Source organism: Micromys minutus (genome assembly GCF_963924665.1).
Source record: "Micromys minutus genome assembly, chromosome: 1".
NCBI lineage: Eukaryota > Metazoa > Chordata > Mammalia > Rodentia > Muridae > Micromys > Micromys minutus.
In genome coordinates, this window is record NC_137969.1 from 9472021 (window position 1) to 9544109 (window position 72089).

General features: G+C 48.1%; 1 protein-coding gene across 1 annotated transcript; it reads left to right on the plus strand.

The window, feature by feature from the left end:
* Positions 1-7136: 7136 nt before the first annotated feature.
* LGI2 (leucine rich repeat LGI family member 2) lies at positions 7137-33408 on the plus strand (the record flags this gene model as incomplete). Its single annotated transcript, XM_080922011.1, has 8 exons — positions 7137-7520; positions 9354-9425; positions 11144-11215; positions 12986-13057; positions 17090-17161; positions 18114-18283; positions 25045-25209; positions 32591-33408. Exons 1-8 carry the CDS (start codon positions 7333-7335, stop codon positions 33406-33408), a joined length of 1629 nt encoding a protein of 542 aa, XP_080778137.1. The 5' UTR covers positions 7137-7332.
* Between the last annotated feature and the right edge of the window lie 38681 nt (positions 33409-72089).

Below are 72089 nucleotides of genomic sequence, written 5' to 3' on the forward strand. Positions count from 1 at the left end.
GATGTGGGCTGGACCAGCTGATCCAGAGCCTCTGATCACAGAGTAACTCAGAGACTGTGGAACAGAAAAAATTGTCAAGTTTCAAATTTCATTAGAAATAAGTAGGGACCAAAGGCTGCTCCAACAGCACAAATCTCGAGAAGGTGAAAGACCAGAATGTAAAGTGTGGATTCATTTTGATTTAGGATAAGAGAACAGCTTAGAGGCTATTTTAAGGCCCATTACTATAAATCTAAGTTAAATCCAATGACTCGTTCCGATAAAGGCAAATTTCTTCTAAACGTGCTCACTAAGAAGAGCAGAGATATCCCATAAAAGGGTCACGTGAATTTAGGATTGCACACTTTTCATGCAGAATACTGTGCTTGTTTTAGGGGACGTGATCATGGACATGACCTCACAGGTGTGCTTCTATCCCACTTAACCCAACTAGATTTAGCATATTCTCCTAGAAGTGGGAACATAATTAAGGTCATTCTGGCTCATAACTATAAAGTAACTCAAAGAAACGTGACTCGTGTAATAAAGCAACTCTAACTGGTGGAGTATTTTACAATAGTGCAGAATTCCACACAGAGAGGTGTAGAGTATAAAAGTCCCCAACAGAATGGGTAGTTACCGTATGGAAAACCAAAGCAGGAAAAAAAATGTCAGCAGAGGCTCCCTAAGATAAAAGAGTCAGAACAGAAATGCTGCTCAGAAGAAGAGAAAGGGCACTCCTGAGACTCCTGAGTACACACATTTCTTTTTCCTAAGGTCTATTAAAAGTATTAGCATAGACTGTAGAGGCGATGGGTTCGGCATCTTTACATCTCTCAGTGCATGCACATCATACAGTTTGCTGACACCCACTGTCCGCTATTCTATTTCACCTTTCTATCTCACCAGTCCCCATTTTATCAAATATATTTTTATATGTATGTAAATATTCCACATGTAAGAAAAAACATATGTCATTTGTCCTTCTGAGTCAGGCTTATTGTATTTAACATGATCATCTCTATTTTCTTTGATTTTCCTGCAAATGATACAACGTAAAAGAAGATTTTAGTTTAGGTGTATGAGTGTTTTGCTTGTGTGAAGGTATGCACACCATACGCATGCAGTACCCCTCAAGGCCAGAAGAGGGCAACAAATCCTCCCGGAACTGGAGTCAAAGCTGTTTGTGAGTTACTTTTGTGGGTGCTAGGAACTGAAAAGGGGTCTCCAGCAAGAGCAGCTAGTGCTCTTAACCACTGAGCCAGTCCCAATTTTGTTTTTCTCTCTTTCCTTTTTCCTTCCTTCCTTCCTCCCTCCATCTTTCCCCTCCCTCCGTCTTTTCTGTTCTTTCTTCCTTCCTTCCTTCCTTCCTTCCTTCCTTCCTTCCTTCCTTCCTTTCTTTCTTTCTTTCTTTCTTTCTTTCTTTCTTTCTTTCTTTCTTTCTTTCTTACTTGTATATGAGTACACTGTAGTTGTCTTTAGACACACCAGAAGAGGGCACTGGATCCCATTACAGATGTTTGTGAGCCACCATGTGGTTGCTGGGAATTGGACTCAGGATCTTTACAAGAACAGTCACTGAGACATCTCTCCAGCCCTTGTTTTTCTTTACACTGAATAAAACTTCAACATGCAGTTCACATTTCTAACTACTGAGCAATCCTTCCAGCCCTTACTTTTACTCTTACATAGTCCAGAATCCTCTGCCTAGGGAATGGTCCTGCTCACAGTGGGTGGGTCTTCCTATGTCAAGAAGCATGTCAAAACAATTCCTTTCAGACAATTTTAGAGACTAAACGTTTCCAGGCAATCCTTCCTGGATGTACCCCAAGACCTGCTTCCCAGGTATGAAGTTGACATTTAATATTGTCACCAATCAATTGCTCGGTCTGTGTGGCTTGGCAAATGGTGTAGTCTGGAACAACTTAGTGGAGATGATGTCTGAAACGCAAGATGAAGTTGTTCCTCAAGTGAGCCATGTGATCAAAGAGGCATGACTTTATGATTCAAAATTATGTCCTTTGTTGTGAGATCGTGTAGCTGCTGGTGAAAGCTAACAAAGATCTGTAAGATCCCATTCCAAAGGTGCTGAGGATGAGGTGACAAAGGTCACTGAAAGCTATTGCCAGTGTCCTAGGGTCCTTTTGGCTAGGGCCAAGACAGACACCCACAGGCAGTCCTTTGGGACTTGATTGAAATCAAGGGGCAGTTCAGAGTGGGTTCCAGCCTGGAAGGCCCACGGTTTTCTTGATAAAAGCAGCAGAGGGACGATAGAAATAGCCTCTGTGTTTGATCAGCAGCCAAACACACTGGCAGATTGGAGTGACTTGGTTGAACTGAGATTAGCAAACTCAGTGTGTGTGGGTGGGGGGGCAGTCCTGGTGAATCATCAAAGTGTGGTCATTCAAACCCAGTGCCTCTGAGGTGTGAATGGGTAAGCTACAGAAAGCTTAGAAGCAGGGGCCATTAGATGTCGGGGATAGTTTCCCAAAGCTTGGGTAGAGTTTGGTCGTCAAGTTAGGGAGGGAGAGTAACTGTATGAGGTTTCTAAGACTCTCAAAAGACGTATTATATTCAACTGTAGGATTTGAAGATTACTTGTGATCTAAAAATATATTCCCAACTGCAGTATTCTTAGCTCCATGGTTCACTGTAATATGCATTGTTCCTGGCTGAATATATCTGAGAGATAGCTTCTCTCCAATGTAGTACATCTGAAATGTCTCCCATTTATGCAATTTACCAACAGCACACTGAGAACTTAGAAAGAACTGAAACTCCATGAGGGAATGTGAAGGCTACCTCCTGTAACTCTCCCAGCCAGTGTGATCGGGCATCTGAAGACCCACTAAGCTTATGTGTTACCTGGATGCCTCTTGGGCATTTAAAACCCAATGTACCTGACACCTGACTCCCTAAGCCCTCTTCTTCTTCAGACATTGTCATCTCAGGAAGTGACATCATCACTCACAGGCCCTGGCCACATCCAGAGAGGTAACCTTGGCATGTCCTTGAACTCCTTATCTGAAGCTGACCCTTCCCTTGGGATGCCTCTTGAACTACACCATCTTTCTTCTCTCCTGAAGTCGATCAAGCCCAGCTGCCTTTATCACCTTCCAGGGCTGGCTTGTCAGTCAGAATCAACTATTCAGAAGTACATGACACGACGCTGATTCTCTGACCCAGCTCCTTCCTCAGCTCCCCTCTGGCATGAGGACTGACAGTCCAGCCCCTTGCTTTGGCCTGCAGAGTCCTGTGTGATTTGTTCCTACCCATCCTTTATCTCTGAACACGCCATATATGGTTTGAACAGCTCTTCTCAGTCCTGGGCCTTTGCATGTACTGTGCTTTCTTTCTTCACTACCTCTTCCTTGGCCTCTGTTCCTTGTCTTCTTCACCTGTGAGCTAGATCTCCCCATAACCCACCCCCTGTCTGTATTTGCATATCCATGTGTACATTCGTTCACTTAATGTCTATCTCCAATGGAAACAGGAAGCTTGTCTGTCTTGGCCTGGCTTTATCATTGCCTGCCAGCTCCTAGCAGCTCCCAGTCAGTGCCGACTGGCCGTTGAGTGCAGGGGCATGAATGAACACAGTTCTGAAGCTGAAACATGTGCTGTAATGCAAAGAACAGACAGTGCTGGACTTCAGAAAAAGAAACAGGAGTCATACTACGTCATACAAGGCAGGACCAGGCATTTATATCACCAGGCCTCGCTGGGACAAGGGTCCATCTGAATAAAGACATCTACATTTTCACAAACTCTTTCTAGTTCCTGGAAACAGATTGTGTCTCTCTGATTGTCTATTACATTTTTTTTTCCCTCAAACTGCTGAAGATCTTGGAATCAAACCAAAGTAATCTGCATTTCCATTTTTATGTCTTAATTTATAAACTGTGCCTTATAATTTACAAGCACTCACTTAGTGTCTCTACCAGAGCCTAAACAAATAACAGCTCTGCCAGGCCTCCTCCTCTGGTCTTTTTCTGCACTCTACTCCAGGATGAGCTACAACTGGTTCGAGTATGGGGGTGATTTGAATGAGAATGGCTCCCATAGGCTTATATCTTTGAATGTTTGGTCCCCAGTTGGTGGAACTATTTGGGAAGGATTAGGAGGTGTGGCTGTGTTGGAGGAGGTGTGTCCCCGTTGGGTGGGCTTTGAGAGCCCATGCTGTTTTTCCCAGTTAGCTTTCTCTCTCTCTGCTTCCTGTCTGCATATCAGGATATAAGCTCTCAGCTACTTCCCTGGTACCATGCCTGCTTGCCTGTCTGCTTCAGTCCCTGCCATGGGGGTCGTGAACTCACCCTCTGAAATCGTAAGTACCCAATAAACTTCTTTTTATATCAGCTGCCTTGGTCATGCTGTCTCTTCTCGGTAATAGAAAAGGAACTAAGCTTCTCGGCGGCATTAAGGACAGTGATCACGATGATTAGCCTCATGGTACAGGTGACTAAAAGCAATCATCTTATGATGGAGTGGTGTGACGGAGCAGGCTGTCTGTAAGAGACAGCCCAGGCCTCAGCACGTGCCTCTGCATGTGCTTGTGCCTAGGGCCCTTTCAGGAACAGGGGCTGGAGTACTTTGTGCACTCCTGGCATCTGCTGCTCTCCTCAGACCCCAGCAGCCAGTTCTGGAGTATAAACTCTGGTTGGGTCCTCGGTGAGCTTGGGTAAGTGGAAAATGTCTCTGGACTCGGTTTCCTAACCCAGAAAATGGAAACATCCATTTCTCAAGGCAGGTGTGTGTGTGTGTGTGTGTGTGTGTGTGTGTGTATATGGGCAACTGTGTATGTGTGTATGGTGTGTGTGTGTTGTGTGTATGGTGGATGTGTATGTATATGGGCAACTGTGTGTGAGGGTGTGTGTGTGTGTGTGTGTGTGTGTATGGGTGTGTTTGTGTGTGTATGGGCAACTGTGTATGTGTGTATGGTGTGTGTGTGTTGTGTGTATGGTGGATGTGTATGTATATGGGCAACTGTGTGTGAGGGTGTGTGTGTGTGTGTGTGTGTGTATGGGTGTGTGTGTGTATGTGCAACTGTGTATGTGTGTATGTATGGGTGTGGATGTATATGGCCATATGTGTGTGAGGGTGTGTGTGTATATGGTGTGTATATGGTGTGTGTGTGTATGTGTGTCTGTGTACTCTATGATAATGTGTGTGGTTCACATCACTGCACCTACTGGATACATGGTGACCTTCAGTGAACTTAAGAGCTCTTTGGAAAGTCAGTTGTGTTGGATGTTGTTTTTCGGGAGCAAACGCAGGAAGGAACATTTCACTGAAGGTGCCATAGGTGGAAGGCTAAGGCAGACTCATGAGTGAACGTTACACCAAAGCAAACACAGGTGCAAGGGCACATGATCAGGATCCTTTGCTAACCACGTGAAAGTGTCGGTCCGCCTTACACTGCCTGGCTGAGCTCATTTGTCAGGACTCCACAGAGGGAAAGGCACCAAAAACCTGGTTCTGTGCTGCAGCTGCTTGCCGCTTCCACAGACTCAGGCTGAGGGACACAGTGACGTCAGCTAAGACGGTCAGAGGGATGGGACTCAACTGATGGGAGGCGGAGCTTGGCTTGCCTGTAGAGCGATGCTGGTTGGTCTCCCGGCTTCGCTGACCTTCACTTCTCTGAGAGAGACACAGCAGAGAACTGCTTTCAGAGTCCTTCCTGGTCCCACCCGCTGAGGCTGGGGCCTGGCTGTGTCTGCTAGGCAGTGCCACTGTTGCCGGATCTGTGATGTTTTTATTGGGGTATTTTATCATAGCAACAGGAAACGTAACTGAGACGGCGTCTTACTCTTTCCATGAAGTGCCATAGCAACAGCCCACGTTGTATCCTTTGGCCAGTGTCTTATACCCATGTAAGCTTGGGAAGGTCCTGCTACTGAGCTATCTGTCCATAGTTTCCTGCCCATAGTGGAGAGTCAGATATTCCCCCCACTGAACTGTGCCCAAACGATTCAGCACTAAGAGGAGTTTCCTCTTCTGCATTGGCCTTACTTGTTTCAGGCGCGAGCTACCATCAGAAGTCTTTGTCCAGGTTTGCATCCTGACGGACAGATCCGAGCTCAGAGCAGCTGCAGGGGTGGGTGGGGGAATCTATAATGCATTGTTCTGCTTTGGCCTTTCGCTCCATCCCTCAGCTTAGGATAACATTCAGGCTCCTTAAGACAAATTCCAGAGGTAAAAATGGCTTTCCCCGAGGCCAGTTTCAAATCGGCATCTCGGGCTCCAGGCTTTCTCTTTGGTCTTGACTGTTACTCGACAGCTACCTGGGCCTCCTGGGCTTCAGTTTTCTCCTCAGTTAAATTCTGGAAGATGGATAGCATGTGCTAAGGAGATGAAAGGCCCAGTGCTCAGAGCAACAAACTCCGTCTCTCCTAATAATCTGTGTCCCCATCATTTAATCAGGGACTGGGAGTGGGGCGTAGGCTACCATGTTGAGCCTGGGGAAACTTTTCGTAGGATGTGTTCTTGCAAGGCCCAGAGGCAAGGCAGGGGACACCCTGCTGTCGCCGGTTTGCGATTCTACATTCCTTGGGCAGCAGAAAGTGGCTGGCTTCAGTGAGCTCAGGTGTAGTGGAGACTCAGACCCCACAATAACGCGGTGTCAGTCAGCCAAGGTGGCCCAGTCCGGCTCCTTTGTTACAGTCATTTAGGTCCTCTCTAAGATAAATGAAGTCTGCACAAAGGTCTGGCCTCTTCCGAGCACTCGGGGACAGAGACCTTTCTCTCAGGCCAACACAGTGCTCTTCCCTCCCACTTTTCTGGGAGTGTAGGGGCTCGGGTTCTTACTGTTTCTACTTTAAAACAAAATTATTTATTTATTTATTGCGGGGAAGGAAGCTCTCGGTTTGACCCCGCAGAAAGGAGTCCACTGTCTGTGAAATTCTTTGCAGCCCACAGAAGGATTGCGGGGTCGGTCCCTGCTCCTGCTAGGATCACCCGCATCCGGGGGGGGGGGTCTGAGACAAGGCCGGCCCCTCCCCCAAGGTCATCCAACTTTTCCCTCCCCCTCCCCCGCGGGGCGGGCCCCCGCGTCCATTATTCATTGGTCCAGGCCCGCGGCGGGCGCGGGTGCTGATGTCAGGCCAGCGCGGGTGAGGCGGGTGCGGCGGCCGCCCAGCAGCCCGGGCGCGGGTTGGGGGGGCGCCGAGTGGGGGTGGCGGCCAGCATGCTGCTCGGCTGCGGCTCGGCCTCCCACACCCGCGGCGCCCGCGTCCTCGCCAGCAGCGCCGGCGGCCGATCGGCAAGCGGCACCCGCGTCTGCGGCGGCGCTGGGTCCGAGCGCGGGGCGCGGGACGGCGGCGGGGGTCCGGGCCCGGGCGGGGACCGGGGGGACCCGGCATGGCGCTACGGAGAGGCGGCGGGGCGCTGGGGCTGCTGCTGCTGAGCGCCGCGTGCCTCATCCCGCCCAGCGCGCAGGTGAGGCGGTTGGCGCGCTGCCCCGCCACTTGCAGCTGTACCAAGGAGTCCATCATCTGCGTGGGCTCCTCGTGGGTGCCTAGGATCGTGCCCGGAGACATCAGCTCCTTGTGAGTGGGACCCCTCCATCTCCACCCCGCCCCGCCCTGCCCTGCGCCGGCCGCCACCGGGGAGTTGCGGCTGGTGCTGGGGCAGCGCCACCTGACCCTGCTCCTCAGTCCCTTTCTTTGTGTTTGGGTTGGGGGGCACGGGACGTGGGTGGAATCGGTGTGGAGTGGAGGATATGGGGACTCTAAACCCCAGAGTTCGGGAATCCAGACAGGTCCGCGTGACAGTTTCTCATCGTGGCCCGAGGCCACCTGCATCAGACCTACCTGGGGGAGCTGATGTAACTGCAGACCCAGGGCCCACCGTGGGATAGGGTCTCTGCACCAGAGTCCACAGCCTGGATTTCGGGCCTCGGGGTGATCCTTGGGGTACCTTAAAGTTTGGAGTGGTTCTGTTGTGTCGTTGAGTGGGTGGGTGTGTGACCGAAGAGCAGCTGTACGCGCCGGATTGAGCGGCTAATTAGGAATGGGTGAGGCCTCACCGCAGCGGGCCTCAGCTCTGCTGGGAGGTTGGCCCCTTCCTGACCTCTCCACACTGCAGGCTAGAAAATGCCTAGCCTGTGCTAAGGCACACAGCTTCTGGAAGTGGAGGGGTTTCTCCACGTGGCTTACAGAGGGCCAACCCAGAGGGCTTCTAAGTGCTTTACCGAGCCCCTAGGGAGGGTAACCTCCCAACTTCTTGCCTTGAGTTCAAGAGGGCCTCTCTTTTACCACCTTTCTCCGTGGTGGGTTGTATTACCAGCACTGAGAACTGCCCAGAGAGACCCCTCTGCCCACTTGCTAAGCACTTTCTACTGGGTCTCACACACTGGCAGTGGTGATATATTGCCACGAAGGGTCCTTAGGGCGTTCTGTTTACTGCGGGGACATCTCTTGCTAGGATCGTCCCTGATTCCAGGCTGAGGTGCTGGGGTACCCCTGCAGATGTCGGGGAGGGAATCCTGAGGGCGAGGGAGTCCTGGCATCACGTTGCTCGTGCTTTCTCCCGTGTGTCATTGGTCTTCTGCGACTTCTTCGAGGCAAAACCAGCATCAGTGGTCAGGGAGGGAGAGGGTCCCGGTCCTGTTTACATTTGTAAAAAGTTGACATGGGGAACAGCAGACCTGCTTGACTCTTACTATTGCTAAATTAGATCGCATGGAGGATTCTAGAATTTCCCTCGTTAAACCCTTTGGATGTGATCAAAGCTGAAGTGTTCTGCATGTTAACTCCAATAACGTATGGAAGTCCTGCTGTGGCCAGAAGGGGTAGGAGACCCCCCCCCCCCCGAGGACGGAGCAACCAAGCCTCTTTCCAGGGTTGACCATTTATCTGGAAGATGGTTTTGCCTCTCTTCCTGGGCATGTTCAGATGTCTCTGACTTTCCCGAAAGGCTTTCACAATGCATTTAGTCAGAAGTGCTCTCTCTGAGTGTGTTTCAGAGACTTGTGCTTCCAAGGGGAATGCTTAATCCTACCCCAGACACATTAACTTTGTGTCTACACAAACAGAATCCTGGGTGAAGTAATGATTCACCTTCAGCTGAGGCCTCCTGTAGTTAAGGGAAGGGAGCTAGAGAGTTGATTAAGCCAACTGAGCTAACGTCTGTGCAAGGAGCCAGACCTACACCGTAGCACAGGATTCTGTGAGCCAGACTATTTCCTATTGACCAAATATACTGAAAAGCAACTTCCCTTTTCTCATCTGCTCCCTGGGAAGACAACGGCCAAACTCACGAATCTTCACCCCAGAGAGGAGGCATGTGCCGTTCCGATGGAGGAAAAGCCAACTGCCCATCTGGCTTTGGCGATTCCTGAGAAAACCCTGGGCCTCATTCTGTCCCTTTCTTGCCCGTAGGAGCCTAGTAAATGGAACATTTCTGGAAATCAAGGACCGGATGTTTTCCCATCTGCCTTCCCTACAGCTGCTGTGAGTATGGGACATTCTCTGCTAAATGGGGGTCCCTGAAGGGTGGTGTCTGCCTTGTTGGTGGGTCTTCCTATAATCAGCGGCCCTCCCAGCCATCCAGGCTGGCTCTTAGCTTTAGATTGTCCACATTAAACCACTGCTCTCCTGCTCCAGAGCCTCCCCGACTTCATGCCAACGTCTCCACTGGGGCTTGTGGTATATCCCAGTCATAGACCAGGCAATTGGAAGGTAGCTGCATTGACCATAACCTGAGTTTCACTGCAATGAATCATTTTCCCAAACATCTCACTCCAAAAAGAAACTTATCTTTAAAAAAAAAAAAAAAAAACAAATCCCGATATTGCTCTTTGAATAGGAATACTTCTAGTTTATCTCACATGCCTGCAGCAAGCCACAGTGTAGGTGTGCGGGTTTTTACAGAAGCCCAAAGCTATGTTTGCCCCAGCTCCTCTTAGTGAACAATGTCACCATGGCGAGTACCTGTACAGGCCCCGAAACCCGAATCAGTTGATGTATGATAATGAAAATGAATGTCCCCAAGTCATCTTTTGGAAAGCAGTTCACCAGGCTGGGGTGGATGTGTGTGGAGAGGGCATGTAGCTCAGTGGTAGAGTGCTTGCCACCCATGCAGTTACCTGCCCCGGGTTCCACCCTTAGCACTACACAAACAAAACAAAGATCGGTGGGTGGTTGTGAGTATATACCACAGACTCTTACCGTATTTCTTGGATGTAGTGAGAGGATATCTACAGCAAGCAATCGGTACGAGCAGAGATACCAGTCACGACCGAGCCACGATGCGTTGTCATTGATAGTTTTGTTTTTAATATGTTGTGTGCCTACTATAACATTAAACTTGCCTCTTAAAAATCTCAGTTTCTATGCCAGCAGGATGACTCAGTAGGCAAAGGTGTTTGCTGCCGAGCCTAACGCCCTGAGTTTGATCCCTGGGTCCTATATGGTGGAGGAAATGAACTAAGTCGAGCAAAGTATCTTCTCACCTCACATATGTGTTGTGGCACACTTGTGCCCACAGATATGTCTTTGGACATACAACTTTGTAATACATACATACATACTTGCATGCATAATCTTAAATCTCAATTTTTTAAGAATAGAAATATAACATAGGTATTAGTTGGTCAAATACATGTAGGTGGTTTTATAAATACTTATCAAATGGATTTAGCTTGCTACCCAAATTGAGGTACATCTTCTAGAGATTTCTTAACCTTTTAAAAATGATTATTTCTCATGGAGAATGTACAGTGTGGCAGAAAGCATTTTTGATTTTAGGTCTAGACTGTGTGACTTTAGTCACGTCTCTTATCTTCTTGGGGCTCAAATATCTCTAGAACACAGTTGGGTTAGGTCCTTTAGGTCTGTAATTTCATGGTTTCTTGGGTATCATTAAGTATATATTGGCTGCCCTGTTGTGCCTAGCAGAAAATTGTTTTTGAATAATGGCCATCAGATCATATGCCTGATCGTCCACGAGCGAGACAGGGAGTATGAGATGGCAGAAAGTTCAGCCAACAGGGATTGTTCCTCACTGACCCTATCACAGTGGCGAGCAATATGGCCCTGAGGGGTTGTCCTTAGGCTGAAAATAGTCCTCATTTGTATAAGGATCCTCACCCAGCAAAAGAAAAAGAAACGGCTTTGCCACAGGACACACACAACCTTTCCATCTCTGTTAAAACCTGTCTTGTTTTCAGGCTGCTGAATTCTAACTCTTTCACGGTGATCCGGGATGATGCCTTTGCTGGCCTTTTCCATCTTGAATACCTGTAAGTGTTGTGTGGTGCCTGGGAGATTTCTGAGTTGTGCCCTGTGATGGGGATAGGGGTGCAGCAAGCCCCATTCTCACGCCAGAACTGACCCGAGGCTGGAGACAAAGCCCAGGAAGGGAGACACTCTACTGACCTTTAAGTTGTCCTGTAGTAGGCACAGTTGGAAGTCCTGTTGGATATTTTTACCTCCATAACTAGGCATGGCTTTGCTGATGGACCAGAAATAGAGCTGGACACTTCTGGGGGCTACGTATTTTTAAATAAAGTTTCCCTATTTGGGGATAAACTGTCTGGATTTTAAGCCAGCTGTCCCATATCCCACTTACCCTGTCTCCTATGAGCTGTGTTGAAGATCTAATTAGATTTTTCCTTTTTCTAAAAATGTAAAGCCAAACCAAACCATAACAAGAAAGCAGGAGAGGGAATTCTTGTCCCTTCTTCAGATGTACCATTTCCCTCTTTAGCAGTGAGCTTGGCTGTGGTTCCTATTTCAGCCTTTCTCACATTCAGACCTTTCTCTTTCCCCTGAAGTTGTCCTAGCCTTGTATTTGGTAAGTCTGCAATAACGTTAATCCTGCTATCAGTTTGGGATTTCCTTGCTTAGCATTCAGAGGATTTGCAAAGCCTTGTTCCTGCTGTCTTATCTAAGGCGAACAGGTAGACATTAGAATTCTAGACACATCCCAGGTAGAAAAAGCTCTCTGCTGATATGAACTCTCAGGGACCGATGTCTCCCCAGGAATTCTTTCTCCGGAGAACCCTCTTATAATCCGGTACTTTGGCATGCATTTGATGTGCAAAGAGTGTTACAGCTGCAGGGTTGAAGTCACTAGGGTCACCCAAAAGCCCATGAATAGCTGTGGGGTACTTGGGATTTTCTCTGGTGGGGAGTTCACAGGCTGCCCAGGGCATCAGGGAGAAAGGCAGCTTATCAGGGTATGCTAAAGTCTAGTACTAAACAGACACCAGGGTTTTTTAAAACAGGCATCAGAGAATGCTCCCTGGGGGACCTAACTCATCAGCTATGTCACAGTTGTAGCAAAGCCTTTCCCGTGGACCCTCTCATCAAAGACCCACTAGCATTTGACTCAGCTCCTTGGCCCTGGAAAACAGTTACAATGTATTCCTGTCATATCTTGAGAGTTTATGGCTTAGCCAGTGTCATTGCTACAAGGTCTCAGAGTGAAAGCCCTGTACCATTTCAGCCCAGAGCAAGTCAGCCTTGCTCAGGGTACTCTCCTTTCTGCTTCTCAGCCTTGTCCGGAGCTCAAGAACACCCCTACCTTATTACCACTTCCTTAGGCTGTGTAGGGCAGGATGAGTTCAAGGTTTCTGGAAGCCATGTTTAATGGTAACTCTTCCTCAGCAGAAACTAAAATACAGAAATGTAAGTACGGATAGCAAGACACAGGGCAATGAAAGGGAAGCAGGGAAACTGTCTGGAAGTTTTCCAGTGTTGCAGAGATGGGAGGATTTCTGGCCCCACTGCAGTACGCTCTTCCTTGCTCAAACCCAAGATGTGATTGTCCATTTTGCCAGCTCTGAATCCGGAGACATCCCTGCTGGTCCGGCTGGAGCAGAGAACGCGGGTTCTTGCTCACACGCCTGCTCCCTCACGGAGCTAAGCGTAGCTTGCTGCTAACTTTGGAGTGTCTGTACTTCATGAGTGCTTTCCGATTTTCTTGCCAAAGCACGCCATATCATCTGTTAGAGAGGGAGATGTTAAGGTCAGGGAATTCAGTTATATTATATTGCTTTTCTCCTTAGGTTCATTGAAGGGAACAAAATAGAAACCATTTCAAGGAATGCCTTTCGTGGCCTCCGTGACTTGACTCACCTGTAAGTCCTATGAAATCTCTTGTACGGGTTGGCCATGAAAACATGGGGCCTCTGGCTTGATTTCTAAAACCCTTGTAAGAAGACAGGCATCGTGGTATGTCCCTGCCTTTCCTGCTCTGGGGAAGCAGAGACGGGGATCCTTGTGGTTTGTTGGACAGCCAGCCTTGCCTAAGCAATGATGGCCAGATCCCAAGGAGAAACTTGGTCTCCAAAAATAAGGTGGATGGCTCCTGAGGTCATATATACACACAAGTATACAAACATATGCACACATGTACACATATGTTCATGAACACACACACGCACACACAGTTGTTTTTCCTTTGGTGTTTTCATACTCACAACATCTCTCAAAAGGAGACTCATTTCCAGATTGCCTAAGAGGTTCCTCTACTGTCAGACAGCACTTGTTGGGGTGACCAACTGCATATTGGTCTCCATCATCCTATGTCACCATGGGGACCACATGACTCCATGTGAAGTAGGAAAACTTCAGTGCTGTGAGGATCATGTGCTCATGGAGAAAGTGGGATAGAGACATGGCTCTTATACCTGCTTGGTGCCAGGTGACAGGCCTAGTACCCACAGACCTTCTCTATCTGTGTTTTATAATAATTTCTGAGTTCCCATTCTACAGAATTGGGAACTAAGACTTGAGAGACTCAGCAAAAACCATCACCTAGAGGGTAAAGTGGTATAGAGACATTGGGTATCCTCCCTTTAGGATGACAGTTGCTATTTATGTTGGATTAATCTGTAGTTAGCTAAGCTCTCTAATTTCTTAATAGCATGCCAGAGACCAAAGTGTGGGGGGAATTGATCTGAATTGATTGGTGTATTAGAATGAAGCAAACACACACACTTAGAAAAGTTAATAAGATTGGAAAAAATAATGGCTGTAAAAATAATGGTTTGTGAAAACGCAAAACCAACCATTGTCATGGTAGACGACATTTATTAGTTAAGACTCGGGCTTCATTTGAATAATAGATTATTTTTATCTGAGGAAGACGATGGCTCTTATATATCCATAGTCACCTTGTCTACCATAAAAAGGAAAGTTGGGGAAACTCGAGCGCATGAATCTAGGTGCTGGGCAGGGATGGTGGTGCCTTTGAGTGTGACCCTGACCACAGCGTAGGGGCATAGTCATTTACAAGTCTTCTTGCCAGCTGGTGGGAGTGCATGCCTTTAGTCCCAGCACTCACAGGCAGAAGTGGGTGGATCTCTGAGGCCACTCTGGTCTGTGGAGTGAGTTTCAGGACAGCCCGGGATACACGGAGAAACCCTGTCTTGAAAAACAAGCAAACCCAACAACAGTCTTTTCCTTAAGCTGTAAGGATCCTGGTGAAGGCACCTGCTGGTGGGCACAGTGAGCCTGCGATCTGTGGTCCCCGTGGACAACATTGATCGTGGGTTTCTTCTCTTTCTATGGAAGTATAGAATCAACCTGTTTACTGGTTAGCTCCCACGGACTGAGACTTCCGGTCTGCATTCACAACCCAGTGATTACTTATTGATATTGCTTAGCTTTTCTGACCCTTAGTCTCCTCATTCTGGAGATAAGCATTTTATACTGACTGTGGACAGCATGACGCACATAAGGAGCTTATGATGTTTGGCTCCAAAGACTGCAGCCCTGTTCTCCACAGTAAATCACAATGCCAAGGATTTGGCCGGTGTCACCACCACCGCCACCACCACCATTATCATCCTCTTCTTCATTTTTCTCCTCTTCCTCCTCCTCTTTCTCCTCCTCCTCAATGACCGTGGCATCTCATCCTTCCAGTCATTAAAAAGTTTTGGTTTTCTCTCTGGATTGCTAATTTTCCTGGTGATTTGAATATTCACATAGAGACCACTGAAGGACAGATGTGGTTGTCTGAAGAGCAACTGAGGCAGATAAGTGTAGGTCTCAAAACTTGGGAAGGAAGGGGGCGTTGCTATTGCCCAGAGGCAGAACTTACACCATGTTTATAGATGGGACTGCCCCCTTTTCCCCTTTAGAAGTCTCATGTAGAGGAAGCCCGAGCTTCAGAAATCTCTCGCTTAGGGAAGTCCCTGCCCAGAATCTTCTCACTTAGAGGAGATGTTCGACGTTGGCCTTTTGTGAACTTTCCCAACACTTAGATACCCACATTCATATTAGACACAGGTTGGGTTCCAAAGCAGAGGGAGCGGTGCCAATCTGTAACTAAAATCTAGGACATTAGTTTTCCAGCACTCTTATAGAGCCCAGGGGACAGGAAGCTATTAAATAGTTTAAGAAATGAAGTAAGTGTTATGGGTCTGTAGACAAAACAAAATTAAAAGGAAGATGTTAAGCACTTAGCCTGGGTAGGGTAGATGGCTCTTGAAAATAGGGCTGGCTTATGAAATCTAAATTACAAGTTTGAAGCAATTGCAAAATATATGTTTGGTTAGTTGCTTGCTTGTTTTTTTTTTTTCCTTTGACCAGTCTGTATATATGTGTGTGTATCTATCTATCTATCTATCTATCTATCTATCTATCTATCTATCTATCTATCTATCTATCTACCTACCTACCTACCTACCTACCTATCTATCTATCTATCTATCTATCTATCTATCTATCTATCTATCTAGTTACATTGTTACCATTTCAATGTAACAGCTTCCAAGTAGCCAAATTTAACAAACAAACAAACAAACAAAAAAAAATCAACTGAACAATTAACTGATATTTAGCTAAATTTTTTTGTGCTTTGCTTTTCATATCAAAGCAAATGCTCCCTTTAAAATATTTTCTAAAGTTACCCCCAGTGTGTGTTCAACTTGATTATATAACCAACTTATTTCCCAACACATCAAAAAAATGTGTAAGTACCTCATTATAAAAAGCAAGGTGAAATGGCACATGGAATGGTGTTCTAATTCATCTTTGGTTACCTGAGTGGGAAGGGGCTGGCAACAGGGCATTGTAGAATCCCTAGTCAACGGGAGCTGAGGCTCTTCATTTCTACTCTCATTGGAGGTGGATATGGGCTAGCCTCTCAGAAACCTCTGCAACCCTAAGAAGAAACAGGGAAATGAGAAGATGGAATCGGTCACAGTCCGTTCCTCCCTAAGCATTGCCACTTCAGTGAGATTTTACTGTTATCCTAACGTGTCAGCGCAGTGTGTCTTCATGTAAAAGTGTTCACTGAGTCCGGTTCAGAAGCTCAGATGATCACATCCACTTGGATGGACCATAAGAGGACTTCTTAGGGGAGGATTGAGCATCTTCTGTTGTTTGTCTCTTGTTGATGCTTCATTCATTCAGTTTTTAAAAATAGCACATCCATCTTCTTTATTAACAAAAGGCTCACAACTTCCTATGTGTGTGCCCTGTTCTAGGGATGGGGTAAAACCACCGGACAGACAACAATCTCTGTCTGTGTGCTGCTTTTGTGTTGGGAAGTTACACAGTCGAGAAGCAAACAATTAAAACATAGTTTGCAAATGACCATCTTCCAATCAACACCGAGGAGCTGGGAGAGAGATTCATGTGTGGCTGGATAGAGTAGTGGGTGGTGCAGTCTCACCTAGTGGAGAGGTTCTTAGACTATGGGAAGTCCTACATGTCATGAAATGGAACCTTGCATTTTTTTTCCTCCCTGTGTTTGAAGATAAGATGAGCTGTGTAGACAAGGCTGGCCTCAAGCTCACAGAGATCCTCCTGCCTCTGCCCCACAAGGGTTGGAATTAAGAGTGTTGCTCCTCTATTCCTGGCCTAGAACCTTGGCTTTTATCCCAGCTGCTATAGGAGCCAACTGTAGTTTAATATCCGCCCATAAAGAGCTTCCTTAATAAAGTGCTTGTTTCCAGAAGCAGAAAGAGCTTCCACTGGAACCCAGTTGTGTTCTCGTAACAGAATCTGTGTCTTTCGGGGGCGATCACGTGATGGGTTGAGACGTGAGCCATGCATGGATGAGGAGTCTCACAACACCGAATCCTTAGGTGTACTTAAAGAGCCCTGACAGTGACTGGCAGGGAGGGAGTAACCGCATTCAAATGTGACTTTTTCTCTAGTTCTTTGGCCAACAACCACATCAAAGCACTTCCGAGGGACGTGTTCAGCGATCTGGATTCCCTGATTGAACTGTGAGTAAAGCAATTTAATTTGTGTACACTGCCATAGGCCCTAGTCAGTTATGGCTTTCAAATCCCTTTGCTCTCCGCTGTTGACCACAAAGTGTTGATTTCGGCCATTGGATACTGTGCCCTGCATCCAGTAGTAAGCTAGGCGTGCAGGCTGACTGGTCCCTGTGTGGTCTATCTACCTGCTTTGCCTTCTCAGGTCTCACTGGAAGCATCATGACTGTAGCACTTCCTACTGGGTGCAGGTTAACAAGACCCCGACTGTTCCAGTTGTATTTGTACATACTGTCTTCCTATCTTGTCCCGTTTTCATTTATGGGAACTGTCTTAGTCAGGGTTCCTATTCCTGCACAAAAAGCAGGACCAAGAGGCAAGTTGGGGAGGAAAGGGTTTATTCAGCTTACACTTCCACATCGCTGTTCATCACCAGAGGAAGTCAGGACTGGAACCCAAGCAGGTCAGGAAGCAGGAGCTGATGCAGAGGCCATGGAGGGATGTTACTTACTGGCTTGCTTCCCCTGGCTTGCTCAGCCTGCTTTCTTTCTTTCTTTCTTTTTTTTTTCACAAGGGAGGGAGGAAGGGAGAGAGAGACAGAGAGAGAGAGAGAGAGAGAGAGAGAGAGAGAGAGAGAGAGAGAGAGAGAGAGAGAGAGACTCAGCCTGCTTTCTTATAGAACCCAGGTCTACCAGCCCAGGGATGGCATCACCCACAATGGGCTCATTTTTTTTAGAACTCTCTATATGCCATTTAACCAAAATCACCACATCAAGGAATATTCAATAAAGACAGCAGTCAGTGCAAAAAAATACAATCTGTGAAGTACAACTATTCTTTAAAAATTCCATACATGGATTGTTTTAGATCTGTCAGGCTATGGATACTCCAGTGTTTCATATTCCTACCAAAACACACCGGATCTGTCTGCTTCCTTGTGTGTGTGCGCTTTGTGTTTCAGAGACCTAAGGGGTAATAAATTTGAATGTGACTGCAAAGCCAAATGGCTGTATCTATGGCTGAAGATGACAAATTCCACGGTGTCTGATGTGCTGTGCATCGGTCCGCCAGAATACCAGGAGAAGAAACTCAACGATGTCACCAGCTTTGACTACGAGTGTACCACCACAGGTAGGCAGAGCCTCTGTCCCCAGAGCTGGGCGTGCACAACAACCCTTTGTTTTCCTTGTAGACTGTTGAGGACACATGAAGGAAAGCGAATGGACATATTTTCTATAAAAATCACCCTAGAGAAAGTGTAAGGATTTTCAAAGAAATGGATGAGGGCCGACAAGGCCGCTCATTGAATAAAGGTGCCTGCCACCAAGTTTGGTGACCTGAATCTAAGGCCTGAGACCTATGTGGTTGAAGGGGATAACTGACTCTCTCAGCCAACTGTCTTCTGAGGTACACATGAGCGTGTGTATGCACACGCGCGCACACACACACACACACACACACACACACACACACAAAATAAATCGTGTAAAATGTTTAACATGATTCAATGGTTCGGAGAACATCTCAACAGTTGGGAGGAATTTTGTTAGCTGTACTGGATCTAATTTTAATTTTTGTCTTTATTGTTTCTCCCCTCTTGGGACAGGCTGTTTGCTATGTAGCGTAGGCTAGCCCAATTCTTGTTATACTGGCCTTGAAGTTGAGGTAATTGTTCTGACCTCCCAAGGGCTTGGAATTGCACGTTTTCTCTCACCGAGCCTGTTTTGATTTTGATTCTTTGCAAAATTCAAATTCTCCAGGGTTGTTTCTTCCCTCTGATTGTATGTTTGTGTCTGAGTGCATGGGTATGTGGACGCCAGAGATCAAATTTGGGTATCATTCCTCAGGACTGCTTTTTTGAGGCTGCATGTCTCCTCTGTCTGGAACCTGCTGACTCAGCCGGACTGGATACCAGTGAGACTCAGGGCTCTGCCTTTCCAGCGCTGAGCTTTTGTGTGAATTTTACCACATCCAGCCTTTTTATGTGGGTTCTGGGGAAGAAAAGTGAAGTCTTTACATGTAGAAGATACTTTTCTGACTAAGCTAAGACCGGCCATCTGTCTCTTACTTTAAAGATTAAATGCAGACTTAAGAATTTGGCAAGAGAATTTGGCCTCTTGAAACAGGTCTGGCCTGCCTTTCGTGCAAAGCCAGTGTGGAGGGGTCTGGATATTTTTACTGTTACACGCTTTTTATTTTTTTCTAGTAAGATGATACTTACTGTAAGTTTAATGCCAGATTTTGATATCTACAATTATTTTCCATTTCAAGTGGGAGGGAATAACCAGGAAAATTATGGCCAGTGGCCAAGCAGAATGTATATCTTGACAAGCACTCGCTGAAGAAAAGGTCATGTCGAGGGGAAACTGTAAAGGTGGTTTGGCTTTGTTTTATTCAGAGCCCCCCTCAGGGTCTCCATTCCTAAATTTTTTGAGGTTATAGTATAAAATTAAGATGCCGACTCCCTCCAAGTCCCTGCAGGTAGAGGGTAGGGAGGAGCACCTCCCTCTGAAGGGTTCAAGCAGGTTTCCAAGGAGGGGGGTCCTTCTGCAGTGTGTAGCCAGCTTTCTGGATGTTTGTGGAGGTAAACAGTGAGGTTGGGAGTTGCTATCTACAAAGCCTGAAGGCATGTCAAAAGAACAGTGGGGAGGAGAACTCAGAAAGAAAAACAAAACGGCTAAAGAAACGAACAAAGTCAGCAAGATGCCCAAGAACAAGGCATTGCCTTCTAAAACAAATAAGCTGAAAGCCACCAAGTAGGAATGGACTCCAGGTGTGTGTGTGTGTGTGTGTGTGTGTGTGTGTGTGTGTGTATGTGTGTGTGTGTGTGTGTGTGTGTGTGTGTGTGTATGTGTGTGTGTGTGTGTGTGTGTGTGTGTGTGTGTGTGTGTGTGTTTGCTCAGGTGTGTTTGCAACTAGAGAAACTTACAAGTTTTGCTCCCTTGGGGGAACTGGAGGTTTTGGGGAAGTCTTGTCTTTCACCGCAGACCTGGCTCTATCCAGCTGTGTAACTGGCGGGTACCCTTTAAATAAGAGGTTATTTATTATGCTATCAGGCCAATAAATCAGAGGTCACGGTTAATGACATTTGTACAGAAAGATGTCACTCAAGACCATGTGGCATTAAGTGCATAGGAAGCTATCTGAGGCTCTTCTCAGCCTTGCCTTCAGTTCCTTTCTGGAGAGTTCTCTAAACTCCACAGGGAGGGTGGCATTTCCCATCTTCCCCTTTGCACCTGGTCACAGTATTTATCTCTGAGAAGATGGGGGAGGGGAGGCTCAGGGTTACTTATGGCTTCCTTACTGTGGAATCCTAGCTCAGATCTCTGTCTGGCCCAAGGGAGGATGGCATTGTTATAGAAAGTGAGCGCTGGGGAACAGAGCATCGTTTATATCAGAAAACAGGATTTCTGACCTCAGGGCTTTCTGGATGTTTCTAATTGCCTTCTGGGATTGTGAACTGTCATAGGAAAAGAGACAGTTTGGAACTAGGACAGCCAGGTCCTGAGTCTCAGAATCCATGGCCATCTCTCTTGGGTTTGTCTTTGCCAACAAGGTTCTTAACTCCTTTGCAAAGTCCACAGAAGGCTTTCAGCTGAGACCTGTTCTGTCACCTTAAGGCTCATGGACACCCTAGCTCTGCCCCAGTGTTTTTCTATGGGGTGGGTGGATGGGTGAAATGACACAAGATGACCTGTCCCCCAGATGCTTTCCCTGACATGTACCCTCAATAAATCATGAGACTACGACTCTCCTGTCTTCTGCTAACATCAAGCCCTGGCCTTTGGTGCTTTACTAAAGACCTTGCAGGATGTGTAGGAGGGTGTCTGGAGGATGGAGACTAGACTCCTGGAGAGGGAGAGACAGACAGACACACACACAGACACACACACACACACACACACACACACAGAGTTGGGAGTGTGGTCAGGGTCACCTTATGGCTTCCTTACCGTGGAGTCTCTTAGCTCAGATCTCTGTCTGGCCCAAGAGAGAGGAGAGCATTGTTACCCTGCTGTTCCTCCACAGAGGAGAGAAATGAGCAGGCAGCCATCCCCCGCTGCCTCAGCAGTTCAGATTAATCACCATTCTTCCACCCCTCCCCTTCGAGTCTATTTTTAACCAGGCAGAGATCCCCGTTACCCATCGATGATCCCATGTTAGGTGGATAATTCGCTAAATTCCTTAGAGGGAGTTGAGTTGCGCATCCTAATTGTCCCGTTACTGTCCCCGTTGCGAGGCTGATGAAAATGCGAAGAGAAATAATGCATTAATGTGCATTCCTCTCTCTCTCCATAGGCTCAGCATCATGTATAATTTATTTTCTACAAGTTCTATAAATAGCTGTGTTAGAATCCGTGGATTCCAGTGGGAGAAAGGCTGAAATTGTAAGAGACCCACTGACATCATGAACCTGACCTGGCAGTGGCTCGCGGAGGGGCACATACCATTAATATTTTAACTCCAGTAAATTGATGTCGCCTCCGTGTGCGTGTCTTCGCTCCACAGTGACCGTGCCTTTGGCTTTTGTAAAAGTTCAGGTTCAGATATGGGGGGGGGGGGCGGTAGGAAAGGGTATTTAAATTTGTCTTGTGCCTTTCCCCAGAATGTCTAGATGCCTTTGCCTTAGTCACTGTCCCTTTGGTGGTGGGCGTGGCACTAGGTCTTCTATGAAGGATTGGTCAGTGTATAGGAAATATTATGGGACGACGAATTCAATTTGGAAAAATAAATCTAAACAAGGCTGGGGAAGCTTCATTTTTACAACATGTTCTGTATTCTGGTAGAACTTTTTTTTTTTTAATTTACTTTACATCCAGATTGCTGTCCCCACTCCCAGTGTCCCCCACACAGTTCTTCCTCCCGTCTCCCATCCCCCCCTTCTCCACTGAGGCCAGGCGGGGCAGCCTAGTTAGGGAATGTAGTTCATAGACAGGCACCAGCTTTAGAGACAGGCCCCACTCCAGCTGTTGGTGGACCCACAGGAAGCCCAGGCTGCATGTCTGCTCCATATGTGTGGGAGGTCGAGGTCCAGCCCGTGTGTGCTCTTAGGTTTGTGGTTCAGTCTCTGAGAGCTTCCAAAGTTCCAGGTTAGTTGACTCTGTTATCCTGTGGCGTTCCTATCTCCCCTTCAAGGTCCTCAGTCTTTCCCTCAGCTCCTCCATAAGTCCCGCCCAATGTTTGGCTGCATAACAGAGTATCATTAAGAGTGTCAGAAGTTGGTGCTTGCCCATGGGATAGGTCTCAACAGAGAGGAGTTTACCACTGTTCATGCTGAAGGGCAAAGAGATGCATTCTCCCATGATTTGGAGGCCAAGAAAGGGAGCCTGCAGGAGCTGCCTCGATGCTTCCTGCTCACCTGCCTTGAACCTAAGCAGCCTTGAACACTTGCTGGTTGCCTTCTGCACCGCGGGGCAGTTATTTCTGTGGGTGGGGGTACGACAGGTGCAGGCTAGAAGCTATAGGGCATCTTCCCTAAGTCTTCAGCAGGTGGCTCGCTACTGTCATCTTGCAGAAGTCAAACCCTCCATGATGGGTGTGGGTTAGGCTATACCTGACACCACCACCTTTGGAAATGGAGGCTCCTCTGATCATACCCTGGAGGCTCTATCTCCCACCTTCAGTCACATGGAAGCTTGACCTTCCTGTCTTCTGAGGCAGGCCTCTCCGGGATTCTCTGCTGGGATATGGGGAGGAGCATATCTGTTCTTGAGAAATATCCATACTCCACCACCCCTCAGTCACCTTCTACCTGTTGGACTACAGCAGCATCCTCCTGTTAGTTCCCAGTGGCAAACTCTCCTGTCTCCCCCTCCTCACAGCACCTGCTGCTGTACTGGGCCTCCATGTCTGGCTCTCACAGGCTCTACGACAGACCTGGGTTGAGGTCATGCCCACCCATTAAGTAAAATAGTACAGTAAGCACTTATTGGGTACCCCAGATGAAGAAGGGGCACCTCTTACAGTGCAGGTGTATGGAACTTCCTTTTGTGTTGGGCTTAGGGGTACTCATATGCATACAGATGTGTTACAGATGTGTGCGATCCCTCCCCTATGCATAGGAAGGCAGAGAAAGCGAGGCGGGGAGGGAGGAGTAAGTCATTTCCCCAAGCTTGCTGAGAACATCGAGAATGAACTCAGCAGCAATGTTATTAACACAGACACAGGTGGGACAGCCCCTGTCTGAGTCTGTTTATATTGAGTGTGATGAACTCTGTGGTGGGCATTTTCACCCGGCAAGATCTGGTCTGTACCCGCCATGGAGCTTAGACGGGGAGTCTCCTTCCTTCATCTTATGACAGATGAACTGGGACCTGAAAGTTACCAGTCCTGGGTCTTCAGGGCAGGAAGTAGCTTGAGGCCATTTGCCTCCAGGCACAATGCTTGTACTAGTACCTCACTCAGTCCTTGTCCCCTGAGTTCTGACCTTTCTGTCACCTGCCTTTACTGACCCTCCTTACCCCCCGCTTCACACTAGCCACCTCCACCCTTGCCCAGCTGCTGTCCCTCTTCCTGCCTCCGTCACTGAACCGACTCCCTTGATACATGGCCCGTGTGACTTCTTTGATAAGACAGTGTCTCCAAGTGGGACCCTGACCCTGTTGTTTGGAGTCATATAATTAAGACTCAAACATCAGTGTCCAGAGATGACCCCAGCTAGCGTTGTGGGAGCTGCTCAGAGATGGCCTTGACGGTGACATGAACTTTGGATTAAGACGGTTAAGGTTTGGGTGCAAAAGCTCTGGGCAAAACCCACGGTCTCCTGGGTGCATAACCGAGGGGCTGAATGTGTCAGAGCTTTTCTGGTCAGGAGATCTGCCTAGTCTCTGTTTTTTAACCATTTGTTGTGAGGTTTTGTTTGTTATCTGAGACGGGGTCTCACTGTGTAGACCTAGCTGGCCTGGAGCTTGCCATGTAGACCAGGCTGGCCTAGGATTCACAGACATCCACCTACCTGTGCCTCCCGAAGACTGGTATTAGAGGCATGCTTCACATCCTGTGCATGTGCATGTATGTGTGTATGTGTATGTGTGTGTGTTTAAAAAGTATTTCTTTTCTGGATTTCTAATCCCCCCACTTCCAGGCCATGATTGCACTGTGAACACGCACCTCCTCCATCCCCTCCCCCCACTCCCATCCATTGGCAAGTATGTACCACACCCAAACTTTGACAGAGAGTTGGTTGTCACTTATGGGCTCTGTGTGGGGAAGGAACACTCATTACCCATGCCACTGTGCTGTACGTGTTCCCACAGAACTCTGCCTGCTCTCTGTTTTGTCAGGATGCCCCCAGACCATAGGCGTGGCACATTCAGGTTCCCCTCAGCTTCTCCAGGGGCCCTTCAGAAGCCCAAACACATGCATGCCCGGCTTGGACTGCAGTGCTCACCGTGGCCTGCAGGGGTGCTGTTTCCTGCTAGGGGTTTGTAGAACTGGGTGGAAATCACAGGCGACCACAGGTTAGTTTGTGAAGAATATCATCAAGCCATATTCAGCCAGCTTCTTTCCTGCAGGGACTGAGAGCTAGAGGCGTAGCGTTCTCAGCACTTACTAGAACACAGCATCCCCTGTCACAGAATAATTTGTATGCTACTAGCTTCATGGATTTCCTGCCCCCTTCTTCCTGAAAGCCAGGTCTCCCACATTCGCTTAGCCCATTGAGGCCTTGTTGGTAATGTGTAAGAGTGTCTCCAGGAAGCAGTTCAAAAACTACACTGACCTGACAATCCCATCTTTCAGAATCTACAGAGCAAAATGTTCCACAGGGCAGTGTGGCGTTGCCTGTCCCTCCCCAGGTCCCAAGACTGAGGATGCAAAGCAGAAAGAATGGCAGCTGGAATTCTCCCGGGATTTTATGAACTAATATTTGTTTTTTCAACACCCACTCTCAGATTTTGTCGTTCATCAGACTCTGCCGTTCCAGTCGGTGTCAGTAGACACGTTCAACTCCAAGAACGATGTGTATGTGGCCATTGCTCAGCCCAGCATGGAGAACTGTATGGTGCTGGAGTGGGACCACATAGAAATGAATTTCCGGAGCTATGACAACATCACAGGTATGTTGTGGAAAGAAACATCCTCTGAAGTAATGGAGGGAAGGCTTGACGCCCCAGCCGGAGAGGAGGCAGGGACCACATTTCAGTCCACACTAATGGTCCCTCTAAGGTTTTCTCCATATGGCCAGAGATTGGTGACTATAGAATTTCAGGTGGTGATTTCTCACTGGCGGGTCATCCCTTTGGAAAAGAGGAGGTGGCGTGTCGACTCTGTGAGAAAGGGGGAAAGCGTCTTCCTTCAGTGTTAAGAAGTCACATGGGAAGGCCATGTTTCTGCATGGTTAAGGTGACCTGTCTTTACCAGAGTCAAGTAGCAGGTTTATTTTTGTCAAGCTGATTATTAACTAATGTACTAACACACACACACACACACACACAGGAACATACACATACATGTACACAGATATACACACATGTACACACACATACACAAACACACACATGTACAGATACACACATGTACACACACATACATACACACACAAACACACGTGCGCACACACACACAAACATATGCATACACATATACAAACAGATAAACACATGTACCTATACATATGTACATACACATACACACATGTACACACACATACACAGACACACACATGTACAGATACACAGATATACACACATGTACGTACACACATGTACACACACAAACACACATGTACAGATACACACATGTACACACACATACACACACAAACACACGCACACACACAAACATACGTATACACATATACAAACAGATACACACACATGTACATATACACATGTACACACATACACACACACACACACACACACACACACACACACCACACCACCTCCCATCACTTGTTCCCATGCTCCCTTGCTGGGCCATGATGATCACTACTCACACGAGGCAGCAAGCCTAGCAATGAGAATGGACAGGTCTTAAATTCATACCCCTGGCTTCTTTCGATTCTGATATGAGTTTTGAGTGTTTTCGTGATATTAAAAAGAAAAAAGAGCTATCTGCTTGTTCTTTAAGTCAGTGGATAGAATTAGGGATCAGAACAATCTTTCCTGCTTCTCAGCTTATCATCAGAACTGATACAGTTTTGCAGGCCAAGTGGCTATGCAGCAAAAGCAAGTGCATAGGTAGGCGGAAACGGTGGCATTTCACCCCCAGGGAATGGGTTACTAATGAGTCTAATCATGAGCCCCGATGCCCGGGAGATGCCGTCTCAGATGAGCAAGTTGCTGCTGCCACAGCCAGCTGGCCTTCCAGTGTGGAGCACACTGTCCGTGGAGTAGGGCCTGAGAGCACAAACTCAGCTCAGGTACCTGGATCGAGGCAGGGAAAGACAGGATGTTCGAAGCACTTGATATCCTGCGGAGCTTGCCTCGTGACTTTGGGCTTAGAGCTTGGTGGGAGATGTGTGGGCTATGTGTCAGCGCAGCCAGCACAGCTTTACAAGTGACCTACTCTATTCATCCAGGGACAGAACCTATCCCTGTGTGTGTCCCCATCCCAGTTCGATGAGGACAGAAGGGAGTGGCATTGCTGTACACCTGCCCTTGCCACTCGATGTAGCTGGCTGTATAGAGTGGGGTTCCCTGTTTAGGGTTCTTAGTCTCATTAATTAAAGGTTTTAAGGATGAGCTCAAATGGAAGCACAGGGGGTTGTTATTAGTATTAGAAGGGAAAACACAGGGCACACAAGCTGTAAGTCTGAGCGGCTGCCTGGAGGGGCAAGTGAAGGAGAGGAGAGGAGGCCATTTAAGCTGGTACAGTCAGATGCAGGTGAACGACAGGCCATGTGGGGGAGGAAAGCTTTGGAGAAAGGGTAAGGAAGGAGGGAAGGGCTAAAGTGTTGAGGGAAACAGACTTAGAGAGAAGGAGAAGTTAGACACTTGAGCCATTCACACACTCAGACTTATGAACCTACTTGGCTGTGGTCTGGGTCTGTAAGCTTCTACACTCGAAGTGAGGATTCTGGGAAGGAGAAAAATCTCATTAAAGGACTCATTAGCCCACCTACCTCATTAGCATGGCTTCCTCTCTAGAGGTGGTCTTTAGCCAAGGTGTTTGACCAGCCAGCCTGCAAAGTAGATTTCCCTCCCACCTAGAGATTCTCCTCTCTTAGTTGAAAATTTGTTGTTAATTCTACCACTGGTGGCAACTGTAAATCATTTGTTCTTCACGCCTTTGTTGGGTTCTTCCTCTGAGCTGGCTGCATTCTAGCTGGTGGGACATAGTCTCTGGGCAAGTTCGTTGATGTTTATAGGTTTTTTTCGTCAGCACAGTGTGATTTCATGGCTCCCATGTCATCTATGAATGGGGCTAGTGCAGCTGCTGTCTGGAAAGGGTGTACTTCACATCATGTGCAGTGGGTAGACGCTGAGGCCAATGGCAGCCTTTCCCACCAGGGATGAAATGCAACCAGCTCTTCTCCATCAGAGACCCCACCTTTCTGACTTCAGCTAAGACTTCCGAGACTTTCCTAGGCACAGAGAACCCCAGAACTGGCTAAGACTGCCTAGGAGTGAACTGTTCAGTCAGGGGAAGAGTGTGCCTGTCCTTGGTAGCTAAAGTTTAGCTTGGTGTGAAGAAGTCCTTTAGGCAAAGCCACACACACATGGAGTCACAGGTCATAAATAAGAGTAAGGGAGAGGGTGTGGATGGTTCCCCCCTCCTTGGGCTGGGCCTTCCTCATTCACCATCTTGCTTTGTTGTGGGAGACTTATGTCAGAATGAGCTGCCCAGTGTGTTCTCAATATGCGCCTGGTAGGTCGGGTTTCCGAGGAATCAGAGAGGAACCAGTTTCTCTTCTGGGGCCCTGAAAGGTGTTCTTTTGTCTCCAGTGAAAACCCAGTGGTCAGATTCATGTCAGTGTCAGATGCTTCCTCTCCTCCTTTGTCGTTCTTTTTGTATTTTTATTGCTTTGTGACTTCTGCGTGTTCAGATTTGAAATCTTTGTTCCTATACTAACAGTCAGATAGAAATATGAGTGTATGTTGAGTGTACACACACACACACACACACACACACACACACAATCTTTGTTGCTGCTGACACACTCGTGCACAGGCTGCTCACCTGGACAGTGGGATTGAAATCCTCCTCTGTGACAGACACACTTACGGCCTCTCTTGGGGAAAAGGACCTTTGGAGCCAGCCTCTCCACCCCAGGAAGAACAGAAGCTTGAATTAGAAAGTGCTGTTTGTAGGGTAGGAGTTCCTGAAGAGCACTTTGGTAGTTCAAGTCCCCAAGCCTTAAAAAAGACACCCAACATTTATGCTAGCAGACTCTTACACGTGAGAACACTGTCAGAGGGTTTAAAAGTGTGTTTATTTAACGGTACGTGAAAGCAGTCATCAATAATGAAAAACTAGAACAAACTGCTTTGTCTTGCACTATAGGATCTGTAAATAGGATTTGAAGCCTTCATGCGATGCAATGTTGCATAGTCCTGGGGTTTCCCCTCTTTTAGTTTGATGGGTGTTTTGCCTCCCTGTATGTACGTGTGCCCCTTGTGTTCCTGGTGACCATGGAGCCCAGAAGATAGCACAGGATCCCTGGAGCTGGAATTACAGATGGCTGCAGGTTGCATGCTTCAAACCAAATCTGGAGTCCTCTGGAAAAAACATTAAATTCTCTAAAACTCTAAGCCATCTCTCCAGCACCAATATACAGTAATTAAAAAGAAAATCTAGTTGTAGACAATAGTTAACAACATAGGGGCTTATTGAAAAATGTGTGTTCTAAGGATGGGACAGATCAGTTGGAAAAGTGTTGTTGTCAAGAATGGGAGCCTGGGTTTGATCCTCAGAACCCACATTTAAAAAGAAAAAAGACAAATGTGCCCTTTTCTTATATCAGCTCTTAGGAGGCAGAGGCAGGTGGATGCCTGGGGCTTGCAATGAGAAATCATTACCAGGCTTCTCTTCTGGTCTCTAAATGTACATGTGTGCATAGCACACACAGATATGCATGTGTATATATATATGTATTATATATATATATATAAATGTAAAAGTAGCTTTTTAAAAGTATGCATATAGTATAAGCCCCAATTTTTAAAAAAAGCATTTTGATATAGTGATACATAGATATTGATAATAGATTAAAGATTAAGGAAATATATCAAAATATTAATATGTACCAATTAATGTTGGTTTCAGCATATATTTTAATTTTTGGTGTGTCTCTTTGGTACTTCAGTGATGGAATGTGGGTGAGATAGATTTAAAGTCTAGGCACTATCCCATACTGGCTGTGTGACTTTATATGAAATACTTAACCCTTCTGTGTCACATTGTCAAGATGAACATGCTGGTAAGATCAGGTTGCTGGGGGTTCAGAACAATAAAAGAGAAAAGTAAATACTTTTTTGAAAACCACTGATTAGACCCAAAGCTAATCTTTAGGACAGAAATCGGGTCATTATCCTTGTAATTTACAGACCAAATTCACTTTGGTCAAATTACCAGGAAAACTAAAAGAAAGACAAAAAGTTATTATGACCTCTCGTCGGGAGCAGTCCTCTTTGGTGGGCAGCCTTCGTCAGTGGGGGATGGGAGTCCAGTGTAGAGGGAACGCCAGTGGAAACCCAGAGTAGAGTGGGAACGGGTCCCTTCTGATACCGAGCTGGGCCTCAGACCACTGTCGATTCCGAAGGCATGTCTGAACTGTGGGGAAGCATGAAGAGATGGAGAATGTCTCTAGATTGTCAGGACAGTTACTTCACCTGTAATGTCACACCTGTGTGCCAGCACCATGCACTAAGAGTCTTGCACACCCTTTGATGTCTCCAGAGACCCCGAGGAGCCCACCATGGAGACATGCAGTGCAAAGCAACATCCTGACTGTTTCTTGTGTACTGTGTTAGGGACACTGGCATTGTGGGAGCTCGATCTCCATGTCTCTCCACAGTGTAGCTACTAAACATGTCCACCCTCTGTGCCTGTGACTCCACTTGCAGGTGGGCTGACAGTTTTGTCCTTTCGTGGCTGGCTTTTTTCACTTAGCAGAATGTCCTGCAGACCAATCTGTGTTGTACTAAGATCAGGATTCCCTTCCTCTTGGAGGCTGAACACTGTTCTTGGTATTCATGGACCACAGTTGGTTTATCCCTTCATCTGTCTATGTAAGCGTGGCTATGGCATCCACCTTTCAGCTGCTGTGTTTTAACGATGCTTTCAATAAGACTGTCTTGGTATATTTAGCGCTCCTATTATAGGAAGGCATATGAGCAGCAGAAATTCCTTTCTCAAGTTCTAGAGTCTGAAATATCCAAGATTAAGTAAAATACCAGCAGATTTCATGTCTGATGCAAGATCACCCTTCATGGCTGTGTGTGTGTGTGTGTGTGTGTGTGTGTGTGTGTGTGCATGTGAGTGGTATCTGAGTGCTTATGTATGTGAGTGTGCCACATTGCATATGCAGAGGTCAGAAGACAACTTTGGATGTCCGTCCTCGCCTTTCATGTTGTTTGAGACAGATTTCTCTTTTGTTGTTTGTCTGTACCAGGCTAGCTAGCTGGAGAGCTCCCCTGTCTCCTTCTCCCATCTTGCAGTAGGAAGGAGCACGGTAATCTAGGATCTGGGGATTTGACCTCAGGTCCTTGTGCTTATGCCCAGAACCCTTTTTCTAGTCTCTTAGTGCAATTGCACCCCACGCCAGCCCTGCCCCAGTCTCTACATGGTGAAAGGGCAGGAGGTCCCTAGGGTTTCTGCTGTTAGGGTCGCTCTAGTCACAAGTGACCTCTCTGAATCCCTACTTCCTGGCACAGTTCCTTCAAGGTTGTTATAGATGGAGAAATCCCTACTCCTGAGGTCTTCCTAGCTCCAGCCATGGCAGAAATCCTGATCTCCTGAGGGAGAAGAACTCATGAGGGGCACAGCTAGAATGAACACTGTTCATTTTTAACAGGAGGGCACAGTGAAAGTAAAGATGCCCCACTAGATGGAGGACAAACCCAGCCTCCATCTTTACATCTGGACTTGTAATGCTTGACTTACCAATCTCCAGTTATCCACCCTTGGGGTGTCTTAGAGTGGTCCCTTTTCTAGAATTGATGAGGAATCGATTTAATCCACAATTCAGTTTGTTATCATTCAATGTCTTTGATGCATGAATGCATCGACATGCAAGAAAGGTGTAACTACCAATGCAGTTGACGAGTTTACGTGGAGAAGGGGCAACGGTTCATGCTCCCTGTCTGAGCTTGGGATCCTAGAGCTGCGATGAAGCACCGTGACCAAAGCAACTTGGAAGAGGAAAGGGTTCATGCAGCGTATGCTTTACCATCATGGTTTATCATCAAAGGAAGTCAGGATAGGTGCTCAAGCCAGGCAGGAACCGGGGGCAGGAGCTGATGCAGACAGTATGAAGAATGCTGCTGACCAGCTTCCTCCCCCCACCCCCAGGGCTTTGTCAGCCTTTGTTATAGAACCCAGGACTACCAGTCCAGGGATGGCACCACCCATAACACGCTGGGCCCTCCCCTATCAATCAACAATTAAGAAAATACCCTACAGTCTTGCCTACAATGTGATCTTATGGGGGAATTTTATGATTGGGGCTTCCTCTTCTCTGATGGCTCTCGCTTGTGCCAAGTTGACACAAAACTGGCCAGTACACTTCCCAAAGAGGAATCTGTGGGATCTGGCCAAGACTGGCTTGGTTGTTTTTCCTAGAGCTCCGCCTCTCATCTCGTGGTCTGTTTGTCTGTCTCAGGCCCCAGCTGCAAGCACTCTTTTATATCTTCCCCAGTGTTCCCAGTGACTGTCCGGGTTGGCTTTTGTCAACTTGACACAAATCTAAACATATCTGAGAAGAGGAAAATGTATCCATACGACTGCCCTGAAGGCATGTGTGTTTGTATGTCTGAATAGCATTTTCTTGACTGATGATTGCTGTGGGGAGGGGTCCAAGTCACTGTGGATGGAACCACTCTTGGGTAGGGAGGTGGTCCTGGGTGGTATGAAATAGCAGGCTGAGCAAACCAAAAGTGTCAAGCCAGTAAGCTGCTGTCCTCCGTAGTTTCTGCTCCAATTCCTACCTTGCGGTACCTGCCTCGACTTCCCTCAGGAATGGACTGTAGTACGGACCTGTAAGATCAAATAAAGTCTTTCCTCCACAAGTTGCTATCGGTCATGGTGTCTTTATCACAGTAATAGAAACCACACCCAAGACACCAACCTCACTGTTTCAGCCCTAAGGCTTGTTTTAAACCTAAAAGAGGTAGGTTTCTAGAACCCTGGCAGTCTAGGTTTAAGTTCCCAAGAAAGCACACGCTGTCCTCCACAGTGCCACAGTACCTTTGAGCCATCACACCTGACCCATGGTCGGGAGGGAGACTCACCACTCACTGCGGCCGCACTAACACCTTTTCCTTTTGGCCACAGGCCAATCCATCGTGGGCTGCAAGGCCATCCTCATCGATGACCAGGTCTTCGTGGTGGTGGCCCAACTCTTCGGTGGCTCTCACATTTACAAATACGACGACAGCTGGACCAAGTTTGTCAAATTCCAAGACATAGAGGTGTCTCGAATTTCCAAGCCCAACGACATCGAGCTGTTTGAGATCGACGATGAGACGTTCTTCATCATCGCCGACAGCTCGAAAGCGGGGCTGTCCACAGTTTACAAGTGGAACAGCAAAGGGTTCTACTCCTACCAGTCACTCCACGAGTGGTTCAGGGACACCGACGCAGAGTTTGTTGACATCGACGGGAAGTCGTACCTCATCCTGTCTAGCCGCTCCCAGGTTCCCATCATCATGCAGTGGAATAAAAGTTCCAAGAAGTTTGTCCCCCACGGCGACATCCCCAACATGGAGGATGTGCTGGCTGTGAAGAGCTTCCGGATGCAAAACACTCTCTACCTTTCCCTCACCCGGTTCATTGGGGACTCGCGGGTCATGCGGTGGAACAGTAAGCAGTTTGTGGAGGTCCAGGCTCTTCCATCCCGGGGGGCCATGACCTTGCAACCCTTCTCCTTCAAAGATAACCAGTACCTGGCCCTGGGGAGTGACTACACGTTCTCACAGATATACCAGTGGGATAAAGAGAAGCAGCAGTTTAAAAAGTTTAAGGAAATCTACGTTCAGGCCCCCAGGTCCTTCACAGCCGTCTCCACGGACCGCAGAGATTTCTTCTTTGCGTCCAGTTTCAAAGGGAAGACAAAGATTTTCGAACATATCGTTGTTGATTTGAGTTTGTGAGGGTGTGTCTGGAGGGAGTTCAAAGACGTGTAGCGTTAGCTCTCACAGGAGAGACAGGACCAAGAAGAAATAAAATAAAATAAAAAATAAGCCAGGCTCAGAGCTCTGAAATTAAAATTCATAATGCACTGGGGAAATAGTTAGACATTTTCAGACTCTTAGGATTCACACTTTAACCAGGGATTGCATCTTTCTTTTGGCTGACTGCATGACAGGCCTGTGCTGCTGTTTACAAGTGACATCTTAAAGCCTGTGATTTCTGAGAGAGTACAGCACCTTTACCCTACAGAAGGCAATGCACTTCTACTTTATTTCCAATAAGAAAGGATAAAATGAACAAGATGGGCCAGCCCTTTTAGTGAAGTTAAGAAAGACAAGAAGCCCCCAGCCATCTAACCCCACCGGCCTTTCCCATCCTATCTTAGAAGTCTTCTGGCTGAGAACCGGTAAAGCCAAAGTGAGCTGGAAAGACCTGCCGCTCATTTGTTTGAAAAGCTTAGAATGCTCCGCAGTGCTGTCTTGAGCCATCCTAGCTTCCTGAGAGTCATGGCCAGGCCAGTCTTCCAGAATCTTCCTTGGAGCAGAACCTTGGGTCCTGCTCATGAGTATTCTCACAGATTCATGTTTAACATCGTGTCCTCTGCCACAGAGAAAATAGTCTGGTGACACATGTCTAGGCCAGCATGGGATGTGCCCATGATAAAGGGGTTTCCCCTTGGTGGATTTGTGTGTGTGTGTGTGTGTGTGTGTGTGTGTGTGTGTGTGTGGTTTCAAGGTGCCCCTCGAGGTGGCTGGAGCAATCGTGTGTTTGATGTTCTCCGTGGCTCACTCAAAGCTCTGAACCCATCCTTTTAAGTTTGTGGGTAACTGGCAGACAGGCCAAAGGCTAAACGGTGCTTTTCATCCGTCCCTTAGAGGGATGGAGCAGGTGTTTCCATCTCCTGTGCATTGGGTAGGGTTTTTGAAGTGAGATTTTTACGGAGTCAGAGGCCACTTCACTCAGACCCCACGTGCTTTGAGACCCAGAGTGCGTCCTTTGATTGTTGCATGTCTTTGCCCCGTGGACAACTTAATATTTCAAGTAATTGATTGAATAGCAACCTGCCTCCCTGCCCACCCGCCTCCCTTCCTCCCGGAACAGTCCTTTGTTAAGTTGTAGGAATTATAATGGCTGGCTCACGAAGGCCCTGCAGAAGTTTCTGAACCTACAAAAGTGCAAATCACAGCTTGCTTGTTTTAAGACAGGGGCATTCCCCCCTCTCCCGGCACACTACAGTAGGAAGCAAGGCTGTGCACTGGTGGTGGCGTATGCAGTAGACCTTCAGCCAGAACCAGATGAGCTTCATCCCATAGGCCAGGCCTGTATGTGGGACCAGGTGGCTTATTCCAAAATAGTGGGGACAGCAGAGAAGCTCTTGGGGGCTGGTTTTGTAGATGGTTGTACAGTTGGCTGTTCTGTCTAAGCAGCTGCTTTGGGGGAGCACTTTGCAGAGTAAGCCTGCCCCACCGCAGTTCGATGTAGTTTTAATGGTCATCCTCGTGCTGTGGGATAGGAAGAGAGTGTGCCACAGGTGCTCAGGGCACCAGGCTAGAGAGCTGTGCATTTCTGGTAGTCAGCACTCCTGGCTGATACTTTCAGCCTCGGGGGTCAGGGACTTTAACAAACTACCACTCGCTGAGACCGCTGGTGCTGAGTGCCAAGCAAGTAGAAAAGAGTGGTTTGTTTAAACTGTAATTTTCTAAGCCTAAGTTATGCTTTCTTCTCATTCTTTTGCCTTCTTGGATCTTTTGGATGGGCCATGAGTTCCCAGCTCTCCATATTAGAGGCTGGAAGGGTGATGTGTCCGCTATTCCTTCCCCTGAAGAACTGGCGAGCCATATTCCTCCGTGCACTGGTCCCCCGGATAGGCTGGTGACACCAATGTCAGGTAGAAACAACGCTTTTGCTTCCCGCTGATTGTAGAGGGACTCACGGGGCATCTCTCAGAGTGCCACCTTCACAGAGCCAGCTGCTCTGGGCTTCCGCACAGGGTGCAGCCAGGGCCATTGCTCAGAGTTCAGAAAGCCAAGATACATGGGGTTTGACTTGGGGATGGGGCAGGCTGTCAGACCCAGATGGAGCATTTGGGGAGTGAAGAAGCCCCCCCGGTAGGTGGTGGGGCTGTGGTAAGAGAGGACTGGCATTCTGCTCCCCTGCAACCCAGTTTTCTTTTTTAAGACAACTTTATACAAGACCGGAGTGTGCAGCCGTCTGAGTTCTGTGCTATGGGAGGAGATATTTGCTCTGGCCAACTTAGCAAAGGGACTTAGATGTTCTTGGCATAAGGTGGGAGGCTTTGCTCCATTAATCTTATTGCTCTCTCCCAAGAATCCCTGAAGTTTTAAGCAATTCCTGCAAAATGCTTTCTTCCAGTAAAATAACAAAACCCACCCACACAGCCATCACAAGAGCTCGAGGCAGAGAAATGCATAGGACTGTCCAGCTGAGGGGACTGGTTCCTCCTCCGACTCCTTCCTCCTTCCCCCCTTCTCCTCCCTCCCTTCCTCTCTTTCTCCCTCCCTCCCCTTGCTTCTTTCTTTTCCTTTCCTTCCCAACACCCGTCCACTAACATCTGCTCAGCTTGTCCTTTGTCTATCTCTGCAGCTGGGTTTCTAAGATGATCCCTCCAATCTGTCATAACCTGGAAGCAAGGGTTGGTCCCCAGACCCTGTAAGATTCATAGAAAATTTCTATAAAGAATAAAAATAAACCTTCGGGCTGACAAGCACTGGTTCTTGGGCCGTGGATAAGATCAGCTCACATCCCGGAAGCTTCCTTTTATCCAGCCTGTGCATCTGTGTTCTGCTTGTGTGTCACATGTGGCTCTTTGGTTTACAGAGGGCAGGTGTTATTCTAATTTCAGAGAGAGAAGGAAATAGACACAGAACCAAAGTGGATAGCCTGTCTTGGGACTATCCAGTTTTAAGCAGCAAAGCTAGAATTTTCCTGTGGACAGCGGGTGCTGCGTTTCCTTCTCTCTCTAAGGCTCTGCTGTGCCCACCCAGTGACAGACTCTGTTACCATGACACTGAAAACGGTGAAGACAGCAGCAGTTGTTGCAGATTAAGTAAAAGTGCAAGCAGAGTGAAGAGGCAGGGGGAAAGTTGTGTCTGACACACACTGTTCAGTCATCAACGCCCTTGAACAATTAGCAAGCACCTCAGAACTGTGGGACATACCTAGCCCCACTTGAGAAGGCCTTCTAGAAGGGGTGAATGGCTTCCATTGTCTAAAGAGGATTTCGAGCAGGCTGTATCTCCTCACACATAGCCATGGAGGGAATGCCGAGGCTGGACACATCTGGTTCTTGTCCCAGTGTCCACCAGATAGGATGAGTCCTAGAAGAGAGAAATTAAAAACCCAAGTGCAGGAGCAATGATGAATTGCTCTGGGCCAGTATTGTGTTCTTCTCTTGGAATGAGGCTGCATGTTTTGGGGGCGGGGATCATTGTAGATGCTGCAAGGTGAACAGCTAGGAGTGCTCAGGGTGGAAATTTCTCTGGCTAAGGGCTCCGGTACTGAAGGAGAGCCACTCCTTGTGTGGTTTAACTCCTCGTGCGATTGGATAGCTCTGGAAGGAAGTTATTTCCTTAGGCAATGCCAAGGGTTTTGCTCCACAATGTGCTAGAGCGGAATCAGCAATCTAGCAGCAGGTGCAAAGAACGAGGTGGTTTAGATCTGGGGCACCAGGAAAACAGTGGTGGGAAATGCCGGGCAGATGGCTATGGAGTGAATGCTTTGTGGGGAAGGAGGAACAAGCTGGAAGTAGTAACCATAATTTCTGTTGCCTTAGCAGAGGGGAGAATGACCAGGCAAATCAACAGCATGCCCATCTTTGAACAGCATCCACAGTAATGCTGACCCAAATAACAGTGACACTACTGGGCCACTGGGCTCTCAGCTGAGCACCCTGCTCTTTACCCTGTCTCATTACTAGTGCCAGAAGCCACGTCTCCCTAGTGGGAACTATGCATTCCCTAGCCAGCTCCTTGACTATCAGGAATGTATGACAACTGCAATAAAATAGGCCAATACGCCATTTGGCACTGTTTTTATGTATTTTAAATGCACAACTTAGGTGAAAAAATACTTTATATGTACATGGACGTAAGCTTGACAGCGGGCCGACAGTGATGGAGGTGTTCTCACGCTGTGTCTACTTAGCTCCTTTCGGAAAACAGATCGAACACATGATATGCCTCTTATTTCTGTATATTCTGTAACCCTGTGAATAAAAAGTAGTAAATGCCTAACACAGATTTGATGTCTGATCTGCTTTTAAAACGGTTGTACCCACCAGAGTCACAGAGCTGAAGGGTGCTGCCGAGAGCCGAGGCATCTGGGGAGGATGGGATGCCTCTGTGGCTCCCTTGCTGTTTAAACAGCAGATGGGTGCCGTGGGGACCATTTGCTTTTTCACTTGGAAACTAAGAATTCATTTAAAAGCCACTAAATATTCACTGAAGAACTTCCTACCTGAGCTGTGGTCTCAGAAGCCTCCTGGGTGGGATAGGGGTTCCAGGAGTCTCTCGGGAGCTTGTGACTGTCTGGGACAATTAGAGGGAGGATGTCTAAATCTGATTGAACTCCTTGAGGGTGGGGCCTCAGTCCTCTGTGACTAGGATCTAACCTGCACATAGAAGCCTATAACACATGGCCGTCACATGTACCTTAGCCCAAGACCCATTGGTTTAGCTGGACACAGGAAAGGTCAACAACCTAATTTACATAACTGAGACAATACCTACTGTGTGCAGAGCACTCTGATGTGCTACAAGCTTGATCAAAAGTGCTTAGGCATAGTGCACTGGAGGGTATAGGCATATATGACACTTGTAGAGGAACAACAACAAATCGTTAGGGGTCATAACAGATAGCTGATGGCTGCCCAGGCCTGGCCCAGTGCCAGCTTTATACAACTGTACCCCAGGCCGAAGGGCAGGAGCCCAGGCATGGCATAGCTGGTGCCTCTGTTCAAGGTCCCCTAGGACTGTTTGTGAAATCTCCCAGAGGACCAGGTTGTTCACATTGTTTGTAGAATTAACTTTCTTCTCTGGATTGGATGCTCAGCTCATCAGAAGAAGCCCCAACCATCAACTGGCATTCACTCAGACCCAGGACAGCAGGAGCTGCATATGTAGAAGTCCTTAGGGAAAAGGTCACTGTGGGCCACAGGAAATACCTTCTTCACTGGTAGATACAGGAGATGGTCTTTTGCATTCTTACTTTGTAGTTAAATCATTGTTTCATGTCAGTGATGTGCAGAAAAGTAAAAAACAACAACAACCAAAACCAACACCCTCCAAGCCGGCAAGCTGGCAGCTCATTAAGGCAGAGGTTTTAAGCAGCTGAGATCCCGGTGTGGTTGGTCTTGGAGGCTCAGCAATCCCAGTGGAGGACATTTTCCTTCTCCATTCCTCGGAGTACTAAGTGAAGCTAAACTGGAAAGAACTGGAACTCCAAGTGACGTGCCATGGTAACAGAGGTGAAACGGCAGGCATCCCACAAACCCAACCTCCTGGCCTCTGCTCCAGGCAGCCTCTCCTTAAGTGTGAACTTCTGGTCCTGCCTGGATTCAAACAGCAAGCCAGCCAGGAAGTCTGTGAGGGTGAAAGGCTTCCTTGGGCAGTAGCTTAGCAAACACTGCCATCTCTGACAGCTCCTGAACCTTCTGTACAGACCTCAGGGTGTCTGATCTGACAGACAGGAAGGAAAGGACAGTTGGGCTTCCCTCAGGACAGGAAGAGAAAGTTTAGCTCACAGTCAAGACTGTTATTGCTTCCACCCCTCAAGGTGCTGCAGAGCTCAGAGCCTTGTCTTAGTTCCAGGTTGGGTGAGAGGTAGTCGCTCCGGACAACCCAGTTTGCTTAGAGAGGGCATCGTAGCCAAAGGCAACAATGAACCAGGGGAGGGTCTTCAGGTAAAGTGCCACCTGGTTGCTTGTCCTGACAAAGACTCCCATGTTCGGTTTTCTTCAATTGTTCACAAATGGTGGACAAACTGCAGTTCCATAAGGTTTGCTTTTGGATTTCAAGTTTATCTCCTTTCCCAGTCTCTTTATAGCATACAGCACCTTGGATCTCACATCACACAAAGTCCCAATTCTCTTGCTCATTGGATGTTCTTCCAGCTAATTCTGAGTTCTCACCGAGTGACTGGTGCTGTGTGTGCTCAGAATTCATTAAGAAAGAGACAGAAAGCAGGGTTCTGTGGCACAGGCCTTTAATCTCAGCCCATGGGCCACAGAGGCAGGCAGATCTCTTGTGAGTTTGAAGCCAGCCTGGTCTACATAGGGAGCCCTAGTCCAGCCAATGAGGAAGGGATGGGAGAGGAGGAGGGAGAAGGGAGGGAGGGGAGAGAGAGACAGAGAGACAGAGACAGAGTCAGACGGGGGAGGAGGAGGGGGAGACAGACAGACAGACAGACAGACAGACAGACAGTAAGGGGGTGAGGGGAGAAGGAGAAAGACTAAACAGATACAACTCTATGAAGCAGCCCACACACCACACAGATAGGACCAGCAGTCTTGAGCTCTTCCCCTCATGTCCACAGCAGAAGAGAAAGGCCTTTGTCTAACCTTCCACAGGTCACTTCTGAATCTCTCTCTAATGTTTCTGTCTTCTTCAAGTTCTCCACACTGGCCATGCCTGACCCCTTCTCCTTTCCCTGCACCCATCTCCCTCAGCAGAGAGAGAAGGAGACACACTGTCTTAGTCAGGGTTTCTAGTCCTGCACAAACACCATGACCAAGAAGCAAGTTGGAGAGGAAAGGGTTTGTTCAGCTTACACTTCCACATTGCTGTTCATCACCAGAGGAAGTCAGGACTGGAACTCAAGCAGGTCAGGAAGCAGGAGCTGATGTAGAGGCCATGGAGGGATGTTACTCACTGGCTTGCTTCCCTTGCTTGCTCAGCCTGCTTTCTTATAGAACCCAGGTCTACCAGCCCAGGGATGGCTCCACCCACAATGGGCTGGGCCAGGGATGGCTCCACCCACAATGGGCTGGGTCAGGGATGGCTCCACCCACAATGGGCTGGACCCTCCCCCTTTGATCACTAGTTGAGAAAATGCCTTACAGCTGGATCTCATGGAGGCATTTCCTCAACTGAGGCTCCTTTCTCTGTGATAACTCCAGCTTGTGTCAAGTTGACACAAAACCAGACCGTACACACAGACATGGCCAACACTCATGGTCTCTGCTGCCTCAGTTCAGCCAGTTAGATCCTTCTGCTTTGGCTTCCCTCCTCTGTGCCATTCTATTCCTGGGGACTTTTACGATTTCCCAGATTCCTCCACACCCCCTCCATCAAGAGGTGGGGCCTGGATTTTCACCCTGGAGTGTAAACTGTGTTTGGAGACTTGCTTCTGGGGCAAAAATGTAACACAATGGTTTCATAAGAATAGGTGACTATTTTTTGTTTGTTTTTGAGACAGGGTCTCAGGATGCAGCCCTGGCTGGTCTGGAACTTGCTATGTAGACCAGGCTGGATTTGACCGCCATGGTAGGCCAGCCTCTGCCTTTCAAGAGAACAGGCCTTAAGACACAGTTTGGTGTCTCTTTATCTCCTCGACCACGTTTCTGAGGAAAACCGGTGCTGTGAGCTACTCCAGGGGTGTGCTGAGGCGCCCACAGGAGAAATGGGCTTCACATCAAGAATGGCAACCTGTGCCAAGCCTTTGGATGACCCAGATCTGGCCGTCATCTTGACTGTCACCTCCCTGTGCCAGGAAGCCACTGCATGATTCAAGCTCACAGAAACAATGTGAGATTTAAGTGTTTATTGTTTTTAACACTGATGAGTTCGGGGGAAGTTTGGGGGAAATTTGGTGTGAACAAAGAGTAATATAGTCCCTTTCCATTGTCACATAGGATGAAGTCACCGTTAGATGGAATTTGTTGCTTTCAGAAGGTTTAGGAACCAACACATGCATGCACCACCGCTGAGAGATGTGCTTTCCATGAATAACCTGGCTGGCATATGACACCTCTGTTAGCTTTCTCCTGCTGAGGCAAGTCTCTACCGGATGCTGTCAGCACCTGATTTGATGATATTGGTCCATGTGTTGGCTACTGCTCTGCCATAAACTCACTCATTTGAAACTGAAGTAGAGCTACCATACAGCCTTATATCATGTCCCGGGCAGCTTCCTGGGGTTTGAAACCAACCCTGTCCCAAGCCATCAGAGGACCTGAGGGCCGGATCCCTTGAGAAGCAGGGAAAACCTGTGCACAGCACCTTTTTAGTAATAAAGATCATACCATGGGGCTTGTAGTGCCCACCCTGGACTTACTGACAGGACTGGGGGGGTTGTGTGTTGGGGGGTGGGAGGGGTTGGGGAGGTGGAGATTGGGGGTTGGGTTGGGGATAGGGACTGGGGGTGGGTTGAGGGTGGAGATTAGGGGGTGGGGTGGGGGTCGGTTGGGGGTGTGTGGATGGGGGCAGGGCTGGGGCTTAATCTCTGCAGGAGAACCAGAGAGGCCAGACTGAGGTAGCTATCAAGGAGCCCAATTTCCTGGTTCTAAGTGACTCAGCTCACTATGAAGGAGCTAGAGAGAACAAGGCCCCAGGAGCCTCACAGCAGGACTCCCATCTGGGGGAAGAAATCCTTTGAAGTGGGGGGAAAACAACCTTTTCCACCAAGGTGAGTTGTCAGTTAAGTTCCCTTCTGAAGACACTCCCGGTACCCTTGGCTCCCTGTCTCCTGATTCCATTTGCAAACTCTGCCCAGCGACCAGGGGATCTATTTTTACCGAGTTGGAAAAGATCTTTTTTTCTCTGAGGCAGGCTGGGGAAGGACACCTGCAGTAAGAGCCCTGAGGTCTGCGGCAGGGACCTGGCCAGGGGAAAGCGGTGTGAACAATCCCTTCACCTTGCCCCTTCTCACCAGTTTGCGCTCGCCAGATGACCAGATGACAGGGAGCTACAGCGTCACCCGGCTCCGGAAAGGAGCCGGTCAATTCGCACGTAGAAAGTGACAAGTATTCTGGTGACTTCTATCTCCAGCCAAGCGGAGTGTCTGCTCTATTTACTGAAAACACAGCTCCCCGCCGCCTGCTGTCGGCATCTCAAGGGGCACAGACTGCTGAGGCCAGCCTTCCCTCCCTCTGCTGACTGTCAGCCATTTGCACCCTCTGTCATATAAATATCCCCCATCCCTCCCCACCCCCAAACCTCCAGTACGTAGGTTCTAGCCTAAGCTCTGTATAGCCCAGGAATTCCGGGCCATGATTTACAGTCATGACAGCGCAGAGCAAGGGAAAGGGAGTGAGAGCAAATTCCAGCAAAGCCATTGCACAGGTGGTGGGGGTGTGGGGGCAGGAGCTGGGGCCGGAGGAAGGGCTAACTCTAGAGTCCAGGAGAGCAGAGAGGGGTGGGACCGGTTTGGTTACTGGGCACCAAGCAGAGTGGGACTAGACCTTCCTTCTCTCATTCATTCTTGGGAGGCACCTGGGAAGTGGACACTCTCCATCTGCCCATCTTACAGGTGAGCAAGTAGAGGCACAGAGGGGCTGAGGGCTTCACTAAGGTCACAGAGTGAAAGGGCGGCAAAACTAAGGTGATATGATATAGAGTTGCCGGATACAATGTGGATTGCTCAGTAAAATTTGAATTTCAAACACTCATTGATGCAGAGCTCCCTAGTGAGGCTGAGCTGTTTGGCCAGCAAGCCCCAGTGATTCAACTGTCTCCACTTTCTAGCATTACCATGGCCCATTTGTTACCTGGGGGCTGGGAATTAAAGGTGGGGCGGGATTAGGGATGTGCTCATAAAGTATTCTGTTAACTGAGCCATCCATCTTCCCACCACCCTGAAATACAAATTGCATTTCATTTTTCTTGTCTCTATTCTTCCTCATTACCTAAATCCCATGACTTTTCTCCAGAATCCACATGTACTGGCTGGTTTTGTGACAACTTGACACAAGCTGGAGCTATCACAGAGAAAGGAGCCTCAGTTGAGGAAATGCCTCCATGAGATCCAGCTGTAAGGCATTTTCTCAACTAGTGATCAAGGGGGGAGGGCCCAGCCCATTGTGGGTGGTGCCATCCCTGGCCCAGCCCATTGTGGGTGGAGCATCCCCTGGCCCAGCCCATTGTGGGTGGGGCTATCCCTGGGTTGGTAGACCTGGGCTCTATAAGAAAGCCAGCTGAACAAGCCAGGGGAAGCAAGTCAGTAAGTAACATCCCTCCATGGTCTCTGCATCAGCTCCTGCTTCCTGACCTGCTTGGGTTCCAGTCCTGACTTCCTTTGGTGATGAACAGCAATGTGGAAGTGAAAGCTGAATAAACCCTTTCCTCCCCAACTTGCTTTTTGGTCATGAAGCTTGTGCAGGAACAGAGACCCCGACTGAGACACTCTCTGCCCTTGCAGTGCATTCTTCAACAAGCTACGAGGGCATCCGGACAGAACGATGCTGGCCTCAGTTTTGTGCACATGTGTGGACCGTTTACACTTTATTGTCAAGTTTTGCATGAGCAACTTAAATAATATTGGAGGAGTTGAGACTCGGGGCGTTCATGACGTTTGCTCAGAATAATCCAGAACATGGTCGTACGGGACCCCGATGTGGCCCTTGCCTAGTCATAGGCATGAGTGATGCTCTCTGAAGCCAGCTGTTTCTCACATCTACTGCACGCACTGCAGTACTACCGTTAGCCATTCCCTCTGGTGTCAGGACATTGCGAGAGACCAGGCCTGGCTGATGGAGAATCATGGGCCGTATGAGTTTGAGCCTTTGGCTGGTCTAGGGAGGAAGCCGGAGTATAGAGACAATGTGTCTTTCCTCAAGCCCAGCCTGGTCACTCCCGGCTTGTGCGTTGTCCTTACCATACAAGGTAAGGTGCATGGTACCCGCGGGACCTATCTGCAGCACCACCCATATCCTTGCCATCGCCTGAGGAGTTCCAGGAGGCTGAGTGGGCTAGCCTGTGCCACACCTACATCTCCCCTTTGGCACTCCTTTCCTTATCGGGTAGGACCCTCTAGTGAAAAGTCTACAAGTAACTCAAGATTTACAGCTGGCCCGGAGGACTTGGTACACAATGTACTTCCATAAACGTGTTTATAGAGAGACATTCCTGCCTTGCCCACCCATGATCTGCAAACTATTGTCACCTCCTGTGTCATAGCCTATGCTCTAAGCACTATCCTTCGGTGCCTAACAAAGGACATACAGTTCCTGAGCGCGTGCAGCGGTCTGTACAATGGCGCTCGGAGATGAAGTGTTTGCAGAGGGTTTTGGTCATATCCTAAATGGGACTGTCAAGTGCTTTGTAATTTTTTTTTGATAAGCTGAGCAAAATCATGAACCTTTTGAGCAGGAATAAAAAAAGCATTTAAAAATCACTGCAGAATCTGCCTGCTTCTACCCAAGTCACGACCAGCCATCTTTCTTGGGTCCCAACTGCCTGTCTGACTCTGCCACTGCCGGCCCTGCCACCCTCCACCCGGGATCTGGAGGGCTCCTGCGGAAAGGCAAGCGCGGCTGGCTCAGGTCAAAGGTACCACTTCCCATCACTCACAGAGTAGAAACAGAATCCCCTTCAAGCATTAACCCCTTTCTGTGCCACTTCCGAGTGTCTTGTTTGAGAACCACCACATCTGCAAACTGTCTTTAACGGCAACCTCTGCTGGCTCAGCCTCGGTCTCTCCAGCCCCGGCCTTGCAGCCATTGGGATATTGCTTGGGCCCAGTGGTAGCAGAGCTACCGCGTCCACATGGTTTTCTCCAGACGGTCAAAGGGGAGGGAGAAAAACACTTCTGCCTTAGCTGAGAGGTAGCATTTTTAGATGCTCTCTACCACAATCAGTGGGTGGCAAGTCTGCCTATTTGTCTGCCCGCTTTTGTAAATAAAGTTTTATTGGCACATAGGGCACACCGTATCTCATCTGCTGCCATTCCCTGTCCTTGGTAGCAAAGTAGAGCAGCTGCGCTGGAGGCTCTGTGAACTTCAAGCCTTCGATATTTACTCTCTGGCCCACTGTGAAAGATGCTTGCGGGTGTCTGCTCTTCATGGACTGTACTAGTACTGACTTGCATGCCTGACGCTCAAGTTCAAACCAAGCCACGCCTCTGGTAGACTAGGGTAAGCAGTACTAGGGACGCTCAGTGTGCTGGAAATGACGTTTCTACATTTTCTCTGACCTGCTTGCTTGTTTACTTGTTTGTCTGAGACAGTGTGTTCTGTCAGGGAGCCCAGGCTGGCCAGGAACTCCCTATAGAGCCCAGGCTACTCCTAAGCTCTCTCACTTCTCCTGCCTCCTGGGTTCTGCAATTACTGGTTTGCCAAGTCAGTCCTGTGCTAATGTTTCTTTATGTACCCTACAATGCTAAGCAGCAGTAAAGCCACACTTACGTCACCCCAGTAATCCGAGAGTGAGCCCCAAACCCCAGACTGACCCGATATTTTGATGAGTCCCACGAGTTCACCATCTTCCAGATCCAGGACTTGTTCGGAGTCCTTGGAGCACTAGGAAAGTGATCGTAGACATGTATAGAACTTTCTGGTTCTGGTTGTCCTTTGTCCTGTCCTGGTTTGTCCTTTGACTCAGGACCACTAAAGTCAAGTTGGTTCTAACCTCTGAGTGATCTTGGGCAGGAGCCTCAGTTTCTTTGTGTGAAACATGAGGGCCACCATTTTTCTTAGTGTAATCATCCCTGACATATGAAGAGATAACCCTGCAGTGGTGCTGTGCACTTGGGAAGGGGTCCTATGGCATGCAGTGTTGTACTTGGACAGGGACATTTCTGGATGGCAGTCACTAGCCCCATTTAAAGAACATCCCTGGAGCAGGCTGTCGCCCCATCCTCTCAGTTTCTGCAGGTCACCTCAGCTGACAAGGGAAAGTACATACATTCTGAGCTCCAGAGTCAGACCTTTGCGTCTGACAGTTGGTGCCATTTCTCTTCTTGCCATGTTGAAAGAACTCACTGGAATTTCCCCCTGGATACTGTGTGTGTGTGTGTGTGTGTGTGTTGGAGTTGGGGCAGGGGGTGGACTGAGGGGAGGAGGCTTCCCTTGGGGTGCATGAGATGGCGTGTCCTGGGCTCTGCACCCCTGTTGGTCCTACCTCTTACCTCCAAGCACACTTCCAAAACCCAGAACCTCAGTCGGATGCTCTCTGCTCTTCCTGCCTCCCTCCCTGTCCTCCCCCATCTTCAGGATGATGGTCCCACTTTCTCCACACCATCCCATGGGTCCCTGTTCCTCTGTCTTTTAGAGACAGAGAGCCAAGCTTCAGTGTGGTATTGCGACCGAGAGCATCTGCAATCTGCGTCTCAATGGACAGGGCCTGCTGTTTAGTCTACACTCCTGCTAAAGAGGTCAAGGAAGGCTGCTCTTAGACTTCAGCTGCCCGCTGGCCTCGTTCTTTCCCTAGGACCTTTCCTTTTCTTCCCTGGGGCAACTGGGAATCATTATCCCCTTTGGAGAATCGTTCCAGCAGATCCACTAGGTGGGGGTATTGCAGAAGACAACTGAGCGAGCCCCAGCTAAGTCAGCTTGGCCTGTGTTCTCAAGGTCCTTCCTTACTGAACGCAGCAGGGCTGGTGTCATAGCTAATGGGTTGTTCTATTGGGTCTCTGGAACAGTGTAGGACCAGGGAGCTCTGTCTTAGGAAGGTGTAGCCCTGGAAAATGCCTGGATGCATCTGTGCCTGGGGGCTGCTTCACATGAGGCTGAGAAACACACTTGCCAGTGGGCTTCGAGGTTTGCCCAGTGAAACCAGGTGAAAGAGGGAAGGGTCGTGTTTGAAGGAAATTCACAGACATACACAACTGTTTCTGAAGCAAGTGAGTAAGGACTGGAGAAACAGCAAAATTAACGTAAAAGAAGCTAGTGGGCAAGAAAAGACTGAAAACCCTTCCCCATATGGGCTACATACAACCAACAGAGCATGCTCAAGAAAAGCCCCAGGCATAGATGTGGGGGGTGTGCTGTTTAAATGACTGTAAAAATACGAGCCTGGTGGCCCAGCGCTTTGGGAGGCAATAGTCTTTTTCTGCTGACTGGTCCTCACCCCTCCTCAGAGCATCTCCTTTCCCAGTAAGTGGACTGTACTTCTGTGGCTCAGCATGGGTCCTCAGTACACTCCATTGTCCCTGGAATACAGGAGTCTAGAAAGGTCGGTGGCTGTCCTCCAGGCTGAGGTCTGGGCCTGTGTCACATCCCACCTCTGAAGATGTGTGGTACAGGAGGCATGCTTGGAGCAGGCTGCTTCACAGTAGCTCCTCCCACCATGGGACTTGAGGACTCTACCAAGGGACAGAGACACCCTCAAGAATGCTCACACGGAGACCTTCAGTGCCAATTAAGATGATGTGGGTGAAGAGAGCCAGCTCCACTTTTAACTATGGGCCACAAATGAAAATTCAGTTCTGCTGCCGTTATTGAAATATAGGTGGGCCCTTGTCACCCACACAGGGCTACAGAAGTGGTTCTGTGACGTCCAACTAAAGTTATGCTCGGTCGGGATGTGATATGACAAAAGCCACAGTGATGTGACTAAACATGGCACCGCCTCATGGTCTCTGTGTAGACATTAGGGGATTGCACACAGTGTAGACAGTAGAGATCATCAACAGGGTAGGCCTAGTGTACTCGGTGTAGACTTATGTCCACCACAGACATTAATGGGTATACGAAGGTAGGAAGGTAAGACTCCTGGGGCATCCCATCACAAAAGATGGGGCAGCTCCTTTGTGGTCCGCTTGCTCTTAGGACTCTTGGTGTCTATGTGGAGAATGCCACAATTCTGAAGACTCCATGCTTTGAGGGGGTCCCGGCCAGGCCAAGCAGGGAGATCTTGGGAAAAACCCAGTTCCTCCAATGAGACAAGAGATACCATGGCCTGGCCACTCCAGCCTCCCACTCTTGCCACTTCTGCCGCCACCTGGTCACCCAGCTGAGCACCTCCTGAAATTTTAGGCCAACAGAAACATGGGGGGAAAATCAGATACTTGTGGTTTTTATTGGATATTTTATTTATTTACATCTCAAATGTTATCCCCCACCCGGTTTCCGATGATTATGATTTTAAGCTCCGAGCTTTTAGCGTCATCATTCTTCGAACATCTGTGGTAACTGGAGCAGCAGGCATTTCAAATGAGGGACAGTCAGAGAGCAGCTACACAGACTGTCCCCTCTCGGGGATGAGGTTTGTAGGGAATCTGTCTGGCTGCCTCTCCTGTCCTCAGCAATTCCCTAGCCCACCCAGATCATCTCCTTCTGAGGTTCTAGGTCATCTTCTACTCCTGGGAGCATGTGTGTCCCAGCGTGGGTGCCCGGCAGGTGCGCTCACTCGGGGAAAGCTGTTGTATTGAGATCAACACTGTGGATGACTGATCTAACAGTGGCAGAGAGGCCAGAACAAGAAAGTGGGCATCCAGGAGAGTCGGGAAGACTGGACAGTGTCAAGAAGGACCTGGAATGCTCTTTAGACAGAAGAAGCACAAGGCCAAACTCCATCCTAGAGGAGATGGATGCTCAGAGCAAAGGACTCAAATAACCCATGGGGTTAAAAAGGCAAGAGTTGGCCCCTGATCCTCTTCTGGGTCAGCCCACCTCAGGATAAGCCCACACTAAGTTGCCCAGAACCCCGTAGCCATCTTGGCTACTTAAGAGACTCTGACTAGGATGGATGCAAACAGAAAGATATTTACTTCTGTTTAAAAATAGCTGATTTCCCTTTATCCACTAAAACACAGGCCATGGATTTGTAATTTCTCTTCCAACTGTGAATGAACATTTGACAACAGTGATCTAAAGGACAAAGGATAGTGTGAGGATACAGGCCATCACAGCAGAGAAGACATGGGACGTGGTGGCATAACGTAGCTGGAAAACCTCATGTCCTTACATCTGAATGAAACACAGTGAGAACGGAAAGCAAACCTGGTTTACAATTGGCCCATCCCCAAGGATGTACTTCCTCCAGCTAGACCCTGCCTTTCAAAGATTCTACAGCCTCCCCAAACATCCTTATCAGATGTGGACTGAAACGTTCAAGTATACCAGTCTACAGGAAGTCTTTTACATCCAGACCCTAGCAGAATGTTGCCTTAGTAAAGTATGTGTGGGGGGTAGTTTATATTATATGATTTATATAATATTATATAATTATATAGATTCTCTTTCAGGTGACACAGAGTGACTATCTGAGTAGGGGTTCCCAGGAGGCAGGGCCAGGAGCTCAGGCCTGGCCTCCAGGATTGTCCTACTGAGTCATTGGGTTTGGAGGTGCCAAGGGAAGGCTTGCGGGTGGCCAGGGGGCTGCTTCTCAAACAGTCCCCTAGGATCTCGAGTGACTGTGTGGTGGTCAGGGAGCTACATAATGAAGAGATGGAAAAACAAGTGTTTATCACCAATTTTCATTTCGTTAATGCCAGGTAAACAATTACCCTATATTTAGCCACCCCACCTGTGGAATGGGTAGACTCCCAGGATGCCTTGCAAGGTAACCTCAGGATATAAGTCCTCCCAGTACCGGAGAATAAAGATGTGAGATGCGAACGTTGAGTGTTGACCAGAGGCTCCCTGGGTCTGGGAACTTGGCTGGCTGGAGGAAGGGGGCGGGGCTTAAGGAACAGTTCTGCTCCCCAAGCCTCCAGTGCAGACAAGAGAGATCTCCTAGGAGGCAAAGCACTTCGACAATATGGCGGTCCCGCTGGTCCCATGGCCGCAGCCTCGGTTCCTTAGCTCCGAGTCACACTGGCGGTTCCACAAGCCTGCGTTTGGAAGCTAGAGAGGGGAGTCCCTGGGACGTCAAGGTTGCTTCTGGACCCCATGCACTCACTGCTGCTGTGGGTTTCGGATTCATCCCCACTTCATCGTATAATTGGCCTTTGGAGGTCAGTGAGCGGTGGTGTGTGACTGCCAGGAAGACACCGTGACAGAATTAACCTGGCTGACAGGTGACAGCTGCCATTTAGAGAGGGTATTTAAGTCTCCCCCACTTACTTGGCTAAACTTGTTTTCTCTCCCTCCCTCCCCGCTGTGAAAATAGCACTCCCATCTTATAGAGGAGCAGGGTTGCCCACATACTTTATAGGGCCTGATGCAAAACAGAAAGGCGGGCCCTTTACACAAAAATCCCCAGTGATGGGATTTTTGATAGCAAGACAGGAAGCAGCTAAGTAGAGGGAGCTGGGGGCGGAGGCACAGCGCGCACACACAGTTCTTGTATTGTTGACAACAGCCTGGGAGAGGAGGGGACTGGGCACAGAGTGGGATAAGTAACCAGCCTAAGAGCTGCTGCCTTGACTTGAACCCAGTGTGTGATTCTTCACACATGCTCTTGGGCTGGAGGCGCAGGATGAGCTGGAAAGAGCACTTTGTTAAAGGAGCCAAGCGGTTCCTCACTGATTATGTCCCCTGAGCTTCAGAAAGTGATCGGCCGCTAGTAACCTGTGTGTCCCTCAGGCATGTCCCACCTCTGCAGAGAGGTGGGTGGGTATCATCTGAGATGTCTTGCACTGTATCCAAGTCACGGAGGCCCGCTGCAAAGCGGTACCTGACCTCCCCTGGGTACCCAGCATTCTTTGCTGGGAAGCTGCTGCCTTCTGGGCCCCTCTCTGTGGAACTTGATATGATAAGACACTCCAGGGGTCAGACCCTGGGCGAGTCCCTGCTGGGCACGCATCACCTCTAGGAGCATTATGGTTAGTTTTAAAGTCAAGTTGACATATGTTAGAATCACCTGGGTAGGGACCCCTCACCCGAAGAACCGCCCCAGCGGATGTGGGAAGACCCACCCCAATGGTGGAAGGCACCTTCAGGTCTGAGTCCAGATCAAAGTCGGTGTTTCAGAAGGAAGCCCATCCTCCTGCTGTTTGCTCCACTTGCCCAGTGGCTGCTGCCACTGAGGACAGAACCAATGTCCCTAAGCTTTCATCATGGAATAGGGACCAGTGGCTCTCCAGGAACTCCTGAAGCTTTCTTTGCCAGGTCCGTACTACTGAGGTACTGAGCTTACAGACTGAATGACACACACCCACACCCCCCCACACACACCCACAACCCTGCCCCACCACATGGCCACAACCCCGACCCCCACATGCTTACAACACTGCCCACACTCATGCACACACATTTGCCCACAATTCCCCCCCCCCTACACACACACACACCTGAGAAACAGCTTTTCTGGGAATATTGTATTACTGAGGCATCCAGCCTCAAGGACTAAGTTTCAGCTTGTCAGAATCTCAGGTATTATTTGGCCACTGTTATTATTTTAATGCTCACTTAATAAATTATGATACATGCACACACACACACACACAACTGAGTGAAACTGAGTGAATGCAGCAGCTAAGCATTTGGGGAGCATGGACCAGTGTTCTTTTCTAAGTTTTTAAGTACTTTGCTTGGTGATGGGGCACTGGCAACATTTACAGAGGGTTCTGAATTAGACTACGTGGTAGCCCACTTCAGCATCTTCCTCAGCAAAGCAAGGATGCTCAAAGGCTTGGGAGAAATCAGAAAATACCAAACACTCGATGCTTTGACTCCACGTGAAGTGGGGTTGTCAAGTAGGAACGCAGCTACCTCATAACAGAAGCCTGGTTGCTGTGGTCTGACCCTAGGTGGTGGTCCCTCTGCTCACATGGTATGGAGTCCCAGAGGGGCCATGTTGGTCTGAGGATGTCACTTGAGAATCCAGTCTTCTTCATTCATTCCTACCTTGTGACTGACAGCTTCGTGGCTCCAAAGAGGCTGCACCACCTCCAGACTTTGTGTCTGCATTCCAGCAAGAAAAGAGAGGAAGGATAAAAGGTCCCCTCCTCATCCCTTAGTGCTAGGACTCAAACACAGGTCCTTGCACATGTAGACAAACTCTTTGTCACAAAGACATATGCCCAGCCCTTGTTTGGTTTTTGAGACAGGTTCTTGCTAGCTAGCCCAGGCTGGTCTAGACTTGCAACCCCTTTTTTCTAGCATCCCGGGTGCTGGGATTGCAGGCATGTGTTTCCATGACTATCTTATTTTTCTTATGTTAGTAACAACTTCCCCAGATCCCATCTAGTTGATTTCTATGTATATATTTTTTGACCAAAATTAGATTACACAGTAGTCTAAGGATAAGGCTCTTTTAATGCCAGCCCATCCGGTACCCAGCCAAGATCGTCAGTACAGAAGAGAGTTTGGATACTGGTGAGACAGAAACTGTGTAGACCATAGCAGCTGGATGCTATTTTGGCTCAAAGCCCCTCACCACACCCGACTGTCTAGACCAGCACTGTTCTATAAAACAGAGTGCAAACCCCAAAGTACATTCGGGGTGAACTTGAGTACATTAAAAAGGACAAAGAAGCTGGGTATGTCTGGCCCCAGCATTTGGGAAGCCAAAGCAGGGGGGTATGTAACTCAAGACTCCCTTTGTCTAAGTACCAACTCAGAATAACCAAATAAACAAACAAAAGGTGAACTGAATTGCAATTCTTTAGGTGTTACCTTTCCCAGTCATATAGAACATAGCAATGAGACGCTGTCATGGTTTGGGTGTTGGATAAACAATGCTCCATGCCGTCCCTACCCCAGGCTTACACATTTAAACACTCATTGGTAGTGCTGGATTGTTCAAGATTTTGGGGGGGGAGGCTGGAGTGGGGGTGAAAGATGGGGCTGTAGAATAGTTAGGGGGTGGCGCCTAGCTAGAGGAAGGGAATGTCCACAGGATGGGTGGAGGCTTATAATGCAGCCTGTTTCTTGTCCCCTCTCTGCTTCATTAGCCACCAAGAAGCAAGCCTCCGGTTCTGCTGCCATGGGAGAAACTGCGCCTGCAGGCATGCCTTCAAACCCACGGTGGACTGTGCCTTCAATATATGAGCCAAATACGTCTTTCCTTCTTATCATATATTTACACACAGCTACAAGAAAAGTAGCGAATACATCTGCTCGGGGATGTGACTCAGTCGGTAGGATGGCCACAGAGCTCGTCCAAGGCCCCGAGTGGATGCCCAGCAACATATAAACTGAGTGTGGTGGCCTTCTGTAAGCCAGCACTGGGGCTGGGCTTGGATTGGAAGGAACAGAAGTTCAAGGTCATCTTCAGCTGCATCGGAAGTCTGAGGTTAGCCTGGACGGAAGATCCAGACTCAGGAAAGGGAGAGGAGTGTAACAAATAAAGGTACTTTGGCTCATACCCAGCAGCACCATTTACACTGTAAACATCCCGGTGGGACAGGTGGCCTCCTCTGTGACACTTGTCAGCACCTGTGGCTCCGAACAGCACCCGTGGGCCCAGGCACTACATCTATCTATGCGTGGGAAACTTATTCTTGGTTGGACATTTTAACTCTTTTCGCTCCATGGAAATGTACACTTCTAAGCTATTTTTACTTCTATTATTTTTATTTTTACCTACATACTAATTGCATATTTTCAGGGGGCACAGAGTGACATTTCAGTCTGCAGGGTGGGCAGGTGTATCTTTCATTCTGGACTGCTATAATTTCTTTACAGTTCCCACCCTCCCTCCCGTCAGGAGGGAGATTTAGAAAGCAGGGGGTGAGGATGTCATGTGACCGCAGCAGATACTGAAGGTGCAGACAGACTCCTGGCTGCCATCACCAAGCACCCTGGGCGAGGAAGCTTCCTGAAGATGAAGAATTGCCCCATCCCGGGGCTATTACTGTCCTGTTGGGAGCTTTGTTATGGTGCTGGAGAAAAAGCTCAAAATGGTGCCTGATTTATAGGAACAGTCCAGTGATGGCCGTGTTACAGTCAGCTGTGCCTCATACCACGTCCACATGCGTGCATGAACAAACTCATGACCGTGAGGCACACAGGCGGGTTCTATGGCTAGTCTGAGTGTTGTGGGCACTTACTTACCTATGCGAAGGCGGATGTTTAAATCCTGTAGGGGACGGTCCCTAGGATATTTGTATACTCATTTCGCAGGTCCTCAAATCTACTTTGTGAGTAAGAGATTAAATATTACAGTCCCTTTCTACAATCCAGGGAAGTTGAGTTGCCTGCTCACGTCGCCACGGCTAGCCTGACCTCAGAGACCACTGCCACCCCCCATGGACCCAGATCGAGCATAAACAGCAATTCTGGGGCAACAGGTGCCCATCCTGGGAGCCGGCTCTACATCTCATTGCCAACACCTGCCACGCCCATCCGGCGGGAAGAACCAGTTTCCCCAGCTCCCCAGCTCCTCCGGTCCTGGAAACCGGCTGCAGCCAGCCACAAAGAGAACCACGGAGCGGCAATTGCCGCCTCAACAATGACAAGTGATGAGCACAATAGGAAGATCGGGCCTGTAATCAGCTTCAAGCTATACTTAGCTATTTACGAGTCCTGCAGCTCGCTCCAGAGCGGGAGAGAGAAGCGCACACCCCGGCCCGGCGCTTGCTCATCACCGCTGCGCACCATGCGGAAAAGGACCCCTTTGTGACAGCGCCACAAATTACAGCCCAGGCAATCTGAGTTTCAGTTGGTGGATTCTTCTCTCCCCTAAAAGAAAAATCTGTGTTAAGCTTAATTACAGTCTGTCATTATACCCGCAATCTTATAATGATCCAAAGTCCCAGGCAAAATGATAATAATAAAAAAGGAAAAGTGAGCGAGGATCAATTCAAATGTGAATAGAAAAGATCTAGACGAACGCTGGGGAAGGGAGGTGATGGGGCATTATTCAGAAACAATCGGGAATGAAGACCAGCATCTCCGGAGGTAAACACTTGTTCCGGTTCCATTGTCAGTGTCCCAGGCGCAGGGCTCTGCGCTAACTTTCCTCATTCTTGTTCCTTGAATCCTATCGCTGGGACGTTCGCCTTATAAAGTGAGCAGCTCCTGGGATACGGGGATGCCTATCATCAAAAGACCTAGTTTTAATAGGAGAGCACCTCTCGCATCCTAAGAAGGATGCACGATCAAACTGATCAGACTGAAAGGGCTCGCTGATTGCATCCAGCTCACGGCAAGAAGAAGGTGGGCGAGGCGTGGGGGAGGTTGACTGACCTTTTAAACCAAGTTTTCTTTTGTCAGTTTTTACTGACCACGGTGGCTTCCGGCTTAGTTCTAGAAGACTACCGAGTGCGCCCTCTTGTGGCTACACAGGGAGTGAAAATGATCTCTTCCCTCACCCCTCTGCTGAGTAAGACAAGCTCGAGATTGGGTACCAAAGAGTGGGCGATCAGGAGGTCTCAGGAAGACAAGCCAGTCTTCCTGGAACCGGGATGTGTTCTGGATTCCACAGAACTTTTTGAGACCATGTAGGTGTCAAAGAAAATCTCTTTTCCTGTTTATCAAATTTATGGAAGCAATTCTTCTGCAGCCTGTAAACTAATTCTTGATTATTTCCCACATACTGCTTATGAGAATTTCTTATCTATCAGGGAAGCATTGTAGGAACTTTTTACAGTGAGACTGTGAATAAGGATTCCATCGTGGGGACTAAACATCAATTCACTGAATCCATATTTAGGATAATGCCTTATTTTTCTATTGCTTCAATAAGACACCATGACCAAGGCATCTATCCTACAGAAGAGAGAAATTTAGGGAATTTACAGATCTTGAGGGTTAGAATTCATGATCCTCATGGTGGAGAGTATGGCAGCAGGCGGGCAGCAGGCAGCAGGCAGGCAGGCAGGCAGGCAGGCAGGCAGCAGGCAGGAGGGCAGGCAGCAGGCAGGCAGGCAGCAGGCAGGCAGGCAGGCAGCAGGCAGGAGGGCAGGCAGGCAGGCAGCAGGCAGGCAGCAGGCAGGAGGGCAGGCAGCAGGCAGGCAGGCAGCAGGCAGGCAGGCAGGCAGCAGGCAGGAGGGCAGGCAGCAGGCAGGCAGGCAGCAGGCAGGCAGCAGGCAGGAGGGCAGGCAGCAGGCAGGCAGGCAGGCAGGCAGGCAGGCAGGCAGCAGGCAGGCAGGCAGCAGGCAGGAGGGCAGGCAGCAGGCAGGCAGGCAGGCAGCAGGCAGGCAGGCAGCAGGCAGGCAGGCAGGCAGGCAGCAGGCAGGCAGCAGGCAGGCAGGCAGGCAGCAGGCAGGCAGCAGGCAGGCAGGCAGCAGGCAGGCAGGCAGGCAGGCAGCAGGCAGGCAGGCAGCAGGCAGGCAGGCAGGCAGGCAGCAGGCAGGCAGGCAGCAGGCAGGCAGGCAGCAGGCAGGCAGGCAGGCAGCAGGCAGGCAGCAGGCAGGCAGCAGGCAGGCAGGCAGCAGGCAGGCAGCAGGCAGGCAGGCAGCAGGCAGGCAGGCAGCAGGCAGGCAGGCAGCAGGCAGGCAGCAGGCAGCAGACAGGCAGGCAGCAGGCAGCAGGCAACAGGCAGGACATTGGAGCAATAGCTAAGAGCTTATGTCTTGGTTCACAGGTATGAGGAGGAGAAAGGTAACTAGGAATGGCTAGAGTCTTTTGCCACCTAAAGCCTGCCCCAAGTGACACATCTCCTTCAACAAGGTCAAACCACCTAATGACAGTTCTACCAACTAGGGATAGAGCGTTCAAATATATGAACATCTGGGGGCTCTGGTGACTATTCTTGAGTGTCAGCTTTTATTATGTCTGGAATGAACTACAATCCAGAAATGGGGTGGGGGACACACCTGTGATCTGGGTCTTGAAGACACATGCCTTTAATCCAGATCTCCAGACAGGGAGATGAGCCTTCAGTAGGATTATACCCTCTGCTGGAAGCCTCTATAAGGCATAGATGAAGGAAGCTTTTGCTTCTTGCCTGTTTACCATCTCCTTGCTAGAACACCTATTTCTTCACGGGCATTAGCGCTTATGTCTTCATGATTCCAGTGTAGAGAGAAGACCAGCTGAGACACCCAGCTCTGCAGGACCGAGCAACTGCTAGATTCTCAGACTTCCCATTAGCCATTGTTGGATTGGTTGGTCTGCAGCCTATAAGCTATTCCATATATTTCAGCTGGACTGCAGCCATATATATATGTATGTATATATATATGTATACACAATATATATTGTATATTATATATAATTATAGATTATATGTATATAATAGATTGTGTATTATATTATACATAAAGGGAATTTATAAAGAGAGAAAGAGATTTATCGCATACATTCTGTGACTCTAGAGGACACTGACTAATACAGAGGCCGTTTTCATTCAGACCCACGGAGAGTCAAATCCCCACTTAGGATGCTCTGCTAGGGTGGCCTTTAGGTTATAAAGAGAAATTAGCCACTAGCCTATGCGGTTCCTCACTCCCCCCCCCCCCAGACTCTGTTTGCAGAAAGAAAATGGTGCCCTGGACTGCTCACGTGCCCTGGGCCCTGTTTCCTGATCTTAAATCCCAAAGGGTCTATTTGATTGTGAGAACAATTTTAGGGCAGGAATGAGTTAGAAATTAATGACATGGCAAAAGCCAGAAAACTCAGCCAAATCATTTTTTAAAATATGCAGAATTTGTAGGGGTGTATAAATGAGAATTCTAGATTTAGGTTTCAGGGAAGGCTTGCTCCAGCAGATCAGAATGCTGGTCGAGGGCCCTGCATTTCTCCCGGTCTTCTGTGGTGTAGCAGACACCATCTGGAAAAAAAGTTTACATGTCTTCATAATCAAGGTTCCCGAGTTCCTTTGCCCCAGAGGTATATCCAATAAGCCGAAAATACCAGAAAGTAAATGTCCTTAGATTGCCTCTCCACCCCAGGGGATAAGATTTAGTGAATAGATACCTCAGCTGTCAGTCCTCAATGGGACAATTATGAGCAGCGATTTGCGCTGTTTGTCTCAAAGTGTCCCCCAAGGACTGAGCCCTCATTGCCCACAGGAGGCTTCGAATTCCCTTCTCATGGTTCCTGTCTTTCCCCTGTCTCACTTCTCCACACCGTTTCAGTACCTCCTGCCATCCTGCCCTGTCCGCTCCCTGAGGTATTCACATCCAGGATGCGTGGGGGCTTCGCACAGAGCATCAGCAGACCCGGCATCTCTCCAAAGGGATCAACTCATCAGGATCTTTTTGAGCACAGCGTATCTGGAAAAGAACTAACAGGAACCCGCAAGATGGCTCAGTAGATAAAGGTAGTGAAGAGATTGATCCCTGAGATCCGCATGGTAGAAGGAAAGGGAGAACCGACATAATCAGTCAATTACCGAGCCATCGATTAGGCAGGAACTGCTGTAACTTTGAGGAAAGGTACTGGCTTAGCAACTGTCTAAGGTGAGTGACCCCCATCCCTCACTTTTTTTTTTTTTTTTTTAATTTCTTCAGTCTTAGCACCTCCCTCCCTCCCTTTCCTGTCTTTACATAACAGAACATGGGATCCTGAGTCATTTATAAATACAGAAATTTGCTTCTCACCGTTCTGTGGGCTGGGAAGTCCAAGATCAAGGCACCAGAGCCTGGGGAGGGCTTTCCAGCTGTTTGCTTGTGTGGAGGAAAGGCAACACAGCAAAACACCTTGAGAAAAAGGCCTTGCTTCCGTTCACAGAGAAGGTGAGATGCTAGCTCAGCCTCCTAAGAGGCCCAGCTCTTTGTTTTTGAGACAGGGTTTCTCTGTATAGTCCTGACTGTCTTAGACCTCACTCTGAAGATCAGGCTGACCTCGAACCCACAGAGATCTGCTTGCCTTTGCCTCCTGAGTGCTGGGATTGAAGGGCCCAGCCCGAGGCCCAGTTCTTAAAGCCTCGGAATACCTCACACTGCCCATTCGTGTACTTAGGAGGGGATACATTAAACACAGACGGCCTTGAGTTACCTCTGAAGTAGTCCCTGCAGTTAGAGGTAGTCACAGTCAAATGCTAACCCCTGAGCCAGGCACAGGTGGCATACACCGGTAATGACAACACTTGGGAGGTAACAGCATTCGAATTACAAGTTGGAGGCCAGCCTGGGCTGAAGAAACGAAAAGTTGGAGCTGGAGAGGTGGCTCAGAAGGTAAGAGCACTGACTACTCTTCCAGAGGTCCTGAGTTCAGTTCCCACATGGTGACTCACAACCATCTGTAATGCAATCTGATGCCCTCTTCTGGTGTGTCTGAAGACAGCGACAGTGTACTCACATAAATAAAAGAAAAGAAACAAAAAGTTTCCCTTAGATGTAAGGAGCATGAGAAGGAGGTATGTGATCCTGAAAATAAGAGAAGCTGAACCCTTCCTTTCCCACAAGAGAGGTGGAGGGGGTTGGGCAGGCAGCATCACCCCTTGAACAGGCACAGTCTTCTTTCTCACTGAGAAGCTCCATCTTTTCACTCTGAGCAGCAGGTTCTCAGAATACGGCAGCTCCCAAGAGTATCCCAGCTGCCTGCTGGATGGCTCCGATCAGGACCCTCACTTTTTCCCCCCTCTCAACACAAGGACTCAAGCCCAGGTTCTGAAGGGATCCATAGCTTCCACAATCATTTATTGAGAAATTATCTACTGAGATTTAGTCGATGGCAACCCTTCCGCGAGCACAGAGCATAAAGTCGGAAGAAAGGGAAAGAAAAGAAAGATATTGTAGTTTGGCCCAGAGAGACCATGAAACAGGAAGTCCACAAATGGAAAGTGATTATTACAGACATTGACAAATTCCCTTAGGGCATGAAACAGATCGGGGAGGGGGTCTTATGCACAGGATGTGGCAGCTGAGTTGAGCTTGAATGGAGAAGGGCCCAGATTCACAGGAACCAGGAAGGAGACAGAGTAACCGGGACAGTGGGCTGGGTGGAGAGCGGCTGGAGGGTCACACTGAGAAGTGGGAAGGGGTTCCCAAGCAAGTGAGTGGTACAAAGAGGTCTACGGTGACCCCATCTCCTGTACCAGGAGCCTGCTGAGACACCTAAACTCTGAGCCCATGTGTGTGTGCCCCCAGTGGACAGACAGCAATGCAGACTCCCAGGGACTCACTGCTTGGACCAGCTGATGGTGAGGCAGCTAAAACATGGAACCAAAGCACTGTGGGCAGCCCTGTCAGTCCTCGCTCAGAGGAGTTTACTGAGCACTTGCTGTATACACGCACTGTTGTTGGCTATGCTGTCGGAGCATGTGGCTGGCTCTCTTCGGTATCCTTGGTGGCTGGGGAGTTATGACCTCAAACCTTGCATCTGGTGGCTGGGAGACACACAGGGCACTGTTTCTAGGAACGGAGGCAGAGCTGCAAGTCCGCTGCTCTGACTCCCCACCAAGGCCACTGGGAGTTGCTCAATTCTCCACAGAGTGGCTTGGTGGTGTTTCCTCTGTGGGGCCTATGCCTTTCTACCCCCTCGGCTTTTATGTTGTGGTGGGGACACGGTCCTGTAGAAGTGGGGGAGGTGAAGCTGATGATTCCAGACTTGCGCAGACTTGCCCAGGCTTGCTTGGGCTGGGGAGTCTGAGAGTGTCAAGGAACAAGCCCTCCCTTAGTGGCAAGAAGCCTGTTCCTGGCCACCTTCTGCTATTGCTTCTGGGGCAATGTGAGCCTCTTCAGGGCCTAGGCTGACCTAGTTTGACTGCAGGCTGCATAGGAGCGCTCCATTGCGGGCTTTGTTCCCGTTTGTTTATCTGCCACTAAAAATACTCGTGAGAAGCAGAGGCGTAGCTGAGCTGACCTTGACTCTCCCCAAACAGCCCAGTGCAGAAGCTCTTCTGGGCTCCTAACCTGCCACACTGTACGTGCTAATAAAGACACACCTCCAATCCTGGGATGGTGGCTCACTTCTGTAATCACAGCACTGGACAGGCGAAGGACGGAGAATGTTGAGGTCAAGGCTAGCCTCAGCTACATGGCGAATTTGAAGTTAGCCTGTGCTATTTGAGAACCTGTCCTCTGGAGGTTCAGTGGTGAGTTCCCAACTTAGCCCTCCTCAGTAGAAGGCTTTGGGCCATTAGAGGTGTGCTCTCAAAGGATATTATGGAAACCGGTTCTCTTTATTCTCTCTTTGGTCTCTGCTCATGAAGTGAATGGTTTTGCTGAACCATGCGCTCCTGTTTTGATGCTACCACAACTCAAAGCGATGGAGCCAATCGGTCATGTGCCGAAACCTCCAAAACTGAGAGCCCAGATAAAAACCTCTCCCATTTATAAATTGACCATCTCAGGTATTTTTCCTTTTTTTTTTCTTTTTAATTTTTATTATTCTCTCATACAATAAATACATCCTGACCTCAGTTTCCCCTCCCTCATCCCCCCACAAAGCAATGGAAAAACCGAATAACAAAAACCACTTTGATTGTTTGCAAAACCTCCAGGGGTAGTTCTATTATTGGTTTCAAGTTTAACTCCGGTGGTTAGAGGACACATCTGGTGCAAGCTGAGTCTTCTAATAGTTTTTGGGTGGTTTTGCCGTTTCTTTGTGCTGGAGGCTGTCTTTGGGTTCACTGACTCTGTTCTGTCTCCCCCTCTGTAGGCTGTAGGGGTAGCACATGTTTTGTCATGTCTAGTGAAACAGAGAAAACCCTTGCAGGTCCCTAACTGTGATGCTTTCCTTCGGCAAGACAGTACTGAGGACACAGTCCTGGGCGATTGGCTTCCAAGTGGCTGTTGGGCTTCTCGAGAAGCGGTATCCTAAGTGGGGTTCATTGTTCTCTGTTGGTGGAAGTTTACAAACTCAATAGGGCCAGCAGTTGTGAACACTGGTGAGAGGTAGCCTGTGCTATCGGACCTATCACAAGCTCCTGCCACAGCCATAGTGCACAAAAACTGCCGGAACCAAGGCTGGACTTTTGTCCCTGTGCGCTGGGAGTCACTGGCCCACTGATGATTTGATATTGCTTCTGCACTTGATGTTTTCTTGTGAGTTTGAATGTAGTCTTCAACGTTATTGCGCTTTCTGTCTGCTCTCGTGGGCTTGTCCACATCTGACTCCCCCAAACCTTCCAGTCCTCAGTCTGATTACAGTGCCTCAGCGAATACTCGAGTAAGGAATCAGCAAGCTGTAAAGGCCTAGGGAGGGAGCATTTCACTTCCTGCCTGCCATCTGGTCTCTGTGGCAAACGCACCAATCGGGTATCGCAGTAGAAATGAGGCCACACAGCGTATGAAAGTGAAGAGGCATGGCTGTTTAAATAAAACTTTATTTATAAAAAACGAGTGCTAGGAAGGGATTTGGGTCATAGAGCAGAGATTGCTCACGTGGAATCTGAGCCCATTCTCCCTTTCTATTGCTGTAGTGGTGGCGTTAGGCCTATGCAGGTCCATATTCAGTCAGTAAATCGGGCTGAGTTTTAGACTCACTTTTCCTCCTTTATCTAGTTGTAAGGATGCTGCATGATGTAGCATCGAGATCTGAGCTCTGGTGTGTGCAGGTTAACCCAGACTTTCTGATCCCAGGAAGCCTTCTCTGCCTCACCATCGATGTCACTGCCTTTTATCTATTTTTTATGATGAGCATTAGTGTGGCCCCATAGTGAAGTGATGTTTGTGATTCTCTCATCATGGTGCCCAATCGTAGGCCAGGTCTCTATTGGGTCTGGACGGTGTTCTGCTCTGTGGTCTCTCCCTCAGAGTTCTGTCTCTACCACTGGACCAGAGATTTACTGTAGTATCTTTCTCTGTCACATATGTGTCTAGTAACATGTGGACATATGGCTCTAACAGCTGGGATGCTGAGACTATAATCTCACTGAGGAACTTCCTCGAGCTCTGCAAACAAACCAAATATAGAAGCTTCCAGTTTCCCATTGGGCAGGATCAACTTTATCAATCATTTTCTGCGCCCTCTGAACCTCCGGAGGCCCTCCCACGTTTATACCTCCTTTCTAATAACAGGTCTAAATATTAGTGTATGTTTTTTTTTTTTTTTTTGCGGGGGCGGGGGTATTGTTTACTTTGGGAGGGAATGTGCTTGTCTGTTTTTCCAGTGTGGCAGCACCCCGATTCTGTGTGGGTTTATCTTTCATTCACTGAGCATTCCCCCGTGATATCTGCAATGCCACTTAGTCATTGGGTCCCGTCGACTGGACATCACCGGGAGCCTGGGGTAACTTCGAGTGAAAGTATGCTGGAGAAAACAGGGCTAATGGGACGAAACGGCGTATTTAATAGGCTGGAGTGGTCTGGACGAGCCCTCTCAGCATGGCAGTGTAGCTAACTCAAAGTCCAGACTGTTGGCAGCCTTTACCAGAACAGGACGCTCTGGAAGTCCCTCTGAAAGTCATTTCTTATGTTGATTGAGGGTCAGTGAGGTGGTGAGCTTGGACCATCAGCCTGGGCCAGCTGTGGAAACTCCTTGCTGTGGGTTGGGTTGGATTAACTGGGTTTTCTGTCATCTCTGTGGCACCGAAGGGCAGCAGAGGGAGGGAAACACTCCGTGCATCCAGTGGATTTGGTTGGTGACACACGGGACTTGCGCTGTGGCCTCTCATTACGGCAGCTACTGTGTTTCTATTACTGCAGACACTCATTCTGACCCCAACACGTACAGTTCAGCTTCTGGCCTTTTCCTTGGGTGAGTATAAAAGCAAAGACTGCCTGAGCCATTTTTGAGGGGACAATTCAACATGGTGGATGACTCACTCCATCCACCTTAAGAAACTGTCACGCTGAAACTCTGAAACTCTGTACCTGTTAGGAGAAACCCACCGTGTCCCTCCTGCCTCAGCCTCTGGTGACCACTCTCCTACTTCTCAATTCTGTCATTTTGATGTCTCCAGCTTTTCATATCCGTGGACTCACATAGCATTTGTTTTTGAGACAGAGTTCTAGGTAGCCCCAGGCTGGTCTTGAACTCATGATATAGCCAAGGATGGCCTTAAATTTTTGATTCTACTGCCTCTATGTCCCAAGTGCTAGGATTACAAGTGTGGACCACTGAGATTGGTGTTTGTCTCTTTGTGAATGATCTGTGTCACTTGGCCTAATGTCTTCAAGGTTCATTCCTGTTACACATTGTGTATGTAGAACATATATAGTGTACACTTATCCATATGTAGAGCGTATGTAGTGTACACTTATCCATATGTAGAACATATATAGTGTACACTTATCCATATGTAGAGCGTGTATATAGTGTACACTTATCCATATGTAGAGCGTATATAGTGTACACTTATCCATATGTAGAGCGTGTATATAGTGTACACTTATTCATATGTAGAGCGTGTATATAGTGTACACTTATCCACATGTAGAGCGTATATAGTGTACACTTATCCATATGTAGAGCATGTATATAGTGTACACTTATCCATATGTAGAGCGTGTATATAGTGTACACTTATCCATATGTAGAGTGTATATAGTGTACACTTATCCATATGTAGAGCATGTATATAGTGTACACTTATCCATATGTAGAGCGTGTATATAGTGTACACTTATCCATATGTAGAGTGTATGTAGTGTACACTTATCCATATGTAGAGCGTATATAGTGTACACTTATCCATATGTAGAGCGTATATAGTGTACACTTATCCATATGTAGTGCGTATATAGTGTACACTTATCCATATGTAGAGCGTATATAGTGTACACTTATCCATATGTAGAGTGTATATAGTGTACACTTATCCATATGTAGAGTGTATATAGTGTACACTTATCCATATGTAGAGTGTATATAGTGTACACTTATCCATATGTAGAGTGTATATAGTGTACACTTATCCATATGTAGAGTGTATATAGTGTACACTTATCCATATGTAGAGTGTATATAGTGTACAGTTACCACTCATCTCTTGGGTTATCTACGGGGCTATGGTGTGAATGTTCTCCTCTATGATGTAGTTGTGGTCAGTGTAACAGTGTTAAGAGGTGGAACTCTGAGCAGTGGTTAGACCATGAGGTCTCCTTTGTGAATGAGGCATACCTCATACCATTGAAATTCAGTTAAACTACTTAAGGTGTTACATTCTGTGTTACATGCAATTCCGACCATAAAAAGGGTTTCTTTCCTTCTTTCTTCCCTTTTTTAAAAAAAAGTCATTTAAACTTCCAAACCAAGTTAATGCAATGTTTCAGACAGCAGATCTCCCTGAGTTCGAAGCCTGCCTCAGCTACATAGAGAGCCCTAGACTAGCCAGGTCTACAGTGAGGCCAGGTCTCAAAACAAACAGCCAAAAATTCAACAACAACAAACACAAACCCTAGTTGAGAAGACTTCCTTCAGACCTTGGGCACTGGAGCTCTTGCAAGCAGGCCCGGGTTAGCTTATTAGTGGGGGAAGGAGCAAGGCCTGGCCCTCTCAGACCATCTTGTTGTCCTCTGCAACACACACACACACACACACACACACACACACACACACACACACACCTGAGGTCAGGGCTATTGTGCCAGTCACCTAGGGTCCCCTAGGGAGCCTTTTCACCGCTGGTTTTGTGAGGATTTGGATTATTAAGATGTAAATTAATAGGCACAATTCCTGGCCCTTACATTGACCCTTTTCCTGAAAGGCTTCTAATAGTCCCTCTGTTTACTGTTCCCCAAGGACACTGCAAGGTGCAAATGGGCCAAGGAAAAGGCCTGGAAAGAAAACACTTTAAATTCAGCCAGGATGGCAGGTGTACAGGATATGAAATGTATTTGGTTGGATAAATTATGATCAGCTACATTTCCCCTTTTTTTCTCTTCCTCCTCTTTATTTTTTATTTTATTTTTTTATAAAACCACCATAAAAGCCTAGAGTAAGTTACCATGAAAAGCTATAATAATGCTAATTTTGTTCCCATTTCTTGGCTTTTTCCACTAGACTCGAGGCTCTTTAATATAACTTAAATTTTTTTCCCATTAATAATGCCCTTTCTTTTGGACCCTGCACTTTTGAAGCCGTATTATTATGTCTCCCCCCATGACTGATGGCAGCATATTTGGTGTTTAAAATCAACTGCTAATGCGTGACAGCGCATTCCCAAGGGCCAAGCTGTCCGCCCCCGACCCCAGCCCGAGTTTAAAAGCTTCCAAAACTGAGTGAGAATGAATCACGCTGAATGGAAGCATCGGGGCAGCTTGCCCTGGAAACTCTTGGCAACGGGCAGATCTGGAAGATAGGAGCGCACATGTGACCTGTCACTTGCTGCCTGCAGTCTGGAGCCAACTAGTTATCAGTGGCACCCACAAGTGTGCTAATAAACCACCCCAGGGACCAGTGCCCTCCACATCTTCCCAGGCCCTGGCACCTGCTTCTTCCTCCTAAACATAGGCCCTGGTGACATTTTTGGGAAAGGTCTTACTATTGTCTCAAAATTCATGTATTAAAACTGTAATTCCGTGATGATATGGTGCTGGGAGATGGTGTCCGATGGGACTCGGTGGCAGTCCGACAGAATCACACCATGTGACTGATCTCACGTAGGAGGGCTTTTATTAAAGGGGAGGAGGCACAGAGGTGGTCTCTGAGTGGGAGGGAAAAGGGGGAACGTGACTTTTATCGGGGCCCTGGCACACATGCAACGGGAGATGGGACAGGGACGACAATGTGCCACCCCTAGGGCAGCTAGCGATGACGCGTCTTGTCATGGGGTCTTTCAAAAGCTGGCTGTAAAGATGCCTGATTGTCACAAGTCATTTTCAGCTGTCCATGGGTGTGCCTGACTGCCAAACGTGCCTGATGCCAGTGTAAACGAACGGAAGCAGTCACTATGGAAACCAGTGTGTGTGTGTGTGTGTGTGTGTGTGTGTGTGTGTGTGTGTGTGTGTGTTGCGGTCCCGGGTATCTAACCAAGGGGCTCTGTGTTCTACCCTAGAGATACCCACACAGACCTACACATTGCTGCCTCAATTCGCAATGTTAAAGAGTAGAGTCGGCATAGATGTTCATCCGGTGTGGAACAGACAAGGAAAACGTGGAACACAAGCGCAATGGCATTCTATTTGTGACTAAAGGAAAGTGGGATTTTTGAAATTTGCAGGAAGCTGAATACAGTACCGGGTGAGGTAACTTAGGCCCAGAAAGACAAATGTCTCGCGTTCTTTCTTATATGGAGAGCTTAGACTTTATTTTTTGGTAGCTGTGTTTAAGTTGGAGTAAGTCAAGGCCAGGTGGCAAGAAAGGAGCTCATAGCTCATCATGCAGGGAAGTCAGCAGGAACTCAAGGCAGGAACTGAAGCAGAGGCCATGGAAGAGTGCTGCTTGCTGATGTGCTCCCCAGGGGGTTACTCAGCTTGCTTTCTATACACCCAAAGAATTCCTGCCCAGTAGCATCCGAAATGGGCGGGCCCTAGCGGCAAATCTTACGGAAACATTTTCTCAATTGAAAGTCCTTCTTCCCAAATGATGTTCGCTTGTGTGGAGTTGATTTGATACAGACTAACTGGGACAGATAGTGAACCACATGTAATATGAAAGTAGAAGGGGTTGAGGGAAACTGAGAGAGAGATCTTAGTTAGAGTTTCCTCTGGTGAGCAGAGACGTCATAACCGAGGGAACTCTTATAAGGACAACATCTAACTGGGGCTGGCTTACAGTTTCAGAGGTTCAGTCCATTATCATCAAGGCAGAAACATGGCAGCATCCAGGCAGACATGGCTCTGGAGAAGCTGAGAGTTCTACATCTTGATTCAAAGGCAGACAGAAGGAGACTGTCCTCTGCACGCAGCCAGGAGGAGGGTCTGGCCACACTTGAACATATACATGAGGCCCCAAAGCCCCACTTCCGCAGTGACACACTTCCTCCAACAAAGCCATACCTTCTCACAGTGCTGCTTTCCATGGACCTGGCATATGCAAACCACAACAGGGGGATTCTTTAAAGGAGAAAGGAGCTGAGGTTAAAGAAAGGTGGGGGTGTCAACCAAAACTAAGATGTACGAAAAAGCTATACAGAAACCTACTTACTTTGTAACCTAAGACTATGTTTTCTTCCTTCCTTCCCTCCTCCCTCCCTCCCTCCTTTCTTTCTTTCTTTCTTTCTTTCTTTCTTTCTTTCTTTCTTTCTTTCATCCTTCCTTCCTTCCTTCCTTCCTTCCTTCTTTCCTCCCTCCCTCTCTCCCTCCCTTCTTTCTCTCTTCCTTCCTTCTTTCCTTCCTCTTTCTTTCTTTCTTTCTTTCTTTCTTTCCTTCCTTCCTTCCTTCTTTCCTTCCTTCTTTCCTCCCTCCCTCTCTCCCCCCTCTCTTTTCCTTTCTTCCCTCCCTCCTAAAGATTGACTAGAAGTACTATGCATAGGTAGTTAACATTGTTCCCCAAAGTCATAGGTTTTTCAAACTTATGCCAGGAGTGGGGTCTTTCCCTATGAGTTGTTGGCCGGAGAGCCCCAGAGGCTCTCCCAAACAATGTAGGTTACTACCATTGCTCTTGGATGCCCACCAGAACCAGACAGTAAGACCCTGGACAGCACTGGAACTGAGAACATGAAAATTTCTTCCATGATAACTAGCTTTCATAGTGCCAGAAGATGCTGTAGGCTGTTGTGTGTGTGTGTGTGTGGGGGTTCATCAATGAACATATGCAGATATACCTTCTATGTACTACAATTTTAACTGCCTTAGCATGATATGCCCATACTGGCTCAGATGTTCTGGGATTAATTAACCACGATCTGGTTGGATTTGAGGCTAATCCAATGGTAGGAAATGCATGCTTGGTAATATAGGCCTGCTCAAAAGTCTGTGGCTAGGCAAATCACAGGTGCTGGGGTGGGGGTGGGGGTCACCCACTGATATTTGGCCAAATGGATATGTAGTTAGAATTCCTTCTAAATATTCATGTTTATACCCATCTACTAGGGCGGCTCTCAGCCTTGGTAAGAGCAGCCTTTTCAGATGTGGATGATGGTCAAAGTACTGTGTGTGAGTAACTGCTGAGGGCTCAGACCTGAAAGGAACTTCCTTCTGAAATCCCGGGAACATTGTGCAAGAAAGGATGGGAGAACCATGGAAGCCAAAAAAATCCGAGAAGAGCAAAGTCAGGAGAGGAAGGCTGGGGGTATGGTTCCGTGGGCAGAATGCTTATCTCTAAAGCATGGAGCTAACAAGTAACACCCATGTTTCGTGTTACGTCCTAACACCCATGTAACAAGCCAGGCATGGTGGCACACACCGATAGTCCCAGGCCTGGGGAGTGAGGACAGGAGAATCCTGGGTGCCTGCTGGCTGCCAGCCTGTCTCCCCAGTGAGCTTCAGCTCCAGCGTGTGACCCCGTTTTAAAGTGTAAGGTGGAGACGGAGAGAGGAAGATAGGCATTCGGCTCTCTCTTACACACACACACAACCCTCTTCCCCGTACATCCTTTGAGCTTTTCAACTCTTCTTGAGGACATTCCCCACAGTCACGTGCTCCCAAGTGCTGGCGCTTACCACCACTAGCTGATTTTTCATGGTAGGTCTCTTAAATCATCTGCTGTAACCGACTGCCTGCCACTCCTCTGCCTCGGAATTTACAGTCTAGTTAAAGTCACATCCATGAAAGGGGAGGGAACGAAGGCTCTCTCTCTCCCTTCGAGCCCCCCAAATTGATTTGGCACTGGAAGCCACTGTTATATTTTATACTGAGTCTTCTGAATCAGTTCATTGAATTTTAGCTGTAGCTATATAAAATCCTCTCCAGCGAAGTTATTTGGCCATATTGCGGATGGCTCTGCTGTGATCCATCAATGCCACTAACTATCAGCAATAAAGAAAATTTCTTTTTTCTCTTTTCAGTGTAATGAATTTTCTAAACTCAGACTGAACTTTGGAAGGCACTTTGCTATCCCTTTAATTTTAAAACAGGGGCATTTTGAGATGCACTATGGAACCTATAGGAGGGTGGCAGCTAAAGCTACTTGTTTCCTATGTTGGAGGAAGATTGTTGAAGGAATGTAGGCAACTGCGGTTTGGGGTTCATGGCAAGGGAGGTGGGATTTGGAGAAGGAGCTCATGGGAATTCCAGTCAACATATCTGACTATGTGACCAGGTTTGGGAGGGAGGAATTTGGCAAACAAGAAGCAGGTAGGAGTTGGATCATTTTAATTCATTATATCAGCCAAGGGGGAAAGTTAGCTTCATTTATCCAATGCTTACAAAACATCATTGTAATGCCCTGCATGGGAAACTGACCTCCAGAGCAGGGAAGAAGCTGTTGACATCAACAACTGACTCAGGGACAGGAGGCCGGTGAGGCAGCAAGAGGGGGTAATTCAGCTGAGACAGAAAAGATAGGGACACTCCTTAGTACCCGGAGGCTTCTCTTTCAGATCTGCATCATACAAACATAAATTTGAGGCAAAAATCTCACATACAAAGCTTGCATTAATATCACTGTACACAACAAGCTGGTGGCTGTGAAACTCTTGCCCAGTGCTGGGATAAAGACTGATATTTTCACCAGTTCTGTAGTCTCTTTGGATGTCCTTAGAATAAACACCCTTCCTCAAGAAATCACCCTTTAGGGAACCAATATGTTCCTTCTTGCTAGGTGTGCAATGGCATTTAGCCAAACTAAAGTCAAAGAACTGTATTGCAAAGACATTAATTTTTGTTTATGTGTGTGCAAATGTGTGTGTGTGTGTGTGTGTGTGTGTGTGTGAGCATGTGTGCATGTATGACATGTGTGCTGATGCTTACACAGGCCAGAAGAAGGCATCGAATATTGAGCTGGAGTTTACACACAGTTGTGAGTCACTTGATGTGAGCTCAGCTGAACTTGGGTCCTCTGGAAGAGCAGCAAGGACTCAACTGTGAGCCATAATTTCAGCCCTAAAAGCCTATCTTTACAAATAAATATTTAGCAGGCACCCTCTCTTTGTAACAACAGTCACATCTCATTTATAACCAGGAAAAGCCCCCCCAGATGTAGGTGTTAGCATTCCATCAGGATGACAAATGCCGACTCCCCGGAGAAATCAGATCCATGGAGGAAATGCTGACTTGGGGCTCCAACGTTTCAGCTGTTGCTTTGTGCTTGTGCTGAGGCGTTGCCTGGGAGCACAGTGGTGGGAGCATGTTGCCGATGTGAGCGAAGCTGCTCACTTCATGGTGGTTGGGAAGCAGAAGGAGGGGGCTCGTGTTTATGACAAAGTCTCTTCTTATCCATAGATGGATGACCCTATCTATGAAGGCGGAGCCCTCAATCGAATCAATGTCTCAGCTACCTTCCCTCAAACACTGCTGCACTGTGGTGGCTGGGGGTCGGGGGGGAAACAACATCGTGGATCAGTGTGGCAGGATTTCAAAACCAATACACAATGAAAACTCAGCTTAACTACATTTAGACCACGATCAGGGACATGTGAAGATGGAAGATAATCTGTGTTCGATTATTTATAGAAAAAGCATAGCAACAAAACCAGACTGTAATGTAACAAGATTTGCTGGAAGGGTTTTGGAGACTTGCAGAATCTTCAGGAGGCTTGAGAATTGACCCGAAGATGCAAGATTAAGGCACGTGGCACCCCAACCATAACACCCATTTCATCACAGTGCCTGGGCACAGCAGTGGGGCTGGCAAACACCAAAGTTCCAGAACAGAGAATGGGGTGCGGCCAAGGTCGAGCCATGTGCCCACTGCTGATTGTATCAGACCACAGAAAGGAAGACCCAACTTCACAGTAGGGCATAGACTAATCATTTTCATGACCACTTAGGGAAAAAAAAAATCCCAGCTGCTTTGTGTTAACCCCAAACAACATGTGTCTACTATAGATCCCATATAAAAAAAAAAAAAAAACATCCATGTTTGAACACTCCCCTTTCACACAAAGCTATCATCTGAATTCTTTAATTATTTTTTCCTATAGAAAGTCCCTGAAACAATGGTTCTCAGGTTATGGTTCTCATGCCAACAGTATCAGCACCACATGATGCAGCTGCTTCCTGGGGTTGCTGAACGCATGAACAGAGTGCTTACCACACTGGA